Below are 72,089 nucleotides of genomic sequence, written 5' to 3' on the forward strand. Positions count from 1 at the left end.
AGCAACTACAACTTCCAGACATTTTTTTCCCCAGACCTTTTTATCTGACTACAATAACCCCAGTTCTTTTCCGCCATGGTTCAGTGACATTTAGCATAACTCGTAGCCAAGAACATTTCCAAAAAAAAAAAAAAAAAAGATACTTTCAATATTATTAAAGTGAATTATCTGCATCTATTCTGACAATTGCCTTTTTTCTTTTCTCTTCTGTAATCTGTTAGTATAGTGAAGGACCTTAATTTTCTAAATAAAAATAACCTTGTGTGTCTGTGATAAACCCAATATTTCTATGTATACATAGATAGATAGATGATAGATGATAGATAGATAGATACCCTTTATTCATATATGGTTTTTTTTACTTCTAAAACTATATGTGTGTTGAATAGTCTCAATTCATCTCCTTATCTTTCATAATTTCTACTTTTTTCATTCTATGTTTTAAATTCTGTATGCTATTTTTAATTTTTTTTTTTTATTCATTTGAGACACAGTGAGAGAGAGAGAGAGGATGAGTGGAGGAGAAAGGCAGAGGAAGAGGAAAAAGCAGACTCTCTGCTGAGCCTGGAGCCCAACACAGAGTCAATCCCAGAACCTGATCATGACCTGAGCCAAAGGCAGATGCTTAACCACATAGAGCCACCCAGGCACCGCTCTGTATAATATTTTTATGTCTGCCAGCTTACTAATTCTTTTTACTAGCCATTTTTTTTTTGTTTTTTTGTTTTTTTGTTTTTTTGTTTTTTTTAAGTAGAATCCATGCCCAACGTGGAGCCCAAAGCGGGGCTTGAACTCATGATACAAATGTCTTCTGCCCACTTCTTCACTGGGTTTTTTGTTTTTTGGGGTGTTGAGTTTGATAAGTTCTTTATGGATTTTTGGATATTAACCCTTTATTTTATATGTCATTTGCAAATATCTTCTCCTATTCTGTAGGTTGCATTTTAGTCTTCTTCATTATTTTCTTTGCTGTGCAAAAGCTGTTTATCCTGAGGAAGTCCTAATTGTTTATTTTTGCTTTTGTTTCCCTTGCCTCTGGAGACATGTCAAGCAAGAAATTGCTGTGCCTGAGGTCAAAGAGGTTACTACCTGTGTTTTCCCCTAGGATTTTGATGGATTCCTGTCTCACATTTATGTATTTCATCCATCCATTTTTAATTTAATTTTGTGTATGCTGCAGGAACGTTGTCCAGTTTCATTCTTCTGCATTGACTGTCCAATTTTCCTCAACATTATTTGTTGAAGAAACTGTCTTTTTTCCATTGGGTATTCTTTCCTGCTTTGCTGAAATTAATTGACCATAGAGTTGAGGGTCCATTTCTGGGTTCTCTTTTCTGTTCCATTGATCTTTGCATCTGTTTTGGGGCAATACCATACTGTCTTGATGATTATAGCTTTGTAATACAGCATGAAATCCAGAATTGTGATGCCTCCAGCTATAGTTTTCTTTTTCAACTTTACTTTTGTTATTCAGGGTCTTCTCTGGTTTCTTACAAATTTTAGAATTGTTTGCTCCAGCTCTGTGAAAAATGCTGATGGTATTTTGATAGGGATTGCGCTGAAAGTGTAGATTGCTCTGGGTAGCACAGACATTTTAATACTTGTTCTTCCAATCCATGAGCATAGAATGTTCTTCCATCTATTTCTGTCTTCCTCAATTTCTTTCATAAGCATTCAATAGTTTTCAGAGTACAGATCTTTTACCTCTTTGGTTAGGTTTATCTTACGGCTTTTGGTGCAAATGTAAATGGGATAGATTCCATAATTTCTCTTTCTCCTGTTTATTGTTGGTATATAGAAATGCAATAGACTTTTGTGCAGTGATTTTATATCCTGCAACTTTGCTGAATTCCTGTATCACCTCTAGCAAATTTTTGTGGAGTCTTTCAGGTTTTCTACATTGATTTTCATGTCATCTGCAAAGAGTGAAAAGTTTGACTTGTTGCTGATTTGCAGGCCTTTTATTTCTTTTTGTTGCCTGATTGCTGAAGCTAGGAATTCCCGTATTATGTTGCACAACAGTGGTGAGAATGGACATCTCTGTCACATTCTTGACTTTAGGAGAAAAGCTCTCAGATTTTCCCCTTTGCGGAGGAATATTAGCTACAAGTCTTTCATATATGGCCTTTATGATGTTGAAGTATATTCCCTCTATCTCTGCTTCTTGGAGGGTTTTTAACAAGAAAGGATGTTGTATTTTGCCAAATGCTTTTTCTGCATCTATTGAGAGAACCATTTGGTTCTTATCCTTTCTTTTATTAATGTGGTATATTATTTTGATTAATTTGCAGATGTTGAACCACATTTGCAGCCCAGGAATAAATCCCCCTTTGTCATGGTGAATAATCCTTTTAGCATTTTGTTGGATCTGATGAGTTAGTATCTTGTTGAGAAGTTTTGCATTCATGTTCATTAGAGATATTGGTCTGTAATTCTCCTTTTTAGTGAGGTCTTGTCTGGTTTAGGATCAAGGTCATGCTGGCCTCATAAAATGAGTTTGGAAGTTTTCCTTCCATTTCTATTTTTTCAAATGGCTTCAGAAGAAGGGGTATTAATTCTTCTTTAACTGGTAAAATTCTCCTGCAAAGCCATCTGGGCCTACACTTTTGTTTACTGACTTTGATTACTGATTCAATTTCTTTGCTGGTTATGAGTCTGTTCAGATTTTCTATTTCTTCCTGTTTTAGTTTTTATAGCTTATATGTTTCTAGGAATTTACCCATTTCTTCCAGATTGCCTACTTTGCTAGCATATAATTGCTCATAATATTCTGATTGTTCTTACTTCTGTGGTATTAGTTGTAATCTCTCCTCTTTCATTCATTTTATTTATTTGGATCCTTTCTTTTTCCTTTTTGATAAGTTTGGCTAGGGCTTTATCAATCTTGTTAATTCTTTCAAAGAATCAGCTCCTAGTTTCATTGATCTGTTCTAATGTGGTTTTGTTTGTTTTTTATTTCTATATCATTGATTTCTGCTCTAATTTTTACTGTTTCTCTTTTCCTGCTGGATTTAGGCTTTATTTGCTATTCTTTTTCCAACTCTTGTAGGTATAAGGTTAGGTTGTGTATTTGGAACTTTTCTTGCTTCTTGAGGTAGGCCTGTATTGCAATATACTTCCTTCTTAGGACTTCCTTTGCTGCATCCCAAGGGTTTTGAACTGTCCTGTTTTCATTTTCATTTCCTTCCATGTATTTTTTTAAAGTTTATCTTTAATTTCCTTCTTGGCCATTCATTCTTTAGTAAAATGTTCTTTAACACTCCTGTATTTGTGGTCCTTCCAAATTTATTCTTGTGATCGACCTCAAGTTTCAGAGCATTGTGATGGGACTATGCAAAGTAAGATCTCAATCTTTTTGTACCAGTTGAGGTCTGATTTGTGACCCAGTATGCGATCTATCCTGGAGAATGTTCCATGTGCCCTCGAAAAGAATGTGTATTCTGCTGCTTTAGGATAAAATGCTCTGAATATACCTGTTAACTCCATCTAGTCCAGTGTGTCATTCAAAGCCATTGCTTCCTTATTGACTTTCTGCTTAGATGAACTGTCCATTGATGTAAGTGGGGTGTTAAAGCTCCCTAATATCTTTGTATTATTAGCAATAAATTTATTTATGTTTGTTATTAGTTGATTATATATTGGGTTGCTCCCAACTTACTGGCATAAATACTTACAATTACTAAATCTTCTTGTTGGATACACCCTTGTATTATGATATAGTGTCATTCTTCATCTCTTATTACAGTCTTTGGTTTAAAATCTAGTTTTTCTGATATAAGGATGGCTACTCCAGATTTCTTTTGATGTCCATTAGCATGATAAATTGTTCTCTACCCCCTCACTTTCAATCTGGAGGTGTCTTTGGTTAAAATGAGTCTCTTGTAGGCAACATTCCGATGGGTCTTTTTTTTTTTTTAATCTATTTTAATACCCTGTATATTTGGTTGGAGCATTGAGTCCATTTACATTCAGAGTAATTATTGAAAGATATGAACTTAGTGCCATTGTATTACCTTTAAAGTCACTGTTCCTGTAGACTGTCTCTGTTTCTTTTTAATCTTTGTTATTTTTGGTCTCTCTTTCCTGCTCAAAGTGTCCCCTTTAATATTTCTTGCAGAGATGATTTAGTGTTCATGAACTCCTATAGTTTCTGTTAATCTTGGAAATTCTTTATCTCTCCTTCTATTCTGAATGACGGCCTTGCTGGATAGAGTATTCTTGGCTGCATATTTTTCCAATTTAGCATGTCGAATACATCATGCCACTCCTTTCTTGCCTGCCAAGTCTCTGTGGACAGGTCTGCTGCCAACCTTTTGTGTCTACCCTTGTAGGTTAAGGACTTTTTCTCCCTAGCTGCTTTCAGGATTCTCTTTTTATCGTTGTATTTTGCCAAATTTCACTATAATATGTTTATGGTGTTTACCTGTTTTTGTTGATTTTGGAAGTGAGTTCTCTGTGTCTCTTGGACTTGAATGCCTGTTTCCTTCCCCAGCTTTCCTTCCTCAGCTATAATTTGTTCAAATATACCTCTGCTTCTCTTTCCTTTTCTTCCTCTTTTGGGACTCCTACGATATGGATATTATTTCACTTTATGGAATTGCTAAGTTCTCAAAGTCTACCTTCATGATCTAATAGTGTTCTTTCCCCCTTTTTTCAGCTTCATTATTTTTCATAATTTATCTTCATAAAGTTATTTTCATAATTTTATCTTCTGTATGCTCTCCTATACTTCTTCAATCCTCACAGTGATTATATCCAGTTTGTTTTTGCATCTTAGTCATAGCATTTTTAAATTTCAGTCTGAATAGTTTTTAGGCCTTTTATTTCTGCAGCAAAGGTTTCTTTGCTATCTTATATGCTTTTTTTTTTTTAAATCCAGCTTATAACTGTTGATCTAAATGCTCGTTCAGATATATTGTTTATATCTGCTTTGAGCAAGTCCTTAGCTGTGATATCTTCCTGACCTTTCTTTTGGGGAGAATTCCTCAGCCTTGTCATTTTGGCTAAGTTTTTATCTTTCATGTGTTATGAAAGCTTGCTATGTTTCCTGAAATTCAGAGTGATCCTCTATTAAAAAAAGGTCATAAACTGTCCAGCGCCTGTCACTTCAGGAAGGGTTTCTGGTGTATGTTGTGTGCACTCTGTTGTGTTTTGGCTGCTTTTCCCCATTGGTCCATTCTTGCTTGTAGTGGAGAGTGCTTGTACCTTTATCTGGGTGTGCTTTGATTTGTTTGTGGAGATAAGCCTGGAAAGGGGCGGGGTGGGGGGTGGGTGGAAGCCTGATCCAAAACAAAAGAAAAGGAGAAGGAACTAAAAAGCAAACAAGCAGACAAACAGAAAACTGTAAGTCTGATTCCATAGAATAAGAAATAAAGGAAAAAAAGAAAAAAAGAAAAAAAAAGCCTGATCTTAAAATAAGAGAAGGAAACATACAAACCAACAAATGAACCAAAAATCATAAGCCTGAAACCAGAAAAAAAAGATAAAGGTTGCAAAGAATATATAGGAGATAAAATATTTAAAAAAATTAAAATTAGAAAATTTAAAATTCTAAGCAGTAAGCCTATTTCTACTTGAACTGAAGCTGATGCTTTGGCGTAATCTAATCAGCAGATCTGGCAAGTGCAGGGGTTCCTATGTTGGTCTTCGAGAGAGCAGTCTGCTGGTCTGGCTCATAAGCTGACTTTCCCTTGTTAAGATGTCCCTGCAAGGCACAGGGGCAGGGATTTTGTGTAAGGGGCTCCAGCCTCCACTGGAAGCTCTTGCTGTATTTCCGTCTCAAGTCTGACTATGCTGGTGTGCAGAGGAAGGGAGGGGTGGTGGATAAGGAAGATGGCATCACCCTGTCCTCTCATCCCTAGATAGGGGAACTCCTAGCCACCACTGTTTAGGAGGCCCTCCCAGAAAAAAACAAAAGATCTCCTGTTGTGCCAGGAATTCATCAGATCCAGCCCTTAAACTGTCTGTTCCTGGCCATTGGAACACCTGGCACCCATATCTGGTATTCACAACTCCGAGTTTTGAAGGGCCTGCCAAGGTAGGACCCAGACTAGCAGGAAGCCCAGTACTGTCCCTTTCCAGAAAAGCAGTTGAACAGGGAACACACAGTAGCTAGAATCTTTTGTGAGGCACAGAAAAAGCTGCAACCAGGTACCTGCAGTGGTACATTTCCCTGTATAGTAAATTTACTCCACCCCCATGGCCTCCAGACAGTTTTCTTTGCTTGTTCTCTGTTAAAGCTGTTTGAAAGATAAACCAGAAAGAGATGATGTTTGAAGACTGTTGGCTACATATATATGGTGTTGACTAAGGCATTAGCTTATACTTCAACATTTAGGTTTATTTTCCAAGACTGGCCTTTGAAAATCATAACTTTTTCAGAGCTGGGGAGATGAATGTCCATTTGGACACTTGTCTGTACTAGGCTCTATGCTGAAGATTTCAAAATATTACCTCTTAAAATCTCCAAAATATCTCTCTGATGTGGATCTTATTACCCACGTTCACGAGGTGTGGATAATGATGCATAGAGGGTTTATGATATTGCTAAGGGTCACACAACCAGTAGGAGTTGAGCTCCAGTCGCCTGACTTCATAGCTATACATTATTAGCCAGAGTGAACTTGTTCTTGAAATGTATTAGGGGTCACAAATGCTACCTAAACCACAGATACTTCTTTCATATATTGCCATCTCTGACAACTAAACCCCAAGATTTGCTTTCTCTATTGGATTTCTAAATTGTTTCTTTGAATCTTATTTTCAATGTATTTCAACTTATGTAAGGTCCACAAAGTAAATTATTGTTGCTGTTGTTGTTATTATTATTCTTATTTTATAAATTCTGTTGGGAGATTTAAATGAAAAAACAAGTTTTACACTTGATTCATGGACCAGTACAAAACCTCTCAATTATAGCTATGTGGTAATTGAAAAAATATGATACAAATTATGATAGAAATAGTGCTTTTTAAATTGTTTCCATCTCTGGCTATTCTTTTTTTATCAATATTACCCATTACTGTCATCACTCTGAGCATTTGATTTTTAATTAGGGTTTTACACAACATAATATATTGATTATTCAGTTCCTTTTTTGACACTTATAAACATAGCTTAGTTCTTCCATGTTTGAGTTTCACAGAAAATGAGAGTTTCACAGAAATGAGAGAGATGTAGGAAATTAAGACAAACATTTTGTAAGATGTCAATAAAACAGGAAATTCTGAAAATTATAGAGCTGTTAGATATAACTACCGTCAATCCCAACACATGAATGTTATTAGAAAGCACATCAATTATCTTCTGTACAGCTTGAAATGTAGAATCAGGTGATTAAATGTCCTTCTTTTATAATCAAAAATATTTCCTGCTACTTTGGGATTTTGGACCTTTGATCTGTCATGATTAACCAAGTAAGAAATGAGGATGCAAAAAAAGTAGTAATAATGATACAAAATTTTTTTACTTAAAATGGTGCATAGTAGGGGGACCCTGAGCTTGCCTTGTCCCTGAAACACAGCTAAATCAACTTCAAACTATTTTAAACAACTAGGAAAATGATCTGAGGATTAAGAAAACAATCTGCACAGTTCAAAAGAGAGAACAGGGCAGATGCAAGGTTTAGAGCCATGAATTGGGGGAGAGGAAAAGCTATGGGGCTGCAAAAGGGAGGGAACCCTTTTCATTGAGCAAAGTTAGGGAGAGGGAGAGAGCAGGGGAGAATGCAGTGGGTAGGGTTCACACAATAAGCCACCATAAGAGGATCCCCTGGGTCACACTGGGAGAGATTGCTCCCCTTCCTAGAGTACATTTGGAAGAGTATATTTTGCCTCTCCAAGGACAAAAAGCCAGCTGAGAGCCATTGAGCAATGTTCAACATCAGGAACAGAGGTAGACATGGAGGTCAGATAACCTGGAAGCAGCTTTTTGCTGTGAACCGCAATAGATTTGAGCCACTGTGCACACTCAGAGGAGCTGCTTTTCTGGAACAGAACCCAGCCCAATCATTTGCTCTGCCATTTTCTTCTTGCACAATATTTTGAGCCTTTGAGGGTGACTAATGATTGAAGACATAGATCTGGGTTCTCAGAGACCATATTTGATCACTTAGTATTTGCTGACCTAAGCCAAGAATAACTTGATAGCACATGGCCGAGAGCAAAGTAAAAACTCAGCAAACACTACTTATTATTTATTATTATTATGAATAATTTAATAGTTGATGCAATTTTTCCTTAATGCATGTGAGAAATTTTATGTGGAAAATAACTTAATCCAGTTGCAAATTTGTTTAAATCATCTAGAATAACCCAGCAATGTTTGTCTAGTCCTCTTCACATTAGAAATGCTTAAATAATCAGCTTATTGCATTTGCTAGGGTGGATAGAATCTTAATTAAGGGTTTTCACTTGATATTTCATTTTATTCTTATAATTTCTGTATGTGGTAGGACAAAAATTATTACTATCACTCACAAATGAGAACACCAATACACCAGGTGGCTAAGCAGATTTGACTAAAATCACAAAACCTCATAGTGGCAGAAGTGTAAGGGTGTGGAAAGAACCAGAAGACCTAAGTTCTGGTCCTGCTTCACCTCTAATGAGCTTGTCTTTGTATGTACAACAGGAACAAAGCACCCTGCTCTACCCAAAAGTCTCACAGTATCATTCTTAGAAGTAAAGACAATATTAATATGTAAAATGTGAAAGTACCTTCAAACTCACACATTGCTAGACAAATATAAGATGATATTATGTAACAAAAACTACATTATACGGTTCAGGCTAAATCGAGCTCTAGCTTCTATGTAAAAAAAAGAAAGGTGACTTTTCTATACCACTCTTGGAGAGAAAAGTGACAGAAAAATCTTTTATGATGGGAAAAAAAATTGTTGTATTTCTTAAGGAAAGGAAAGTTTTATTATTTCCTACTGGCAGAGAAAAGAACTCTTAGAGGACAATGTTGCAAGAGTCATGAACTCTAAATCAGGATATTTGGGTTTAAATCCTGCCTTTGGCACCAAATTACTTATAACTTTTTCCTAAGTCCTTAAAAAACGTGGACCTCAATTTACTCTGTGTAAAGTGAACTTACACTAGAAAATACTGAAGGTCTTTTTCAGCTCAGACACTCTTCATTGCTATAATTCTGCTTTCCAAGCATAGGGCCTTTGTGAAATTGCTAAATTACAGTAACACCTCAGTTGAATTGTGGGACCTATAAATGCAATGTTCTTAATAATGGAATTTTCCAGTTGACTGGAAGGCAAGTTTATCTCAGGAACTTCCTTTTCCTATTCCTCCTCTCACTACTTTTTTGGTTTTGCTAACTCCTTCTCACAGATTTTCCTCATATAATTACCTGTGATATTCCCCTTCCTTAGACCTCATTCAACTTTTTAAAGTCCACACTGCCCTCTTGCATCTGTGGCCAGAGAGTTTTAAAACCAACCTTATTTTACAATTCAAACTATCACAACACCTTCGGTGCTCTGTATTTTCACAATAACAAGATAGCTAACAACAGAACTTTATTGGACAATCTATGATAAGCAGAATAATGCCCCCTCCAAAGGTCCACATCCTAATACCCAGAACTTGTGCATATATTACTGTCCATGGTAAAAGGGACTTTACAGATGTATTTGATTAAGGATCTTGAGGTAGGGAGAGATTCCTAGATTACCTAGGTGTACCCAATGTAATCACAAGGGTCCAAAAGGAAAAAAAAAATTGAGGCAGGAGAATCAGAGTTAGAACAGGAGATGTGACTATAGAAGCAGAAGTCAGGAAAGGGAATTTGAAGATGCCCCACAATTGGCTTTTTAGGCTGGCATTCATGGACACAAGCCAAGAAATGTAAGTAGCTTCTAGAAACTAGAAAAGTCAGTTTATTTCCGAAATAGATTCACTGGTCTGCAGACCAGTCACTGGTCTCCAGAAAGAACTCACTTCTGCTGAGCACAGAAATACTTATTTTGAACTTCTAACATGCATAACTATGAGATAATAAATTTGTAGGTTTTTTTTTTAAGCCACCAATTCTGTGGTAATTTATTACAGTGGAAAAAAGAAACTCATATAGATTCCTCCACAATTCTCAGTAGTCTGTCTCACTGCTAAATTAGGTTTTGTCTTAACTGCTAGTTCCTGGAAGATCTTAAGAAACTGTGTATATTTTGAAATTTTCCAGTGATGGCGCTCAAGGCAGGCCACCCCAAAATATGCTAAAGTGTCATACTGATTATTTTGAATTAGTTACTTGAGAAACAGCTGGTGCAAGGACATTCTAACCCTTCTTTCTGTTTCCCTAAAAGCAAAAAATAAATCTGCCATGTGAAAAGTACACTGCCTGATCCAGGAGGCAGAGAGACATCCATATTGCCAGATACTAGGAATTCAGGGCTGAGAAGGCTGTGCAAAGAAACTCTGCTTAATTTACTCACTAATTAGTATCCAAGCCTAAGTTTCGTTGTCTTGTCAGTTCTTCATAAATTTATTGTGTCTTTTTCTAAAGGTATAAAAGCTGCTTGTTTTGATCTCTTCTCAGAGACTCATATCTCTTCTCAGAGACTCAAATTCCCATATACAGGAATTAAATTTGTTTTGTTTCTCCTATTAATCTGTCTCACATCAATTATTAGATCAGTCAAAAGAACTAAGAAAGGTAGGGAGAAATTTTCCCCTCCCTGATAACCAGAATGCTCAAAAATAGCCAAGTTAGTTACCGAGGTTTAAAAAAAAAAAAAAAAAAGTACTTTATATCACAATGCAATTTGCATTGTATTTACATCCCCCTTAATCTACTGCTAGCATAATTGATATCCTCAGATAATCACAATGAGCTAGCTTATATTTCTACATAATGTTTGAGGTTGTTTGTAACCCTGAGCTTATATGATTATAGTGTAAAAACAAATTAGAAGTTACACAAACATATCAACTCATATCTCCTTATTGAAGTATGCTCTGAGTGATTCTAATTAACAGAATATATCAACTTAAATCTCATTATCTGATATACTTCTAAGTTTCCTGGAATTACTAATTACTGATACTTGGATATTTTTATGTATGGGGCTATCTACTTTTTTTTTTTTAAATTTACTTATTTGACAGAGAGAGATCACAAGTAGACAGAGAGGCAGGCAGAGAGAGAGAGAGAGAGAGGGAAGCAGGCTCCCTGCTGAGCAGAGAGCCCGACACGGGCCTCGATCCCAGGACCCTGAGATCATGACCTGAGCCGAAGGCAGGGGCTTAACCCACTGAGCCACCCAGGCACCCAGGGGCTATCTACTTTTAAAATCCTTTCTTCTTGGGGTACTTGGGTGGCACAATTGGTTAAGAGACTGCCTTTATCTCAGGTTGTGATCCTAGAGTCCCAGGATGGAGTCCCGCATTGGGCTCCCTGCTGAGCAGGGAGTCTGCTTCTCCCTCTGATCCTCCCCCTTCTCATGCTCAATTTCTCATGCACTCTCTTTTCTTCTCTCTCTCATTATCTATCAAATAAATTAAAAAATAAATAAAATCTTGAAAAAAAATAAAAAATGAAATCCCTTCTTCTTTATCTATTCATGAAAAACTTGAGGAGCAGCTCTCTTAACACCCAAACATACTCTATAGGACGATACTTTTTTTTCCCACTGTGGAACCACACTATTTCTGGATTTCTTAATAGTAACAGTAAGAATGGGAAATTTGAAAATGTGAAATTAGTAGTTACTCACTGATGATCATGGAGGAATACATAGAAGAAAACTTAATTCAGTAGTTTTTCTTGAAGATATAATAAGTCACCGAGGAAACAGGGTTAGCCAGTCTGGGAAATAAGGAAAGAGAACAAGGATAAACTCAAAAATAGGAAGTATACATAAAGTAAGAATGCAAAGTGTCCTTACAGTGTCATGGGACATGGAAGTTATTACACAAGCCAAGTTTTTCAGAAACATGTGATTTAGGTAACATGGATTTAAGAGATTAGGCTCAAGAAGTAAAGAGGACAAAATTGAAAAGGCCGCGATAAATCAGTGCTAAGGCATTTGGACTTTATTGTACAGAAAGCATGAAGCAAACAGTGCTTTAAATGGAGAAATAACATAGCTAGTGTTGTGTTTTAAACACCTGGGACTGCATACAGATGACAGATTTGAGTAAGATGGTTATTTAGGCAGGAATCCAAATTTAGAGACTGTTGTAGTACTTTGAAAGTGAGAATCAACAGTGACAGGTATAGGGGAGTGGATATTTATTAATTGGATGTAAAGTTTCAGTTAAGTTTGAATGTCCCTCCCCACCACCACAATCACCAACACCAAGTTTTAATATTTTCTGTCATGAGAACTGTCAAATAAGAGGAATAAAGATAATCAATTTCATTTTAAATACACAACTCCCTAGGAAACTAAGAATAAAAGGAGGTATCAAATAAGCAGTTGACAGAACTTGGTGGAATACATAATTGGGACATTATTGGTATGACATGGATAAGAACATTTGGCTCTGGAGACTTGATTCCTCAGTCTCAGTAAAGACGTGTAGTAACTGGAAACATCACTTGGTTTCCCTGAGCCCCAGTTTCTCATGTAATATAAGGATTATTATACCTTAACTTATAAAGTTTTATATAGTTTTATACATATAAAATATTTAGCACAATATCTATCCACAGAAAAAACTTAAGAATTAGCCAATTTCAAGATGCCTGGGTGGCTCAGTCAGTTAAGTTCTGCCCTTGGCTCAGGTTATGAGCCCAGGGTCCTGGGATCCAACCCCACATCAGGCTCCTTGCTCAGCAGGGAGTCTGCTTCTCCCTTAGCCTGTAGTTCCCCCTGCTTGTGCGCTTGCGCGCTCTCTCTCTCTCTCTCTGACAAATAAAATCTTAAAAAAAAAAAAATAGCCAATGTAGATGAAGCCATGACAACAATCCCCCACAGGATGACATCAGAGGATGATAAAAACAAAGCCTGGGGATTACACATACTTATTTAAATTGTGTACAAACAAGAAAGCAATAAGAATTATTAAAATGAAAGAGAGAAGTGAGGAGAGAGAAGCAGGAGAATGTCACATTGTGGAAGTTGTAGGAAATATTTTTTTGTTTCCTGGCTGTCCATCACTGACCAGTAAAGGATAACATCAGGGAAACTGGATAGATCTATTGGATTTCCTCTTCCAAGTCCTTGACTCTTAGCACTGTGACTCATAAACAGGAAAAAAACTGCAGCAACCCTTATTCATTCTGTAAAGTAATGACCTGACCAAACTAGTGGGTAGCCCTAATCTTTGTCTACTTCTGACTTTGCTCCTAAGTCTTCTCATTCATTTTATATCATCTTTCCCTTAAGACTTGGTATGTGCTGCTTGTAAGCAAAAAACCTCTAATTGGTAAGGAAGGAATACAACAAAATAGGGATTTTAGGATAAAATAAGAACTAATAAATCTCCATTGGCTTTGACAGTTAGAAACCTAACTGCAATGGATTATGAAAAATGTGAGATATAAAGTTGTGGAGGTAGTGAATTTGGGGTTTTCTCTGGGGAGGTAGTGAATTTGGAGTTTTCTCATTTTGTTTGGACTGTTTGGATTATTTCTTTCCTTAGATTGTTTATAGTCCAGGGGAAGCCAATAGGGAGGGAGATTTTTAGGAAGTAGAAGGAAGAGGGCTGATGAAGGAAATAAGACAGGAAAGAGATGAAAAGGAAATAAGACGTATGTGTGGAGGGGTTAGCATTCAACAGGTTGAAGTGTACTGTTTGTCAGGTACTGATTATACTTGAAGATAGCATGAATAGAGAAGCAAAGAAAAAATCATCTGTTGACCTCAGTTTTCTCCTTAAAATAGGCAACAAGATCACCAACTGAGAATGAATATGCATGGATAAAAATGTGGTTTAAAAACTATACCAGAGAAGCTTCAGAATATCTTTTAAGGAGGATAAGAGATTAACATGGATAAGGACAAGGGAAATAATTAACAGAATGTGCTGAGGTTGGCAGTGAAATTGAGACCATGAATATATGTAAGTTTTCAGAAGCCCACATAAAGGAGCAGAAAATGCAGATTTTTGAAGTTGGGCTCTGTGATTATATTGGTATGGTCAAAAGCAGGTATAAAATAGAATCTATGAACTGAGCCAGTGGAAAGAGAAAGTGAAAGAGAAGGAGAGAAGGAAAAGAATGTCATAGGGAAGGACTGGGGAGGGTGCCTGCTGTTGGTTGAGAGAAAACTGAGGGAGTCTGAAATTAGTTAACGTGAGAATCATCTTTGAGGTTGAATAGCACGTATACTGGAATGAGAACCTGAGAAATCTAGAAACATAAATGGTTACTGAAGAGTGGACTATCATTCGAAGTTAACATTGCAAAGTTCCCCGATGTGGATAGATCCACAAGAAGATATTGAAAATAGCTGGGCAAAAGCTCAATGGATTTAAGTAGAGCCAAGAATGTTAAGGTTAATCTGTTGATGGATTGAAGACTCTTAAGATTATGGCAGAATGGTGAGAGAAGAGGAAGAGGCAATATCTTCCATAAATGAGAGAGTGTGAATAAGTAACTGAGAGGTTGGCTGATAAAAGGAGAGACATTAGCACAGCTAGATGAGAGGAACCAGAGGAGAAAAAGTATTCTGCATAAGAGTGGATAATAAAGAGGTAGAAAGCAGCAGAAGGGAGTTAAGAGAATATAAACTCTCCCCTCTCAATTTATTGAGAAAGGGGGATAACATTTTTAAAAAGTGAATAAAAAATAGACATATTTCTACATATGATTAGATGAAAATTTGATGCAAATTAAGTAGATTACATCATCATACAACCCAATATAGCTCTTGGTCATCTGGGATATTTTGGCTTTGGTTTTTGTTTGTTTGTTTCTGGTGTGTGTGATTATTCAAGATATAAAAATGATCATTCTTAACAAAGATCTTCATTCTCCCTACGACTTCTTTCATGGGTAAGAGTTTGACAAGAATCTTATCACAATATTGATGCTGCTGGCTTCCTAGAAGTCAATTTTCTTATACATTGTCTATCTTTATTAGATAAGAATGATCCAGGGTGTTTTGACCCTTAGCATTCTCTTTTGGAAATTACACTTTGGTTGGTGTATTGCTATACACCAATATTTGTCTATGCTAAATCTTTTACTCTCAAAATACAACTGTATAACATAGAGTTATATACATATACATGTAAATATAGTTAAGGGGTCATGTATGTATGTGGCATATATATATATATACGTATATATACATATATATACGTATATATACATATATATACGTATATATATATACACATACATATACATAACATAACAACTGTATAAAACGTACCAAAAAATACATCCAATATATAAATATTTGGAGCTATAGCTTAAAACAAATAATTGCTTAATAACTATGATACACATGTGATGACTTAAAATATGTAATCTAATAAAAAAAATAACACTTGAAAACTCATGTATAAAAATGTGGCAAATAAGTACACAATTTTTGGCAAACTATGAGATATTATTTTCAAATTTTTTAAATTCTTATGTAAAGGGTTGGTTCCAAATTAAGACAGAATTAGCTAAAATGAAGCAATTGTATACAATAAGTCTGCCCAATTGTTCTAAGAAGGGGTATACTTATTTTAAAAAAAAAAAAGGAAACTGTGTTGTTTAAAATTCAAGAAAATTTTACGTATTGCCAAAAGATATTTAGCTTCCTCACAGTACCAATATAAGACACTCCAGATTAAAATGTTGTTAAAAAAATTCTGAATAAACAACTCTTTCAAAAAAAGTACACAGATCATATTTTAATCTTTGAAAAGAATTTATAGAATAGTATATTCAACCAGAATCAAAGGATTCAGTTTATTCAGTGAGGTACACCATTTTATTAAAACTCCCTCTGGCAAAATTTCAGAACCATTATTACCCAGGAAATACAATACTACTTCACATCAAACAAAATTGAGCAAAGCTAATCATTTGGTTTTCAGAGACATCTTCAAAAACCTCGACTCTCTGCTTTGAGCCATATTTTTATGTTTGCATATAGCCCTAACATTAGTCCTACTAATGTTTTTCACAATTTCACAATGGCCTCTTAACTGGCCTCTTAGTATCAATCCTGGTTGCTCCTTCAGTCTATCCCCATAAAACAGCCAGGATGATCTTCTCAGAAAGCAATTCTAACTATGTTATTCCCATGCTTAAATCACTTCTATGGAAATAATCATAGCTCTGCAGGTTTAATCCTTGCATTTTCCTCTGATTTCACCTCCAGGCACCTTGTTTCTCTATTATGACCATATTCCCTTCATCCACAGGGACTTTGCATAAGATATCTTTTCTTTATGACCTGCCCACTCACCTCTCCCTCAATCACTAGCCTCCTTACCTATTTAACTGTTTCTATTTGACCTTTAGGACTCAGCTCACAGTTTATTGCCTCAGGGAAGTTTCCCTGATATCATCCTATGGTCCCTCAAACTTACCTTGTTGAATTCTGTGCTTTGTTAGCACTTATGACACTTTCATTAATGACTGTCTCCCCCTGCAAGACTGTGAGCTCCATGAGAAAAACCAGGGATCATGTACATATTGTCCATCACTGTATTGTCTATATCTAGCTCAGCAGCTGGCATACAATGGTCCTTTAATATGTCTGGAAGAATGAAGAAAACAATAAATGAAATAAAATGGCATTATATAAAAGCTTTCAATTATCAATCGCTACTCTAAATTTATACAATTTCAATACAGGAACTTAGAACATTTCCGTTTTTGTTTTTTTTTTTTTAATCTGAAATTAACTGCAAATAAAGGTGTTATTTTAGGGAAAATTGCAAAATAATTTGTAATGGCCAAATGATTATTGAGTAACCTTTCAATGGAATGCCTTTTTTTTCCTAGTAACCCCCTCAAAGTTAATCTGATTTTAAAGAATTCTATACACTTTTCATTGATTTGACCAAATTGTATTACAGTTCTGTAAATTGTAGAAAAGGATTCAAAATGCAAATGACTCTTGTCTATAGGAATGCAAATGAATTTTGCACCAGAGATATAATCAATTACTGCCCTATAAAAAAGATGATTCTATAGATTATGTTTAATGCCCTATAGGGTATCAGCCCATTTGTCAAATTCCTTTCAGCATTCCTGACTACTCATATATACCTATTCTTCAAATTCCTCATAAAACTACAAGTGACTTGTTGAGTTAATAAGTTAATTAATGAGTTAAATAATATCTTTGACATATATATATGTATTTATAGCCATTATCTTAGTATTTTGAAAATTATCTTTTAATAGCTGTTTATGCTATTTAAAATACAAGTACTGAAAACAATCACATTTCATGGTCATACATTCATTGAAATATGTTAATAATGCGGGTGCCTGAGTGGTTTAGTCAGTTAAGCATCTGAGTCTTTGTTTTGGCTCAAGTCATATTCTCAGGGACCTAGGATCGAGCCCCACATCAAACTCCAGGTCTAGCAGGGAGTCTGAGATTTTCTCTCTCCCTTTTCCCTTTGCCTCTCCTCCTGCTCTCTCCTCTAAAATAAATAAATTTTTGAAGTATGTTAATAATAGCATACTGACTGTTTTGTGGAAAGGTTTAATATACAAATTAGTAGGTTGTATCAAGTGACTCTTCACAGTATATACATATACCCCATGCATACCACATTTTTGCATTCATACCACAAAATGCATACTTGTACAAAACACTATACATGTGTATGTATGTATGTATGTTTACACATATATATGCATGTATGGTTGCATGCATACCATTATATATGTATATGGATACTTACCACATACATACATGGCCCCTTAACTATATTTACATATATAAATATTATTTCAATGACATTTTATATATATATGTGTATATATATATATATATCTACATACATATGAAATAGAGAGTATGTATATGTAGAGAGAGCAACAGAGAATTGCTTATATTCTAACAAGGGTTGAAAAGCAATAATATTTCTTTATTTTGTTCTTTACAAGAGCAGGTACTGATTAAACTGCTGGTATTTTTTGTGATGTACTTGTATCAAGTACTGAAACAGAAGAAGATCACAAGTGTTATTAGGCTCTTTTTCTCAACTGGCTTGCAAGTTGCAAAACTGGTTGCAAGATGTTATTTTAACCAAAGGACTACCTCCTATCATAGACAATAAAAGAGAAAAAAAAGTCATTTAAATAATCACTTTAAATAATCATTTTAAACTAAACTAGTTATGGCCAGAATAAAAATTAAATGCCTTTTGAAGTACATTATAAAAAATGAACTTCACATACAGCGATCTAATAACTATAAATTGTTCATTTTACCTTTACTTTAAATTAAACCAGACTACTACAAATGACCAACACAATATATGGTAAATTTTTATGTTTTACATGTGTAGTAGTTTTCAAATCTCGGTGGCTCTTACATTCATTATTTTATTTAATCTACATTCAAAGGTAAGTTTCTTTTTTTAAAAGTAGTCATAAAAACTCAGTGAAATTTGCTTTTCACCAAAAAACATATTGAGGATAAAAATTTCCAGAGACATGACAAATGTGGTAAGTTTATATGTGTTGACATGTAAACATTTTCAGGACATTTGTTAAGTGAAAAATATAAAATACAGATATATTTGTAGACTGCAGTTCACTACTTATGAAAAAACAAAACAAAACAAACCACTAACTACAAAAAAGCAAACAAACCAACCCAAAACACATGCTTAGCAAATTTCTACACAAACAATTAATATAATGTTTAACTCAGGAGTTTGGGGTGAGGTATATTGTTAATGCCTTTACTTTTCTCCTGTTTGAACTTTTTTACTATATATATATATATATATATATATATATGTTATTTCCAACAAAGAAAAGCTATTTTTTCTCATTTTGATTTAAAGTATTTTTTTTTTAGTATTGCTCATGCATTCTCAGAGATTGCTCTCACAATCAGTAAGAGAAGATAGAAAGAATTAGATGATATGAAATAGATCATGTATAAGTCATTGAAAGGATCATGCCAAGCATTCTGGTACTATAAATGGGCTATGACCTCAAAGCTATTCCTCAAAAGAAAGTAAGAGCCTTGAAGAAATTCTCATGAAAGTGGAAGACTTTTCAGAAGAGAAGTCATTTTGAACTAGAAGCATCAATAAGCAAAGCATAAACCAGTTGGGGTAACTAAAACAATGGTGCCCAACATAGTGGTCACTGTGTCTCTAGAGCAGGCAAAATAATAGCCCCTCAAAAATGCCCATGCCCTGATCCCCCAGAACCTGTGAATATTTTATGTTATATGGAAAATAGAACTTTGCAGATGTGATTAAGTTTATGAATCTTAAAACAAGGAGAGTATCCCGGATTATTCAGATAAGGCTAACATAATCACAGGAGCCCTTAAAAGCAGAGAATTTCTCTAACTGGATCCAGAAGAAACATAGGAGAAGGGGAAATGAGAAGATTCAAGGCATGAGAAACACTTGAAGTATTCTTGCTGGGTTGAAGATGGAAGAGGAAACATAACCAATAACCCCAGCAGCCCTACAAAGCTGGGAAAGATTCATGGCTGACAATCAGCAAAGAGATAGGTGAGCCCCACAACCTCAAGGAACTGAACTCTCTCAACAAGCTGAATGAATTTAGAAGCAAGTTCATCTCTAGTGCCTCCAGGAAAGAACACAGCTTGTGGACCCCTTGACTTCAATCTGTGGAAACCAAGTGCAGGACCCAACTGAGCGATGCTATACCAAGACTTTTGGCGTGCAGATGTGTGAAATAATACCTTTTTATTGTTTTAAGCTGCTAAATTTGCTGGGATTTTAGTCCAGAATAATAAAGACAAACCCACTTGCTTCTGATGAGGCAAAAAATTAATTACTGCATGATTAATGAGCTAATTGTAAAAAACAACCAATAAAAGTATCACAGAATGATAATTCAATAAAAAGAAATGTTTTATATACATAAGCCAGAAGAGGTGTCTTTAAACAGTAGATAAAATGTAAAAGCCATAACTGAAACATTGAAAAAATTGATTACAGTAAGATAGAAAGGATTTTGCTTGTCAGAATTGACATAGACTGGGTTTGTTTCTTACATGTAGAACATGTGAAAAAGAACCCTTCGAATTACAAAGAAAAATACAAACCTACTAATAGGTATAAAAAAATAGAACAAAGGCAATAAAGAAGAAAAGAAACACTACTTAACTATGTCTACTCAAACAATGAGATACCATTTTTATCCCTATGAGACGGGCAACTGTTGTTGGAATTTAAGGAAACACATATTCTTATCCATTGCTGAGAGGAACTGGAAATTGATTCAAACTTTTAAAGCTCAATATGGTAATGTGTCATAATTTTATATATGCCACTACTTTGATCAAGAAATTCTACCCTAGAGATACAAAAAGATGTTAGTTCCCTAATGATTATAACAGATTAATATTGATAACCATATGTTGATCTTATAGAGAAATGATTATATAAGTAATAGTACATTTATACAAAGGAATGCTATGCATCAATACAAAAATGCAAAAAATCAACATATGAGAATGCTGAAAGACCTCAAGATATTTGATTAGGTGCAAAAAGTTTTAGGATGATATATACAGTATATGAGTTCACTAATTTAAAGTCCACAAAACAGAAGTATATATTTCTGCATGTCCATGTATAGGTACATGTACACAAATACTGAGAAAATAGTCTGGAACTGGGGTGCCTGGAAGGCGCACTTGGTTAAGTGTCTGACTCTTGGTTTTAACTCGGATCATGATCTCAGGGTCATGAGATTGAGCCTGGTAGCTCACTGGGGATTCTGCTTGAGATTCTTTTTCTCTCTGTCCTTCCTGCTGATGTTCTCTCTTTCTTTCAAATAAATAGGTAAATCTTTAAAAAAGGAAGGAAGGAAGGGAGGAAGATAGGTAGATAGATATATAGGTAGATAGATAGTCTGGTATTTGCCAATTAATGGTACTTGTATTTGAGAAAGAAACTCAGACTAGAGCACCAGGCAGTGGGTACTCAAGGATAATCAAATCACTGGTACTGTTTGAGTAAAACAACAACAACAAAAATGAAATTGAATTTAGATATAACTTATAATTTTTTTTAATGTAGAAAAAACTAACGTGAATAAGTTACACTGAAGGGGTAAGCTTATAATCACTAGTTACAGCACCAGTAAGTGAGTACAGCCCTAGTAATAAAGATGATTTTATCTCTGGCATTTGAACTAACAAAAGGATCCCTGTGCCAGAATAGAAAATGTTCTCCATTTAGGAAAAACTAAGAGATTGTTGCACAAACTCTTTTATCCACCTCTTCCAAATGTGAGAGTATTACAGATAGACTGAAAATGCAGTGGTTCTCTCCCAGATCTGTCTTGAGCAAGAGTCTGAGCTCTCAGAGGTACTTATAGGATCACTTCTGAGCAGTGGCATCTCAAAACCCCCTAGCATTTAACTTGGGTAATCAAGAAATATAGATCAGGGTCCATAACCGAATTCTTTATAGATTACTTATATTTTAAAACTGTCCTGTGCTTGTCATTTTCTCTTACTTATTTCACATGTGCTTATTCTTAGGAAGAAAATAAAACTGGGAAAATAAGAAAATCAGTTACTCTTAAGGGAGCAATATCGGACCTTGTAAATAGTAGCTTCATTAAAAAAAAGAGAAAAAAAAAAGGCAAGCAAGATACCAGGAGTAGGCAGAATACTGATTTCCCAAATATATCTGCATCCTAATCCCTGGAAACTGTGAATATATTACTTTATGGCAAAGGAGACTTTGCAGGTATGATGTGGGATCTTAAAATAGGAAAAGTATCCTGATTATCCAGGTAGACCCAGTCTAATCACAAGAGTTTTTATTAGAGTTAGGCAGGTATTTCAGAGACGGATATGAAGATGTTATGGTGCTGGCCTTGAAGAAATGAGCTGTGAGTCAAAGAGTCACATCACCCTTATTCATACCTTGATCTTTGCTATAAGACCCACTTTAGCTTTCTGACATGCAGAATTGTAAGATTAGTGTGTGTTGCTTGAAGCAACTAAACTTGTGGTAATTTTTTACAATATCAACAGGAAATTAACATGACTGGGAAATGATTCTGAGAACTGAACCATTGGAAAGGTCATTTCCAAACATATACACAGAAGATATATACACTCCTTCCCAAGGAAGAAAGAGCTGTTAGAAAACACTTCCCCAAATGCTCTGAATAAAAGACCTTTAGGTAGTAAGGGCTTTGGAAAATTTCTAGTCAACCCCTTTCATATTACAGATAAGAAAATTTAAGCCTAAAGAAGTGAGGTGATTTGACACTTAGCTATTAGTGAAAGAGTTAGAACTAAGAGGTCCTGATATCTCCTGACTATATTAAAGAAGGAGAAAGAAGAGAAAGTATAACTCCTCCCTTTTTATTCCAACTCTAGGTAGCTAGAAAACTTTTAAATTAAGTAATATTGGGTACATGCTAAAGTTAGCCCACTTGAATGCATGGCAAAAGGAATATATTAGTAAAAGCTTGAGACTGCTAATTGCAGAGTCAAATTCACAAGAAATGTATGTAGATTTAGATTTTAAAGGAAATAAGAGACACTGATTTTCTTCTTTCCTCTAAATTTCTCTGGAGTAACTTTAAAAGGTACATTAATGAAAGATAAGAGCACAAAGATGGCATCCTTTGCATGCTAATAGATAACTAACCAAAGACTAATAAGGATTCAGTGATCATGCTGATGAGACTATTCTGGATTGTTTTTCACACTGCAGGCAGTGCCCATACCAAGCTTCTATTACAAATTATGCAATTAATGTAGCTTTGGAAATTGTATTTGCATCTATCACAGAATGTCTATTTGTTGTAATGGTGTAGAAGGATAATGTCTTGAAAGTTCTGAGGATCAAGATAATCATCTGAGACCTTTTCCATAAGCCAACTTTTTTTGTATTGACAATTAACACACACAAAGGACAAGAGAAAAAAATCTGTGTATGAATTAATGAATAAAATTCAAGATACTCTGAATTACAAAGCTTTTAAAATGACCAGTTCTTAACATGAACTTTTTTGGGAATACCCAAAATCAATATACTGATACTTTTATTTCCACCATTAAATCCTGACAATTAGACCACTTGTATATGTATTGTGCCAAATAGGGCTATAAAAATAAAAACATCAGAAGTCTGTGATCATTTGGATCCTTGTTAAAGTGTACTGGAAAAAAAAATAAAGTGCACTGGAATACCTTGAAATTAATATTTCTTAATCTATAAGTGGATAGTTCCCAGCTGGTACATTTCTCATCTAATTGAAATGCATAAGAATGAGTCAACACAATCACCGTATTTGTAATTAAATTTTGGATTTAAGTTAAATCCACTTGAATCACAAAAGCTTGTGGACAAATCTCTTCTCGGCAATAATGCAAATAGAAATATTCGCATAATATGAAATGCTAATTTTCGGAAACTAGCAACAAATAATACACACAGAAAAATACTTGGACTGTTATAATGAAAAACATTCATCCTAACTGACATTACTTTGAGATGAGTTAGTTCCGTAATTTCTCATCCTAAAACATCATTTGTATCGTCTAATATAATTCAAAATTCTTCGCCAGCCTGCAAGACTGGGAATAGATTCACATCCTCATTACTTCTTAAGGATCTTTTGATTAATTATATCTTTTCTAATTTAGCTCTACAGACTACCTTAAACATAATGTGGATATTTACAATAAGCAGAGAATAAAAAAAGAAAGAATAGTATCATTCAGTGAGAACCAATACTATGGGAGCATTCTTAAGAGCTGAAATTAAAGTTCAGAGTTTTTCACAGTTGTACATAGGCCTTGATCCCCAAGTCCTGTACTTGGGAGGGTTATTGTGAAGTAAGTTTAGCCTTGGGTTTTAATATCTGTTGTAAAGGGATCATCTGGGGAAAACAAACTATCTGGAGAGGACTTGGAGTAAGATTATTCAGCCATAACATTTTTTAAGGGCTCCCAGCATCTTTTAGACAAACTCTCTGAGGGGAAAAAAATAATGCTTATCACACACGTTTTAAATAGAAAAAGCCCGAAATGCACAATTTTCTGCTTGCCTTTTTTTTTAAACCCTTAAACTAATATAAATAGTTGAGAAGAAATTCAATTTCTTCCCCCTTCTTTTTTTCTTAATATCTTAACTAGTACATTATGATCAATTTAAGTAGAATACTGCAAGCTTAAACTATATGTAGGTTTGCCTTTTCCTGATCAATGTCCTTCCTCCACATTTTAAAATATATCTTAACCAGTAAATTATGATCAATTATAGTAGAGTATTGTGATCTTAAACTACATGCAGGTTTGTTTCTTACAGACCAGGTAATAATCCAAGTGCTGTCAGCTAGTCTCGCTTTGATGGCATTACAGGTCACCCAGGATCTTTCTATTTTACAGCTCATTCCCAGATCTAAATTTGGGATTATCACACTGCATCCTATCACACTGCATCGTATCACACTGCATCCTCAGTATAACCTTGAATTGCTCTCCACCATATCTGCATTCCTAATTATTAAGAAATTATCCCAGAAGTCACAAGCATCTATTCTCTTAAATATTCTAATTGTCAGAGCTTAATCATAAAGACAACAAATAAATTCATTGTAAGCTGGAAAATGTAGTCTTTATTCTGGATAGGTATCAGAGTGGTTACTTTAAAAGAAGAGAGAAAACAGATAGTGGGGAAAACATAGCAAGTCTTGGTCATATAATCCTTGTCAAATTTTGAGTAAATAAAAATAATTCAAAATTGTTTTTAATGGTTTCTCTTTATCACTTAATCCTTCGGCCCTGTTCTGCTTCCAGAAGTTGTTTCTCTAAGCATTGACTCAGGCTCTAGTCCTTGTTCTTCATATCATCTTAGATCTGTCCTTTGCTCTGCCATCTACTAGCCAATCAGTGTTTTCCCAAATCAGGATAAATTCACTTTAGATTTTTTAAAAATGGACCCAATGTATAAAATAAACCTATAGAATTCCATAATTATATAAATAAATGATTGAAAAAAAATGAATGGGGGAGAACAGACAAATCTTCCATGCAGAAGGATTCCAAATAACTTAGGCAGATGCTTTGCTCTCAGTGAAGTAGAGCATAACTCCATACTCTTTAAGAATATGCATCATGACTTCCTTCCGAAGAGCAGAGCATAGAAGGGAGAGGAAAAAGAATGACTTTACAGTGGAGAAAGCTGACAAACACTACTGTAGCCAGATGATCAACAGTGATAAGTCATGTTGTTAGTGTGTACCCTTGATAGGATGTAATAAGAAATGGCACTTTACCACTGTAGTCTTCTTCCCGAAGACCCATAACCCCAGACTAATCATGAGAAAAACATCAAACAAATCCCAGTTGATAGAAAGTCTACAAAATAGCTGACCAGGTATTTCATCACTTTCAATATCATCAAAATAAGGAAAGTCTGAGAAACTTACAGCTCAGAAGAACCTGAGGAGACATTACAACTATCTTAGTCTGTTCAGGCAGTATAATTAAATACCGCAGTCTGGGTGGCCTATGAAGAACAGAAATTTATTTCTCAAAGTTCTGGAAGCTGGAAGTCCAAGATCAGGGTGCCAGCATGGTTGGGTGAGGGCTTTCTCCTGGGTCTCAGACTTCTTGTATCCTCACAAGTGGAAGTGATCCCCCTCTGGATCTCTCTGAGATCTCATTTTATCAGAGCACTAATCCCATTCCTAGGGGCTCCATCCTCAGGACCTAAGCACCATAGGCTCCCATCCTGACAGCATAACACTTGGACACTTGGACTTCATTTTTAAAGTGCAGGATATACACATTCAGACCACAGCAACAAGAAAATGTGTAACATGGTGTTCTAGATGGGATCCCGAAACAGAAGCAAGAACTCTGTTTCTCTAGTTTTTCCTTAGTAAAAACTGAGGGACTCTGAATAAACTGTGGACTTCACTGAATAATAATTATCCATATTTTTTCATTATTTGTGACAAATATACACCATTAATGTCAATGTATATTACATGTAATGTAAAATATTAATAACTAGGATAACCAGGTTGGCAGATATGGGGACTCTATATAGCTTTTTTCCTGCAAATCTAAAACTATTCCAAAATTTTAAAAAAACCTTTATTTTACAAATGCAAGGATCCAAAAAAAGGTACTTATTGCCTATAATTTGCAAAACACAGCTAACCTAGGAAAAATGAGAGGATAATTTTCTAAGAAATTTCAGTTAAGTATTCTAAAAAATCTTGCAAATTTTCATAAAAAAGTCTTATCCAGGTGTATTATTATAGGATTATTTACTATTACAAGACTATTAGTTCAAAATCCCTGCTAGGGATTTTCTAAGGACAATAACAGAAAAGGCAGTATTTAAAGAAAACAAATTAAGCAAAGTTTTGTTTATTTACAATTACTGTTCTGCATGAAATTCTCATATTATGGAAACAAAAATGAGAGTCTAGAAAACTGGTAACTCAAACATTTATACAGGGACAATTAACTATTAATTCTAGGAAAGAAAAGAGTTATATCCCAATTTTATTTATTATACCAAAATAAATTTCAGGCAGGTCAAAAATTTAAGTAACAATAAATATATCTGAGATTTAAATAGCAACAATAATAACACCACTATGTAAATATGTGGAAGAAAATTTTATGAATTTTCTTGGGCCGGGAAAACCTTCTAATCATAAAGCAAAAGTATGTAAGCTTGAATACCCAAATTTTAGTATTTCTACTTGACTAAAGAAATAGCATAAATAAAAGCAAATTAAAAACTGCAAAAATACATTTTCAGCATTTATGACACATTTGGGGTTAATTTCCTTAGTAGATACAGCTATCACAAGTGATGTCAAACAAAACAAAACAGTGAAATAGAAAACATTAAAGGAAGAGTTTACATTAAAACCCTAAGGAAGAGTTAAGAAAAGAAAAATCCAGTAATTATGGTGGAAAAGTTACTTTATGATGACTATCTCTAGTAATGGCTACTAAAACATGGTTTCCGTGGTTTTGTTTTGTTTTTTTTTTAATTAATCTTGAATTTGTCTTCAAATGTCATGGTTTTATCCTTTTTCCCCAAATTGATATACAGATTTATGTAGAGATACAAAGTTTGGTTATTAAGGCATCTATTAATATATTTGGTGATCACATATAAGCACTTTCTGCCCCATTCAAATATCTTAAATAATTTATTTTAACTTTCAAAATATAAAAAGATTCTTTGGTTTCAGAAAAACAAAGTTTATTCATCCAAGGACCAATTATTTCAGGAAGTTTTAAGTGTATGAAAGCAAGGGTACTCAAAATACATTATCAAGTATAAAAAGGATTATTATCACCTCCTACAATGCCTTAATATTACTTGTTTCAACAACAAGATTTGCCATTAGTATAATTGCTGTGAAGTAGTCTTTAGTGAAATATTTTAAGTAGGCAGTAAGGTGTGATTACATACATTATTACATACCACAAAGTATAGGGGGAAAAACTTTTAACAGAGGTTCTTCAGTGCCTATAATTTATTTTCGTCTCAAAATTCCCTTTACCTTTTCAAGTATTATAAATTTTCCAACCCACAGTAAAAGCTTCAAATAGGGAATCTTCTGAAAGATAAAAGAATGAGCCATCATCTAAATATTTCCTGAAATAGAAGTAATCTTGGTTATGTCATGTAGAAGAAACACTTTGTGTAGTAATTAATTTAATTCTAGAACAAAATATTATGTCGTAGGAAGTCTACTGGACAGAAGCAGAACATTTATGGATCCTCTGACATATTGCATGACTCAGAAAGCGGCAGCCTTAATATCCTACCTGCAAAGTGAAAGGCCTAAGTGGAAACCTAATGGAAAACTTTTCTGACTTTTAAGTCAGGAATATGAATCTGAGCCACTTTTAAGTCAGGAATATGAATCTGAGCCAAATTGTTCCTCAATTTGGGGTAGTAACTAGTTACCACCAATCCACAGATTAATGAGAGAGCTAACAACTTCCCTCAATCCTGACTATTCTATATCTGAACACACTATACTTAACTATACTCTCTCTTTCAGGAAGATATTAATTCTGCTCATTAGAATGTGAACCACCACAATCCTGTAGGCTTGTGAAAGGATCCTTCTCCCTACATTTCCTCTATGCTTTGAAACTGGAGCCATGTCATCCCTTCCTGTGTTTAGGCCCCTCTGAGATCCAGATACATGATATTTTTAAATATATCATAGTAGCAAAATGTTCCTCAAATGCTCTGGCCCTAGTCAGTTGCTGAAACAAATGTTTAAGCCTTGATCCACGCTAACCCAGCCTAGCACATTTGGGGTTCCAAACCATCAGCAGCCAGACTCTGGAATTTTGTTGCTTCTCCCAGCCTTGAGTGGGTCTAGGAAAGTCCTGGACACCTGTCCAGTGAGTACTATCTCTCACCTACTCCCCTCATCTACCTGTACTATTTTGTTATAATTGCATGCTTGCTTCATTTCCCTTACCCCAGTCTAATGTAATTGGGACCATGAAAACATGCCTAAACATCTCTAGTCGCATCACCTAAGAAATTAAACCTTATGGTTGTACCTCCAACCACTGTTTCGGCTTCCACTTCAACACAGATATCAACATCCTTGCATAAACCAAACTCTGCATAAGAGTATAACAACTGGGGGCGCCTGAGTGGCTCATTGGGTTAAAGCCTCTGCCTTTGGTTCAGGCCATGATCTCAGGGTCCTGGGATTGAGCCCTGCCTGCATCAGGCTCTCTGCTCAGCAGGAAGGCTGCTTCCTCCTCTCTCTCTCTCTCTTCCTGCCTCTCTGCCCACTTGTGATCTCTGTCAAATAAATAAAAATCTTAAAAAAAAAAAAAAAAAGGAGTACAACAACTGTCCAGGCTATTCTGTTGCCCGCATGGGATCCCTTTTGCTTATGTCAACAGCCTGAAATGGGTCTAGGTATACAAGGCTTCCTTGGACACTGTGATTCAGCCATGTTATTTGGGGACCCCCAAAAGCTACGTGGTCCAAATTGAGCCCCAAACCTTCCCAGTGTTACCAACAGTCTATTGGTAAAGATCTATTGGTAAAGACCTAATTTCACATAAGTTATGACACTTAGATCTGACAGATATCCTCTTCCCTATTTAACTGGGCTCCTGTCATACTCTAGAACTAGATATTCGACTTATACATGAAAAAGTTTTTTCTTTGCATATAAATTGCAATGTCTTTTTATTTTAAAAAGATTTTATTTATTTATTTGACACAGAGAGAGAGCACAAGTAGGGGGAGTGGTAGACAGAGGGAGAGGGAGAAGCAGAGTCCCTGCAGAGCAGAGGAAGCCCCATATGGGACTCTATCCCAGGACTCCAGGATCATGGATCATGACCTGAGCCAAAGGCAGAGGCTTAACCAACTGAGCCACCCAGGCGCCCCACAAAATGCAATGTCTTTATGACATGGCTAGATCAAATAGCAAACAAAAACTAATTTATTCCAAAGCCATATGATGTCCTAAACCATTTCACTTTAGTCTCCCTCTTACCTAAACACTCCTATAGTTTATATGATTTGACTACTATTCATATGTTCCAGATAATGTGGCTTGTGTATACTTGTGAAAAATATATTTAGAGCTATAAAAACTATTGGAGTTTTCACATTTTCTCAGTAATTCAACACCTCTAAAGAACAATGAAAAGTGAACTCTTTTTGAGTGATTAATACATATTCCACAATATTGACACAAAATAACATATTTTGTAGAATTTCATTATCTATGCATTAATTATTACTTTTTTTAAAGAACAAATTTTCCACATAGGGCAATTCATTTATGTTTAAACAGCTATACTGTAATACTCTTCACTATCAATTTTGTTTACAGTATATTTTCCATTATTATGCTCATTAATAGTTGAATAATCAGACTTAAATCATTGGAAATGCAGTACTAAAATCTTTGCCTCACTTATCTAGTTTTGTTACTTCAAAAATTAATCTCCTCAATTCTATTCAGCATCTTCTGTACCTATAGTATAGGAAATGTTAATCAAAATAAAGCTAAAATATAATTAAGCATATACAAATGAAAATCTAGGGAATGATGGCAGCATGAGTCCTTCCTTCTTTCTCTCCTCTTTAATTTACAACTAATCGGACATCCACAATGAAAAAAAGGCACTGCTGTATAGTGTTCTGGGACACCCAAGAGATCCATCCATCTGTGCACACGGAAGTGGGTGGATAAGACTTGGGAGGAACCTGGGGGAATGAAGGAAATGGCAGTGGAGCAGGTGGCAACTGAGGTGCAGATACAGAGGAGGTGGTCGCCAGCCTGGCAATGAACCTACACAACCTTTTTGGCAGAGTGTATGGAGTAAGTGGGGGTCAGCTAGCCATACACTGCAGCTGGAGAGACCTGATGCTTTCTCTCAAGAGAATACAGTGAGTGAGGGGAGAAAAAGGACAGGGAAGTAGGCAGACAAAAATTAAAGGAAAGCATCTACTGCAATCAGCCCTGGGATACAAGATGACTACCCATGAATCCCACCACCCTTTGCCTTTTTTTGGTGTTGTTGTATTTTGTACTTAATCTTTTAAAAAAGATTTATTTATTTGACACGGAGAGAGCCAGCGATAGAGGGAACACAAGCTGGGGGAGTGGGAGAGGCAGAAGCAGGCTCCCTGCCAAGCAGAAAGCCCAATGGGGGCTCAATCCTAGGACCCTGGGATCATGACCTGAGCAGAAGGCAGAAGCCCAATGACTGAGCCACCCAGAAGCCCCTCCTCCCCCTTTTTAATGCAGAGTACACCCAAATTTAGCAGGGAGTCAACTAGGGGTAAGAGAAACCAAAAACTGTGCTATAGCTCCACCTTCTGGAACAAAAAAGGAAGGTTCCTAACTACCAAACTTGTTAGAATCAAAGTAAACAAAACCTTGCCTGAAAAGAAAGTGTTGGCTACTTCAAACCCAGCAGCAGAGGTACTTCTCATCAAACACTATGAAAAATTATGGTAATGCTGTATCACAGAAAGAAAAATAATTTTCCAGCAAGATAACCCAAATACATGTAGTATTATAAACTAACTGCTAAAAAATTTAAAATAGCTATTATGAAAAAATTCAGTGAGCTACAAGAAACCTCAGAAAGGCAATACAATCACTTCAGGAATGAAATTAACAAACAAAATGAGTATTTTACCAAAGAGACTGACATTCTTAAAAGGAACCAAACAGAAATTCTATAGCTGCAGAATTCAATAATAAGATGAAGAACGCATTTGAATACATTCATATGAACAGATTATATGAAAGAGAGAATTAGTGAGTTTAAAGATAGAAATACAGAAATAATTCAGGTGAAAGAGGGGAAAGAATGAATATTTTTAAAAAATGAAGAAATCCTATAAGAATTTCCTATTTGGCTTCATTAAAAAAAAATAAAATAAAATAAGAATACAGGTATCCCAGAGGAAGAGAGGGACAATGGGATAGAGACTGCATTCAAATAACTAAGAACTAAGAACTTCCCAATCCTGGGAAAAGAACTGTATATACAAGTCCATGACACTAGTGGAACACCTTATTATCTCAGCACACACACACATAAAAAAAACCCAAAAACAAAAAACACCCTTCTCCAAGATATATTATATTACAACTGTCAAGAGTTAATGATAAAGAACCTTAAAGGCTGCCGGGGTGGGGGGCGGGGGAGACAACAACCTACAAAAATACTCTCAATAGGCTATCAGCAGATTTCCCAGCAGAAACTCTACAAGCCAAAAAAAGAGAGGAATGAGACATTCAAAATACTGAACAATTAAAAGTGCCCACCAAGAATACTCTATCTGGCAAAGTAATCCTTCAGATATGGGGGAGATTTAAAGGCTTTCCCACAAACAAAAAGCTGAGGAAGTTCACCACCACTAGAGCTGACTTGCAAAAAAATGTTAAAAGAAATTCTTCAGACTGAAAAGATATAAATACATAAAACTCTGATGAAGGTGAGCAATGGTCAAAATTATAATACTACAGCTTTTAAAAAATAGTATACTTAACTCAACAATAGCATAAAGATTAAAGGAAAAGAATTTTGAAAATAAGAATAGCTACTACTACTTGGTAACAAAATCACAGCATAAAAAGAGATCACTTGTGCTAATAAAAATATAAAAGGGATGAGTAAAATGATGGAATCCTACAGGCAAATGAAGATAAATTACTATCAGCAGGAAAAAAAAAACCCACCACTATTTTAATATATATGATGTTTTGTATAAACCTTAGGATAACTGCAAAAGAAAACTCTAGAGCAGAGACACAAAACATTAAAAAAAAGGGGCGGGGGGGGGGGGGTAGACAGAGAAACTTACCCTGGAGAAATGCCAACTTCAGGGCCAGACAGAAACAGAAAGAAAAAGAATGGAGAGAATAACCAGAAGGTAAAAGAAAAAATGGCAGTAATAAATCCTTACATATTATTCATCGCCCTAAATATAAATAGATTGAACTGCCCAATCAAAAGACATAAAGTGGATAGTTTAAAAAAATAAGCAAGACCCAACTTTATGCTTCCTACAGGATAAAAGATGTTATTCCAACCAAATGGAAACAAAATGAAGGTGGGTGTAGCCATACTTAGACAAAGACTTCAAGCCAAAAAGGGTAACAAGAGAAAAAGAATGTCTTTATATAAAGATAAAAGAGTCAATATATCAAGAGTCAAGAAGGTATAACAATTGTAAATATAGACACTCCCAGCACCAAGCACCAAAATGTATTAAGTAATTAATAACAGATCTTAAGAGAAATAAACAATACCAATGCAATAACTGTAGGGAACTTCAATACTCCACTATCAGCAATGGATAGATCATCCAGACAGAAAATCAACAAGGAAACATTGGAACTGAAACAATGAAACTAAATTGAAACTTTAAAATAAATGGGCTTAGAAGAAATACACTGAACATTCCATCCAACAGCAGAATATACATTCTTAGTAAGTACACATGAAACATTCCCCAGGATAGATCATAAGATAGTCCAGAAAACAAATCTCGGGAAATTTAAGAAGACTGAAATCTTACCAACAATCTTCTTTGATAATGGCATGAAACTAGAAATCGACAAGAAGAAAGTAATATGGTCTACAGATTAGTGGAAACTAAACAACACACTTCTAAACAAACACTGGGTAAAAGAAATAAAAAGGGAAATAGAAATCATCACAAAACAAATGAAAATGAAAACAAACATCAAATATTGTGGGATGCAGCAAAAACAGTTCTGAGAAGCTAAAAGCAATAAACACATATATTAAGAAGGTAGCAATATCTTGAATAAACAATCTAACTTAACACCTCAGGAACTAGAAGAGCAAATTGGGCCCGAAGAGGCTATAATAGGAAACAGGAAATAATAAAGGCCAAAGCAAAAATCAATGAAATAGAGACCAGAAGAACAATAGAAAAGATTAACACAACTGAGAGCTGTTTTTTTTCAAAAGGATGAAAAAAACAGACAAACTTTTAACTAGACTAACTAGAAAAAGAGAGTGAAGACTCATAAAATTAGAAATGAAAAAGAAGAAATTATAACTGATGCTACAGAAATACACAGAATAATAGACTGCTATGAACAATTATGTGCCAATAAATTACATAACCAAGAAGAAATTGATACATCTCTAGAAACACATAACCTATTAAAGCTGAATCAGGAATAAATAGAAAATCTGAACAGATCAGTAATGAATAGATATTGAATCAGTAATTTAAAAACAAAAAACAAAAAACTCCCAACAAGGAAAACTTTTTCAGGAACAGATGGTATCACTAGAGAATTCTACTGAATATTTAAAGAGGAATTAACATTAATTCTCCTCAAACTCTTCAAAACTCTCGACGAAAAGGGAATATTTCCAAACTCATTCCATGAGGCATTGCTTTGATACCAAAACCAGATATAAGAATACTACAAGAAAATAAAACTATAGACCAATATCCCTGATGAATACAGATGCAAAATTCTCAACAAAATATTAGCAAGCCTAATTCAAGAACACATTAAAAGGACACACCATGACCAGGTGAGATTTATCCCTGGGATGCAAGAGTGGTTCAGCATACACAAATCTATAAATGTAATACACCACAACAATAAAAATGAAAGATAAAAAGTCATATGATCATCTCAATAAATGCAAAAAAAAAGCATTGATAAAATACAATTCTTTCATGATAAAAACCTTTAAGACACTGGATATAGAAGGAAGAGATTTCAACATAATAAAGGCCATATGTGACAAACCCACACCTAACATTATACTCAATGGAGAGAAATTAAAAGTGCTTCCCCTTCAGAAACAAAGTAAAGACTTCCACTCTACCATTTCTATTCAAATTAGTGCTAGAAGTCTTCACCAGAGCCAATAAGCAAGACCAAATAAATAAATAAATAAATAAATAAATAAATAAATAAAAGACATCCAAGTAGGAAAGGAAGGTATAAAATTGTCATTATTTGCTAATAATATGAACCCATCTTTAGACCATTATGGAGAATCAGCCAAAAAAACTGTTAGAATTAATCAACAATTTCAGTAAAGTGGCAGGATACAAAATCAACATACAGAAATCATTTGCATTTCTTTACACTAATCATGAAACATCCAAATAAATAAATAAATAAAATGATGTCATTTGCAACAACATTAAAAATAATAAAATACTTAGGAATAACTTTAAGAAAATAAAAGATCTATATAATGAAAAACAAAATTTTGCTAGAAGAAATTGAAGATGACAAATGGAAAGATATCCCATGTTCATGGATCAGAAAAATTAATATTGTTAAAATGACCATACTACCTAAAACAATTACAGATTCAATGCAATCCCCATCAAAATACCAAAGCATTTTTCAAATAGAAAAAATAGTCCTAACAGTTTGTGTGGAACCACAAAAGACCCAAATAGCCAAAGTAATCTTGAAAAAAAAGAACAAAGCACTTCCAGATTTCAAACTATACTAAAAGCCATAGTAATGAAAACAGTAGAATTAAACCTAGAATTAAATCACAGCATATATAGCCAACTAACGTTCAACAAAGGAGCCAAGAATATCTTATGGGGAAAGGTTAGTATCTTCAATAAATGGTGCTGGGAAAACTGAAGAAACACATGCAGAACAATGAAATAAGATTCTATCTCACACCACTCACAAAAATTAACTAGAAGTGGACAAAAGACTTAGTCAAGACCTGATGCCATAAAACTAGAAAAAAAAAAAAAAAAACATAGAGAAAAAGTTCATTGATATTGGTTTTGGCAGTAATTGGAGGCAGTAAATTGTGCCAAAAAGGACTAATAAAATTAAAAATCAACAAATGAGACTATATGAAACACAGAAGCTTCTCACAGCAAAAGAAACAATTAACAAAATGAAAAGAAAACCTACAGAATGGGAGAAAATTTTTCAAATCAAATATCAGATAAGGGTTAATATCCAAAATACATAAAGAACTCAGTAAACTCACTAATTAAAAAAATCTGATCAAAAATGGGCAGAAGAACTATATAGACATTTCTCCAAAGAAGACATCAAAAAGGTCAGCAGACACATGAGAACATGAACAACATCCCTAATCATCAGGGAAATATCAAAACCATAATGAGATATTACCTCACACCGGTTGAAATGGTTATACTCAAGAAGAAGACAATGTATGCTAGTGAGGACATGGTGAAAAGGAAACCCTTATAAACATTGTTAGTGGGAATGTATATTAATCCAACCACTATGGAAAAACAATATAGAAGTTCCTCAAAAAATTAAAAATAGATCTACTATATGATCCAGCAATTTCACTTTTGGGTATAATGCCCAAAGAAAATGAAAAGATAATTTTGACAAGATATATATTCTCCCAGGTTTACTACAACATTATACACAATAGCCAAGATATGGAAATAACTCAAATGTTCATTAACAGATTAATGAATAAAAAAGATATGGTACATATACACAATGGGATATTTTTCAGCCATGAGAAAGGAAGATATCTTCTCATCTGGAACAACATAGATGGACCTCAAGCACATTATGCTAAGCAAGATAAGCCTGAGAAAGTCAAATTCTGTCTGTTATAATTTATATGTGGAATCTAAAAAAATTAAAGCTATAAAGAACAGAAAGTTAAATGGTCATTACCAAGGGACTGGTGGGGGGAAGGCTAAGAACGATGACAATGGGGCACCTGGGTGGCTCAGTGGGTTAAAGCCTCTGCCTTTGGCTCAGGTCATGATCCCAGGGTCCTGGGATTGAGCCCCACATCGGGCTCTCTGCTCAGCAGGGAGCCTGCTTCCCCCTCTCTCTGCCTGCCTCTCTGCCTACTTGTGATCTCTGTCTGTCAAATAAATAAAATCGTAAAAAAAAAAAAAAGAAGGATGACAATGTTTAAGGGTATAAACTTGTAAAGAGTAATAAACAAGCCACAGAGATCAAAGCACAATATAATGAATATAGACAATAATATGGCATTATAATTATGCACTGGATAAATATTGCTAAACTAGCAATCATTACAACATATAAATACAGCAAAGTAACATGCTGTATGATGTAACTTAATGTTACATATCAAATTTATTCAATAAAAATAAAAACAAAATTAAAATCTATAATTCTCAATCTACATGAAATAGATATCATTAGATATTAAATGTCTTTTTTTAAAAGATTTTATTTATCCATTTGACAGAGAGAGAAAGAGCACAAGCAGTGGGAGTGGCAGGCAGAGGGAAAGGGAGAAGTAGGCTTCCCACTGAGCAGAGAGCCTGATGACATAGGACTTGATGCCTGGACCCTGGGATCATGACGCAAGCCAAAGGCAGACACAACAAACTGAGCTATCCAGGGGCCCCTAAATGTATTTTTTAAATACAAATTAAGAATAAAATTGTTTATATCTGAGGAATAGTGTCCATATTTCTAAAGTCAGAATGAAGAAACATTGCCCTAAACCCAGAAAATTACAATAGGTAGAACTTACATTTTACTTAGGTCTAGCTTAATGGCTTATATTTTTAAATTCCTTTGTAACAACTTCTTTCTGTGATCTATCACAATTTTAGAACATTCTGAGCCTGATTTCTTAGCAAAGGTTTCAACTCTGTCAATCATTCAGCAGTCAGACTGGTCCTGCTTGAAAAAGCTTTAATAGAAAAGAAGTCATAAATCAAGAGAGATATTCAGGAAGATTCCCTTATGGAATTACCTTATAGAAAGATCAATTATTCTGGCCAAGAAAGGTGAGCTGGGGCTTTGTTTCAGTGCCTGTGCATGTGTGTATGTGTTTAAATAACTGAAGCTATATTTATCCTGTTTTTTTCCTTTTCCAACATAGTTGAAATACTTTAAAAGCTTACTAGACTATTCCAAAATGGAATATTTCTACAAATATATCTCACTGACAGAAATATCATAATTTTTGAAGTAATATTTCTAGAGGGTACATAAATACCTGCCTTGTACTTGCAGCTCTTCTGAAATTAGATAACACATAGGTCAGCCCTTAGCACTCATCCTACTGATTGGAGAACTGAATAGTTCCCATCTTATGCCTCAATATCACCTCTGCTTTTTTAATTTTTTTTAATATATATTGGCAAATAGCTTTCTGAATCATAGAATAAAAGGATTAGTTAGAACCTAATAAAAATGCAGCCATTAATTATAATGGATTATGTTGGACTGGTATTCATGCTGCAATTAAATTCTCCAACTCTATGTACTTTGTTATAGTAGTTTCAAATACAGAGTTTTAGAGGTTACCATGTAAATGCGTTTATATTTTAGTAGGGAAGATAGAATAAAAACTCCTAAAATAATAAACCTTGGTTCATCATGTTCATTCATGGAGTATATGATGGGATGTTTTGGTACATAAACAACATATATTTTCTGAATACCTCCTGAGTGCAGGGCTCTGTATTGGGCACAGGATATAACAGAGAATATGACATAGTCTGTTTTCCATATTATTCAACCCCCAGCAACATCTGACATAGTTGATCACTTCTCATAATCTTTTTCTCTTGGGTTTCCAATACTCTGCACTCCGTTTTTTCTCCTACTCCTTGGCCTATTTCTGTCATTGCTGCTAGTCCTTCTCTCTGTACCAGATTTCTGATTTTCTGAATGATAGAATTTGCTAGGACTAAGTTGAGGGTGTCTTTCCTCTCTCCTTCTCTCAAATAATCCCATTTCATTCTTTGGCCTTAAATACTATCAATATACTGATGATCCATTTACATGTCTTTTAGTTTTTTTCAAAGTCAGAGGATAAGACTCAAATTATTGATGGTCAAAATTACACTTGAGTATGCTTTGGGAAGTTACATTCTTCAAGGCCAAGCTATTTACCTTTTATTCCTCCAGAACAGATAGAGATTACCGTTTCTTTGATAACCAAATAAAATATCTAGCAGGTATTTCAGATCTACATTAAATCAAAGACAACTGAAATCTCAGTCTGGCTGCAAGATGCCTACACTGTGAGAGGTATGTAGGGACTAAGATTGCCCAAGAACCACTAGACTCACCCCTATAGGCCCACACTCATCCTGAGTTATATTCTCAGTGAGTTGAAAGGGGAATTATTCAAACTATTTAAATCGGAGTGCACATGTATGTGTTTAAATCTAACTGCACCTTAACCTAAAATTCCTTTGTAATTCCCAGAGTCTTCTACATCTCCACCTGAACATTTCACAACCCTTTGGAATATAACATATCCAAATCAGAATCCTGATTTTCCCACCAAAAAAAAAAAAAGAACAAAAACCAAAAAACAAAACAATTCATCCTGCAGCTTTCTCCAGTTCAGTAAGTGCAACCTCCTTTTATCTAGTCGCTTAGAACCGGAAACTTAATCATAATGCTTCATTCTTCTATCTAGTTCCATACTTATAAACCACTTACAAACACCTTGACTTCTACCTTTAAAATATACCAGGAACTGATTCACAGTTCCCCATCCACACTTCTATCACCTCAACCCAGCCCAGAGTCTCCCATCTGCCCAGGACATCTGGTCTTTCTGCTTCTACTTTAATTCCCACCAACATTCTCGTATCCTTACCCTCATGTGACACACATGGATTTATTGTCCACATATCTCAAAGAGAACAATCCGTTGGATTATGTCAATGCAAAGTCTTGCTCAATGGTCTTTAGTAAACCTTTAGTAACTTCTCTTTTTATTTGAAATAAAATCCAAACTCTCTATCTTGAGGAACCCCTACCCACCATTACAACCTAATTCCTTGATACTCTGCCACTCTTGATTTTCTCTGTTCACTTTATTTTCATTAATTCTCTAAGTTCTATATAATCTTGCAGCTGTTCCCTCTATCTGGATAAGTCTGCTTCCAGAATTCTATGAGTATAGCTCTTTCTCACTGAGTAGGATTAGACCTCATTGCTGTCTTCAAAAGAGTCTTCACTGATTTCCCTAATGTTCCTTCACAAAGCACTCTATTTTCTTTTTTGCACAAACATCAGCTTTGTAAACAGTTTTACTGAAGTAAAATTAACAATAAACAACACATATTTAAATGATAAGTTTTGACCTACATATACTCCCATGAAGCCCTCTACAAAGCTAGGATAGTGACTATATCCATCACTTCTAAAATTTTCCTATTGTCCCTTTGTAATCTCTCTATTGTACCCCTCTCTGACCACCTCCTCCCATTTCCCCACCAACTCCCATACCCACTGATTTATTATTGTCACTATATTTTGTATTTTTTATGTAAATAGAATCCAATTCAAACACTTTAAGCTGGAATTCCAAACATATACAAAACACTATGTTTTGTGGAGGTAGAAATATTAAGAAAATATTTTTTCCAAACTGTAAAAGTTAAAAAAAAAAAAGAAATACAAACACCGCAATTATAATTATAATTTAAAAAACCCACATACTTGCATAAGATAGACATTAACACTTGTATGTGGCTTTAGGGGAGGTAAATGCTACACCCTGATAGTGGAATCAAAGACCATGAAAAAACTAGCATTCTGAACTTTGCCTTGAAGAGAGGATTTAACAGGTGGAGTTAGAAAGAGCTAGATAAAGAGTTATTCCAAGCTGGTTAGGAACTATATCAGACAAAGGAATAATATAACTGAAGGGATGAAAGAGGGAAAATGTGAAGTTTATGTGGGGGGTGGGGCACTGAGTAATCTATTTTGAGTAGAAATTTCTGAGGGTATAAGGGAGACTATGGAGGTATATCACGGTTGGTATTTGGAGAGCCTTTTAAGTGAGACAAAGGAATTTGCCTTAATGTAATAGGCACAAATTGTTTGGGAACCCATTTCCAATAAGATTTCCAACTCAAGCAGTTGGTATATTGAAAAATATATTCCCTTTAACTCTTATTCTGGGAACTTCCCTTTAACTCTTATTTTGGGGAACATACTGAAATAATGAAAGACTACACTCAGTGCTTAGGTTTTTTTCAATCTCTTTCTTTCCATGGAGATGCAATCCAGCAGTCCAGGAGTCTTACTAGCTCCCTAGTCCTCAGATTTACATTGTGCTTCTTGGTGATACTAGTTCACTTTATAAACAAGGAAGACAATTTTCAGAAAACAAAAGGATTTTAGACATGGTATATTTAAATATTTAAAACCCTTCTAAAAAAAACATAAGCACTAATCTCTTGGACACTGCCTTTACCAATATTTTTATGGATGTTTAGACAAAAGTAACAAAAGCAAAATTAAACTGTTGAGACTATGCCAAAATTAAAAGGTGCATAGCAAAGGAAACCACCAACAAAATAAAAAGGCAGCCTACTTGAATGAGAAAAGATATTTGCAAATGACATATCTGATAAAATATTAATATTCAAAATACATAAAGAATTCATACAACTCAGTGCCAAAAAACCCTAAGGAATCCAATTATAAAGTGGCAGAGGACCCGAATAGATATTTTTCTAAAAAAGACATGCAGATGGCCAAAAGACACAAGAAAAGATACTCATCACTAATCATCAGGGAAATATAAATCAAAACTGCAATGAGATATCACCTCACAATAGCCAGAATGGCTAGTATCAGAAAGGCAAGAAATAACAAGTATTGTCAAGGATGTACAAAAAAAGGGAACCCTTGTTTACTGTTGGTGGAAATGTAAATTGGTGTAACCATTGTGGAAAACAGTATGGGATTTGCTCAAAAACTTAAAAATAGAAATACCGTACAATCCAGTAATTTCACAACTGGGATTTTACTCAAAGAATACAAAAACACTAATTAAAAAGGTAATATGAACCCCTATGTTTATTGCAGCATTACTTATAATAGTCAAGATATGGAACAACCCAAGTATCCATCAATAGATAAAGAAGACGTGGTATATATACACAATAGAATATTATTTTACTTTTTGTTTGCTTCAAGTTTTTATTTAAAGTCCAGTTAATATACAGTATAATATTAGTTTCAGGACTGGAATTTAGTGATTCATCACTTACATATGATACCCATTGCTCTTCACAACAAGTGTCCTCCTTAATAATACCCATCAAACATTTAACTCATCCCCTCTTCCATCTCCCCTCCAGCAACTCTCTGTGTTCTCTATAGTTAAGAGTCTGTTTTACAGTATGCCTCTTTCTTTTTACCCCCTTATGTTCAGCAGTTTTAGTTCTTAAATTCCACATATGAGTGAAATCATATGGTATTGGTCTTTCTCTGACTTATTTCACTTAGCATAATATATTTAGCTCCATCCATGTTATTGCAAATGACAAGATTTCATTCTTTATATGGCTAACTAATATTCCAATGTACATGTATACCACCTCTTCTCTATCCATCAGTTGATGGACATTTGGGCTTTCCCATAATTGGGCTTTTATTGATAATGATGCTATAAACATCGGGGTGCCTATGCCCCTTTGAATCAGTATTTTTGTATCCTTTGAGTAAACACTAAAGAGTACAAGTGCCCGGTTGTAGGACAGTTCTAGTTTTAACTTTTTGAGGAATCTTCATACTGTTCTCCAGAGTGGCTGCACCAGTTTGCATTCCCACCAACAGTGTAAGAGGGTTGTCCTTTGTGCATATCCTTGCCAACATGTGCTGTTTCTGTGTTGTTAATTTCAGCCATTCTGATAGATATAAGTTTCTATCTCATTGTAGTTTTGATTCATTGTAGTATTGATTCATATTTGGTTCATGATGATGAGTGATGTTCAGTATCTTTTCATGTGTTTGTTGGTCATCTGAATGTCTTCTTTGGAAGAATGTTCATGTCTTCTGCTTATTTTTTAACTGGGTTATTTGTTTCTTGGATGTTGAGTTTGATAAGTTCTTTATGTATTTTGGATACTAACCCTTTAATAGATATGTCATTTGCAAATATCTTCTCCCATTCCAAAGGCTGTCTTTTAGTTTTGTTGATTATTTCCTTTGCTGTGTAGAAACTTTTTATCTTGATGAAGTCCCAATAGTTCATTTTGCTTTTGTTTCCTTTGCTTCTGGAGATGTATCTAGTAAGAAGTTGTTATGGCCAATGTCAAAAAGGTTACTGCCTGTGTTGTCCTCTAGGGTTTTGATGATTTCCTGTCTCATATTCAGGTGTTTCATCCATTTTTAATTTATTTTATACAATGGACTATTACTCAGCCAAAAAAAAAAAAAAATAATAAGATCTTGCCATCTTGCCATCTGCAAGAACACAGATGGACCCTGAAGGTGTTATGCTAAATAAGTCAGACAGAGAAAGATAAATACCAAATAACTTCACTTATATGTGGAACCTAAAGAACAAACAAACAAACGAACAAAAAAAGAGACTCAAATACAGAGCACTGATAGTTACCAGAAGGGATGGAGTAGGAGACAGGTGAAACAGGTTAAAGGGAGTAAGAGGTACAAACTTCTAAGTTATAAAATAAATGTCACAAAGATTAAAAGTACAGTATTGGGAATATAGTCAATAATATTGTAATAATACTTTATGGTGACAGATGATGACTACACTTACCATGTTGAGCACTGAGTAAATACAGAATTGTGCAATCACCACACTGTATAACTTAAATTAAGGTAATGTATGTCAACTACACTTCAATAATAAATTTAAAAATAAATAAACAGGGTGAACGTCTGCTAAAATTGAAAATTTAAATAAGAGCCTGAATTTTATAACATAATAGCCCAAAACACCAGAATACAACTGAAAATCATTTGTTATACAACCAGGTACAACTTGACCTAAATAAGAGAAGATAATCAAAAGTTGCCAAAAATTAGATGACATCTTTTGGGATTATCTGGTCAGAGAAAATACTTAGTATAATTTCAATTTAAAAAAAAAAAAACACAAAAATGTTAAATACTGTTCATTTAAATAAGAACTTTCCTTTAAAAAAGAAAAAAATCAATGATTCAACCATAAAGTAATTTAAAATATTTTTATTTATATATATATATTTATAAAGTATTCTTGAAAAAACCAAAAAAAACAACAAAAAAAGATCTCTACAAAATACAAAAGACTGGCTTTTTATATACTTTTCTCCAGATAAACCATAAGTTCCTGCCAAAAAATTTTAAATGAAAAATAACAATTTAAATTGTTCAGTGAGAATCTGTCATCTTCCTCAAGGAGCAAAGAGCTGATGTCTCTAAGTTCTGGAAAATGTCTTGTATGACTTTTGAAAGAAAGTCAGAGTGACTTCAAAACTTGTGCTCATTCTACTACCTTAAACCGAAATATGGAAAACACACTAAAATCCCCAAATTCACAAAACAAGTAAGTGTATCTTCATACTTTATCATTTTAATAAAAATTGGGAAATGTATTTACTTTGATATTAAAACAAATATTTATTATGGCATATGATACAAAATTCTCATGAATTTGATAATATGAAAGTTATGACCTTAAAGTTGGCTGCTTGATTCCTATTATGGCCCTAGGACATTTGTATTATCCTTTGTTTTTGGAATATTTAGTTGTGAAATTTTAAGACCACTACACCAAAATATATTTTTTTAAGATTTTATTTTATTTATTTGACAGAGAGAGAGATATCACAAGTAAGCGGAGAGGCAGACAGAGAGAGAGGAGGAAGCAGGCTCTCCGCTGAGCAGAGAGCCCGATGTGGGGCTCGATCCCAGGACCCTGGGATCATGACCTGAGCCGAAGGCAGAGGCTTTAACCCACTGAGCCACCCAGGAGCCCCTACACCAAAATATTTTTATTTTTTGACATAGAGTTAGGGATTGCCTACTTTCATATAGTGCATTGGCTTCTCCCCTAAATAAGTGTGATACCTTGATATAGTTACACTGCTAAAAACATAAAAGTGAAATATTGCATATTACTTAACTACCATATTTATAAAAAGATCATAAGACAATCTTAACTGCCTAGATACTAAATGGGATGACAAATACACTTATTTCCACTTCAATTCCATTGCAAAATGGAAGAGATTTGAAAGACCTAAAAAAAAAAAAAAAATTCCAGGATCTTTGAAAACGATCTACAATTTCAAATTTTTCATAAAATCTAAATATCCTTGATTATACTCTACTAATTGCCTAGGGGATATTTTATCATGTTCCAAAAAAGCCAATGGATTTCTTGGCAAAATTGCTTAATTCTACCCTTCCTGGTCAAGTTTATCTTGGGGTAATTATATTTTGACTGTCCTAAATCTGAGCTACTATGCTTTCAGTCAGACCTGATGCTCCTCCTGGATGATGGAATTGATCTGGTGCTATGTTGTGTGCATTGCAGAGCAGATGCCACATTTCACCTTGGAGTACAATACAGTCAAAGGTGCAGTGATTCCTACATATCCACTTAACAAACTTTGTGCAATCATTGGAAATAAAAGACACCACTCAAAGAATGTTTACTCAAATGAAATAAATGGTATATTAGAAAAATGCATAGATAGCCATGGGAAATTTAATCAGGGTTATTTTTTTTTTGTGACCATCACTTTTAGTCATTGATTTATTTACTGATGAAATAATTATTGAATGCCTACTACATGCAGCATACAGACCTGAAATTAAAAATAAAAGTATGCATAATTGATTTCCAAAATTTATAGTCTAAGAAGGAAAACATATTCAACATAAGTACAAAGCAAAAGGTTATAAAGTAGGTAAATTTCTATTCTATCATGTAAGAACATAAATTTTGAGTGAAGAGAAAAAAAAAGGCAATTCACTTTTATACAGAGAACTATTTCCTAACATTATCTGACTCCATGTAAATTTCCTAATCTCTCCCTGGAGATTTTCATAGTCTCTAAATTCAATTTTTTTTTCATGTTATACAATAAAGTAGGAGTTAAATAAATACCTAAAATTTCTGTGTTAAGAATATTCACAATATAGAGGTAATGGCTTAATAAGATGAATCGGGTCCCCCAAAACCCATATGTTGAAGTCCTCACTCCAGTACCTAAGAATGTGACCTTTACTTGGAAATGGGGTCACTAAAGATGTGATTAGTTAAGATGAGGTCATACTGGAACAGGGTGGGCTCCTAATTGAATATGACTGTCTTTTGATATAAAGCAGAAATTTGGACATAGGCACACAGGAAGCATGCTGTGTGAACATGAAGGTAGAAATTAGGGTGATCCACCTATAAGCCAAAGAACACCAAAGACTATTGGCAAACCAACAGAAGCTAGGGGAGAGGTGTGGAACGATTCTCCTTTACAGCTCTCAAAAGGAACCAACTCTAAGGTTGGTCTTGATCTCAGACTTCCAGACTCTAGAACTGTGAGAACACGCATTTCTTTTAGGCCTCCTAGTTTATGTTACTTTGTTAGCGCAGCCCTAAGAAACTGTTATAATTCTTAAAATATTTATAACATAGGGGACGCCAGGGTGGCTCGGTTGGTTAAGCATCTGCTCAGGTCATGATCCCAGGGTCCTGGGATTAGAACACAAATTGGGCTCTCTACTCAGTGGGGAGTCTGCTTCTCTCTTTCCCTCTGCCCCTCCTCTCCACTACTGTGCATATGCACTCTCTCTCTCTCTCAAATAAATAAAACCTTAAAAAGAAATTTTAAAAAATAACATAAGACAAATTTTGACATGTTGCCTTTCACAATGCAATAGAACATTATTTTTTAATTATATAGCAAAAGAAAGGACTTACTGATTAATTTCAACATAGGATTTTTATGTATTTTACCAAGTTTTGTATTAGAAACTAAAATATATATGAAGTGTATTCTAAAATTGAGGTTGAAAGAAGTTACATTTTTGAGACTGACGTTTAAAATTCTTGAATTTACACTCAAGGAAGAAATGGACCACGAACATACTCGCTTTGTCCTAATTGTCATACTTACTCTACCGTTATGCTCAGAGCCCCTCAATCTATTTCAAAAAGTTTCCTTATATATTTATTTCTAAAACATAGAAATTAAAGCAAATGTGGTTCACTGAAAATTATAAAGCATTATTTGAAGGAATTAAAGGAATATACCATATTTGTGGTTTGGAAAGCTCAACATTATAACTGTGTATGGTCTGATTTTATGATATTGACAGAAGAATGAATTAACAGACTGATGGAACAGAGTAGAAGTTATTGTCCTAGACCAATTTTTGATTTTACCAAGTATTCCTATTTCGATATGTCAATATAGATCTTCTATTTTTCTGGAGAGTTTTCTTGGACTGGAGTCTTAAATATCTTATTGGGTTCCACTGCATTATCTTTTTCAGAAACTCAAGTTGTTAAGATATTCTTTGCCTGTCTTCTATTTCAATCACTTTCTTTCTGGCTTCTAAAATTTTCCTTAATCCCCATTTCTATTCTCTTAGTTATTTGTCCACTTTTCTTGACTGCCCCTTACTAAATTTTTATTTTAATCCATATTCCCTTTAATTTGGTCTAGTCTTAAAAATATTTTTATCTTCTCTATAAGTCTCTCTTGAATTCCATCAACTCTCATTTTTTGTACATTTCTGTTCTTAGATTTTATTTCTGGTTAAAGATTTTTCCATTTGTTTGTATGTATGTATATATTTTTCAGGTACCCTAATATTGGTTTGAAGATATGTGATTCAGTTTGGAATGTTAAGATAGAGGGGTTTTTTTAATATATATTTTTTGAGGAGATGTGGTTTTTATTTTCTGGTTTCCCCTGACAGTAGCTTTATATAGGTTCATGGTGCTATGTCTCTGTACCTAATGAACAGTGTTGAAGTCTGAGAGTGAAAGAAAAAGATTCCAATTTGGGAACTCGTTCTTCGTGAGTGTGATTAAATGTAGTTTCTTTAATGGACAGTGTCTTGGGGAACCTGGTTTCTTTTATTTTTTTAGAATCTTAAATTTTCTCCCCTTGCTTCCTTTTCAACATTCAGTCACCAAATGCCACTTCTTTCTTTTTACCACTCTTTCCCCATGAAATGTTACTTTACTTATACTGCTTCTTCAAGTCTCATATCTGAGGTCCCTTTGCAACAGTCACTATCTTAATGTACAAGATCTTTTTTAGCACTTTCACACTTCAAGTGGACTTTTTTTTGAAAGGGAGGATTTTAGCTTACTGTGCAAAGGCTTCAGCAAGAGCTTAAAAAAAATCTTGACTAGAAATTTTTTATTTTCATAGTTAAAGAAAATATTCTCTGACTTCTAATCATGATGAAGTCATGGAAAATTATGAATTTACTTTTTCTTATTTATCTGTAGGGTTTAGGGAAGATTAGTGAAAGAATAAGATTTAGGCAGCCACCATTCACCAATACCTTGACTACCAATGTTATTTTTTAAATTACATACTATTCCTTTTTTTTTTTTTTTTTTTTACTGTTTATTTATTTGACAGAGAGGGAGAGAGAGCACAAGCAGGGGGAGTGGCATGCAGAAGGAAAGGGGGAAGCAGGCTCCCCACTGAGCAGAGCCTGATGTGGGGCTTGATCCCAGGACTCTGGGATCATGACCTTAGCCCAAGGCAGCTGTTTAACAGACTGAGTCACCGTGGTGTCCCTAATTATGCAGTACTCCTAACTAGAGAATGTATCACTTACAAGGTATATTTCATTGCTGGCAACAGAAATCAGGAGCAATAACAGCTTTAAAAGATTTTGGTTTTCGCTCTTAGAGAGGCCTGAAGGCAGGTGTCCACTTTGAGGACTGTGTAATGTCAACATTATCTCAGGATCCTTCACTTTTTTTCTGCATATCCATCATTAGTCTGTGGCTTCCATTCCCAAGGCTGCCTCAATGTTGCAGGATGCTGAAGACTCAGTTACCACTTTCATGTTCCAAACGAAAGAAGGAAAATGAATGGAGGGTGAAATGGGGGCACTCCCCCAGAAGACTCAGCTCCCTTTAAATGAATGCTCTAAAAAGTCTGCCCAATAACTCCTTGTTTATGTCTTATTAGTTACCCCTACCTGCAGGAAAGATGAGAAAATGTAGTGCTTAGTTAGGCACCTTTCTGACCCCAATAAAGGCACTGTTCTCTTAAGGAGAAGGGTAAATAGGTACCTTATAGGTGCTAGAAGTTTCTGTCACAGGAAATAAAAGTCCTTGTTTATATAATATGGGTGGCTTGGCTTTTCTCCATGCCTAATATATTTCTATGTCTAGGCATCCATTACCTTAAATGATTATGCATTTGAAGTGAATAATAGTAAGAATATATCTAGTTCAGCTAACTCATTTTAAATCTGTACATGCATTAACCATATTTTATACTAATATGTGTTAGCTCAACTTTATAATCTAAAGGTATTAACTCAGCAAAATATGGCAAGTTAAAAAAATCTTATAAATTTGAACAACTCTTTTAGCTGGAGAAGTCAAATCATTGTAAATTTTTCTGTTATGCATACATTTGAATAGTCTTTGATATTAAATAACTATATTTTAAATCTAATAGCTCTAATAATAGTTTTGATATATGTCTTTCTACTTGAATCACTCAATATTTTACCACTGACTAAAAATTTCTGGTTAGCAGTATAACTGTCATTCAGCTTCTAGCTTCAGAGTTAGAAATTTATTTATTTGATTAATACTGAACTTTTACTACTCTGAAGAGCTTGAGGCAGTGAATGGCTAAGTCAAACCTTGAAATATTTAGCATTACAAAGGCAAAAAGAGGCGAGGCAATAAATAGAGTGTAGAAAATGGGAGAAGGCAGATGGTGACAACTTCAAGCCCAGGTAACACTCTAGGCAGTGTTCTCTAAGAGTGATGCATTAGGAAAAGAAAAAGGTTCCCACACTTCCCCCTTAATGGGTGCTTTAGTAATTTGTGAGGAGTAAAATTACCTCTTCTCCAATTTTATTTTTTAGATTCCCAAATTATTGCATATACTTTCCAAATTTTCTCTTATCCTATTTTACAAAAACACATATTCATACATTTATACAAAAGAAGCATATAATTTAAATGGTTTCTACATATCCTGAAGCTTATCCCAATGTCCCGAGTTGAGAATCAGTGAGTTAAAATTTGAGTTTTTCAATTAGATAGAAGGGAGAGGGAGGATATTGTTCCAGGCTGATTAGGTAGATGAGCAATGGTTTCAAGCTGCCATACCTTCAAGTTACAGTATTTAGGGACTACCAATAATTTTACATTTATTAAAAAATGTTACAATGTTTATAAGTCAGTATAAAATGACTGACTTAATAATTTGTTATTTAGAGTCACAGTGAACGCCATAATGAGTAAATAAAGCCTGTATTAGTCTCCTCTTTTGTTATAACAAAATATAAGAGATGAGGTGGCTTAAACAACAGAAATCCATTAGTTCTAGCTGAGATCTCTAGGGAGAGAGTATAGAAAAAAGAACAAAAGCTTAGGACAGAGACTTGGAAAAAAGCCAAGATTTAAAGTTCGGTAAGAGCTGCTAAGGACACTTAGAAGGAATTGTGAGACAGAGAGGAGGAAAAGCCCAGGGACTTGTGTGTTTCAAAGTAGGAAGAAACAATGGGGACAACTGCTAAGAATCAGGTAAGCTGAAGTTTAAAATTTGACAAATGAAGTTAGCCAAATAGAGTGAGTGAGAGCTGTTTCCGCTGAAGACTATTGATTGGAACCAAACTGGAGGGGGTAGAAGAATTATTGGGACACGATAGACATTGGAGAGAACAGTAGGTCCAGGGACCTGCTGCCACTAACTGGATGCTTAACTGGAAACTCTTAGAGCTATAAAAGGAAGGAAGGAGGGAAGGAAGGAAGGAAGGAATTTATTTTTTTTAAATGAATTTGAAACTCAGAACATCCAAATTTATGTAATTAGAAATCAAACAACAATGCTTATTTCTTTTTTTTTTCTGGTGCCATCAAGATTTATAATGATATTTCAGGGTTTATACACTGAGTAGCTTTTTACTATCTAAACAAAAGAACTGAAATTGAAATCCTATGTATTTTATCAGGGCATTAGAGCACAAATCTCAAACACTTTTATTCTAACAAGAGTGAAATTTCATTTGGCCAGGGAAAAAGTAAAACAGATATTGAAAATAGGTAGGCAAAAGTATAAGAAAATTTGAGAAAAAACCTATTGTATTGTGGAACTAAAAGGAGTAACTAGGAGATAAGTGTAAATTATATTGTGATAAATTGTTTATAGATCCACACAGGATTTTTTAATTTTTAATTTTCTTTAAAGTTTATTTAAATAATCTTTATACTCAATTTGGGGCTCAAACTCACAACCCCAAGATCAAGAGTCACATGCTGTTCTGTAAAAATAATGAAATGTTGGAAGACTAGTTTAGTAAACAGCCCACTATGATGTATGAGAGCAGTTTTGAACACCAAGTGCAATCTATAATACTTCATTACTCATTTTTCTCCAAACTCATATTAATATGTGAAAAGGTATTCTGGAGTTAGGCACCAGAAATGGTTCAATTTCCACTGAGACCAGGACAAAAGGAAATAAATAGATAGAAGAAAACATATAGTGAGAATCCTCTGTTAAATGAGTTGTTGCGTGTGTCCCACCAATGTCCATGAACAAATCCCGTACGAGTCATAAGAATGAGATAATAAAATCATTATAGGATCAATTTCCTTAAAGATTTTAAGGAAAAGGGAAAACATGCTCTACTGGAAGAGTGAAATACAGACCTACAAATAGGCAAGAAAGTATTTGCAAGTTTTCGACTCCCTCTGAGTTTCACTACATTCAGCCACGGGAGAAAATGAGAAGAAAAAAAAAATAGTTTTATTGAAGAAAACTCAGAGAAATAGTTATGTTCTAATGAAAAACTTTCTGAATGGTGCCTCATATAATCAGACTCTGCACAATTCTAAAAGTTTACATGCTCAGTGCCGACGGACAACTTTCACAATGTCTGTAAAACAACTCTTATTCCAGACCAACATCTATCTCCCTGCTGTGGAGTGGCTAGTGAGCAAATACAAGCTGTCAAATCACACCTTGGAGGCACATCGCACATACAGAGCAGCATGGGTCTGCATGCTGGCTGATTCACGTGCACAGTACACCATTTTCCAATAGTCGAACTTCAATTTAAAAAGCAGGATTTGGGAAACCAAATCTACTTGGTAAATAAAATACAACTTTTCTCAAACTACCTTTCTCATTCTATTCTCTTTTAAGTGTCATAAAGAAAACTCAAATACCAAGTGATTATTTACGAAAGAGAAAACCTGAAGTAGAGAAACAGTGTGTGTTAAGCATTTGTACCTTAGGTGGTCAGGGGAAGGAGGAGTACAGGTCTCGTCGGGAAGACAATGACAAAGATTGTGCTCTCTATTTCAGGGATATTTGTTTGAAGACGTAATCTTTGGAAAAGTAGGTATAAAACAACAAAAAACAAGGTATAAGTGAAATACAGAATCCTGTCACCCATGATGTTTACATAGAATAGCAGCCTGGAGGAAAAAAAAATAGTTGATATATTATATTCAGAAAGGTTTTGAGGTTCATCATTATATATCATTTGACTATATTATCCCCTTAAAGGAAAAACAAATAAAAAACATTGGCATATTTCAAAAGTGGGACCTGGTATATCTCTTAACTCTAGATGAATTCTACATTTAACTACTAACAGGAAGGATGTCCCACCATATCTTAAAAATGTTTTAGAAACAGTCAACAAATGATATATTTCTAAGTTCATCACTGTCTTAACATCACTGAAAGGTATTGATACTTTGGTCATGACTGGTCTAAATTCTTTTATTTGTATGGAAGTGGAAACGTTAGGCTACTATTGCGAGAAACAGGTCAATAGCTTCACTATTCACTAGTCAGTGCCTTGTCCAAATAACATCCAGCTGCTTCAGTCCCTCCTTTAAGGTGGGGAATTGTTCTTCCTAAGAAATGTCCTGAGCCTCAGAGCTGGCTTTGCTTTCACACGTTGGGCAAATAACTTGGGGATTGCCCACAGCTCCCCAACAGGTTATTTGTGAGCTAGACCGGAAAACATGAAAAAGGCAAGACTGGGACCTGTGGTGCTCCACTCCTCCCAGGGCAGACCCATTCTACTCTCTGGCTTCAGTGATGACTGTTAGGCTGATGGCTTCAAGATCTGGATCATCAGCACAGTTTTCTCTCTTGAGCTTTACATACACATTTGAAGAACAAATTCTCTCTCTCTCTTTCTCTCTCTCTTTCTCTCTCTCTCTCTCTCTCTCTATATATATATATATATATACATGAATCCCCTGTTCTATATAAAAATATGTTCAAAACTGAAATTATTTTATCATTACCCTTTCCTACTCCATACCCTATCAAGAAACCCCATTCACTTCCTTTCCTCTTCTCTCCAGCATATTAGTATTATTCTAGGTTATTAATTTGATGTACCTAGACTGCATAGATTATTGCAATGGTCTCCTTATTTGTATTTTCTAGTCCATTCTTACTCTGTCCAATTAATTTCTCACATAATGGATATGACAATCTTTAAAAAATTAAAAATAAATAAATCTGATTATGTTTACTCTCTCTAAAACACTTCAAGTTTTCCTCATTACTTACAGAATAAAATATGATTTTCTTAATAGGGCTTATATGGTCCCTTGGGATATAACCCCTGATTAATTCTCATTTCTTGATACTCTTCTCTGCCATGCAACAGTCCAGCCGTCCCAGGTACCTTCAATCTTCCAAAGGCCCTGGGCTTTAGCACAGACTGTTCCCCTTGCTTAGTAGACTCTTTTCCATCCACACCCGTCATCAATCACATCCTGTTTCTCTGCACACCTCCCTTCACCTTTGAAGTCTTTCTTTGAATCCACACCACCTCGTACTACTCCCATTACAGCACCTTCCATGCTCTATCAGATGTCTGATTATCTTTACTTTGGCCTTCATTAGCTATACCTCTTATTAAAGTCAGTGGGAACAATGAGTATGTCTACCTTAAATCCCTTAGTCCCCCCATATTTAATCACAATGTCTCAGATGCAATATGTGCTCAATAAATATGATCAGAAAAGGATATTTAAACAAAATCTCTTGACTAGAATTATAGAGTGGGTAGGCATTTCAGGAAATAATGTATATGAAAAGAGCTCTCTCTATAACCCTTTAAAGACTGGCCAAATTAAGCAATCCACTTATATTCATTATGACAGGAAAAAAAAAAAAGGAAAAAAAATGAGACCTTACTCATTTAGGCTTAGCACGAAAAAATCAGGACTAAATGGGGAAAAATTATGGTGTGATGCTAAAATGAACACAGCTGTATTGGTTTTAACTACGATATTCCCAACTACACTAACAAGCTCCTGTACAGCTGCTAAGGAACGTGGTCTAAAACAAATACATGCTTTCAAGATGGCATGTAAATTGTAAATATGTGGGTGTTTCTAAAAGTGTTTCAAAATCAACCATTGACCTAAGTATTTTAAACATTCCTCTTGCAATTTAGCTCAAGATGCAATTTAGAACAATTTTGAGAAAGATTTGTTAAGTAAAAATAATTTTCAACAGCCCCCTTTTCCAAATTATAAGCTTTCAATTTGTAATATTAGCTGTCCTAATAAATGAGATTTAAATACCTTTAAAATTAGAAAGTCAGTCCTTGGTCCTGGGTGATGTAAGGTGCTAAAAAGTAAACATATGATTTTTAAAAAGTATTATCCCACGGATAAGGGGGAAAAGAAAATGCCCTCCTCAAAAGAAAATGATAGCTTTTGGAACGCTGCCCGAAGACACTAACTTGTGAGTCATCACCTTAATCCAGCAGGGTGAGTCTGGAGACAGCTCTAGTCATGGACCACACCTGGACTGGCTCTGAGAATATTCATGCACCTTTTGCTAAGAATGTCACAGAGCAGTGATTCCCAAAGCAGAGCATGTGTGCAGAAATTGGAGAGGGAGCTGGCAGGCCCCCTGTGAAGAACATTTCAGAATAGCATAAATCAATGTTTACTTTGACAATGAAGTACCTTCATTATATTTGAGGTGTGGGTTCTTATGTTTGCAAGGTCAAATTTTATCACACAATGTGTCCTATGGTTTTCCTAAAGCACCTTTTATTTATACAATATAAATTTATAAATTTAATCATTTTAAATATCACATGTATATATCTAACATGTAAGTTTCTGTATATACAGATTTGACATAAATATTCTGCATCAAAGATGAAGCTTTAAAAATATGATATGTTTTAATAAATTTATTCTCCTCTTTATCACAATCATTTCACAGGGAAAAAAATGATCCAGAATCCAATTTTAGGTTTTAAGAATTCGAGAAATGTGATCATTTTCATCCCTACATATTTTATAGAATTAGATCTTTAAAAAACCCTCCAAACTAATGAGGAAACATTTTGTGTGTAAAGACCTTCAGAAAAAGAGATCCACAAACCTCTTTCAATAATGCATTCCTGAAAAAAAATACCTAAAAACTTTTGCCTGAGGAAATTATTTTCTATAATAACATGAATTCCTCAGATAGCAGCTAAAGCCCATTTCCTGCTGTTAGCTCTCAATAGGAAGGAGATGAATAATTTTTCTTCATATCTTTGAACAATGTTTAAATTATTCTCCAATCTTCTCTGTTTCACACTAAATAATTCCTCACTCCCTGAGCACTTCTTCATGGGTGTTACTTGAAATTATCATTGTTGATCTCTATTGCACTCACTTCAGAGTCTATGAGTTATAGAAACCTAGACTCAAAAATTTAATAAGAGTAAAACTCAGATTTCACATTTTTCATAGTCTTATTTGTAGATTCCAATCTCCTAGTTAAAAAAAAAATAGAAGAAAGAAAGTGGGAAAATAGCAACACAACATCCTGGAACTTATTTTCTAAGGTTGCACATGTTTTCTGTCATCTTCATCTGACCTATAAACCTCCCCTTAGTCCCATGTTCATTCCCTCCTTTTCCAGAAAAGTGCAATATTTTATACATTGGAACCTCTGAACTCTATTAATATCATTGTGAAACAGGGCCCTGTGAGACTGTTTAAATAAAATTAGAGCATAAAAGCCTTTTGCTAAGTTAGGACAGGATCTGTTGTAGAGAACAATAGTGATTTCTCCAGTGGACAGAGGAGAACAGTTTTAATTGGATTAGTGATGTGACCTTTGTGTCCCATAAAGATTTATAATACTTAGTTAGATAAAATTTACCTAACTCAAAGGATTTGCTTAGGAGATGTGAATTCCCCCCTAGTTTTATTGAGAAATAATTGACGTGCATCACTGTATAAGTCTAAGACATACAGCACCATGATTTGATTTACATGTATTGTGAAATGATTGCCAAAATAGATTCAGCTAATATCCATCTTCTCATATAGATAGAATAAAAAGAAAAAAAAAAGAAAGTTCTCCTTATGAGAATTCAGGATTTACTCTCTTAATTTTCCTCTATATCATACAACAGTGTTAGATACACTGAACATACTGTACTTTATATCCACAGTACTTATTTATCTCGTAACTGGAAGTTTGTATCTTCTGACTACCTGCTTCCAACTTTCCCTCTGCATACTCCTTGCCTCGGATAACCAACTCTTTTTCTATGAGTTTTGTGGGCTTTTTTGTGGTTGTTATTGTTTCAGATTCCATGTGTGAGAACATGCAGTACTTATCTTTCTCTCTCTGACTTATTTTACTTAGCATTATGTCCTTGAGGTTCATCCATGTTACAGTAAATGGTAGAATTTCCTTGCTTTTTAAAATAGTTGAATAATATGTCTGTGTGTGTGTGTGTGTGTGTGTGTGTGTGTGTGTACACACACACATACCACAACTCCTTTATCCATTCACCCAGCAATTAACAGGTTATTCCCATGTCTTGGCTATTACAAATAATGCTGGTATGAAAATGGGGGTGCATGAATGTTTCCAAGTTAATGTTTTTGTTACCTTTGGATACAGTCCCATAAATGGACTTGCTGGCCCATATGGTTTCTTTTGCCATGAAGAAGTTTTTTAGTTTGATGTAGTCCCACTTGTTTATTTTTTATTTTGTTGGCTTGTGTTTTAGGTGTTATACCCAAAAAATCATTACTAAGGTCCATGTCAGGGAGCTTGTTTGTATGTTTCATCTAGAAGTTTCGTGGTTTGTAGACTTTGCTATTTTATTTTATTTTTTAATTTTATTTATTTTATTTTATTTTTATTTATTTTATTTTCAGTGTTCCAAAATTCATTCTTAATGCACCACACCAGTGCTCCATGCAATACATGCCCTCCATAATACCCACTACCAGGCTCACCCAACCCCCCACCTCTCCCCTCCAAAACCATCAGTTTGTTTCTCAGAGTCCACAGTCTCTCATGGTTTGTCTCCCCCTCCGGTTTCCCCCAACTCACTTCTCTTCTCCATCTCCCAATGTCTTCTGTGTTATTCCTTATGTTCCACAAGTAAGTGAAAGCATATGATAATGGACTCTCTCTGCTTGACTTATTTCACTCAGCATAATCTCTTCCACTCCTGTCCATGCTGATATAAAAGTTGGGTATTCATCCTTTCTGATTGAGGCATAATACTCCATTGTATACGTTGTATGCCTCCATGGTTTATAGACTTATATTTAAGTCTTTCTTAAATTTTGTAAGTGGTTTAAGCTATGGGTCCAGTTTCATTCTTTCACATGTAAATATCCACTTATCTCTGCACCATTTATTGAAGAGATTATCTTTTCTGCATTAAGTATTCTTGGCTCTCTTGTCAGATATTAGTTGATCATATATGCTTGCTTTATTTCTGAGCTCTCAATTCTATTCCACTGGCCAATTTTTGGTCTGTTTCTATACCAATACCATACTGTTTTGATGACTATAGCTTTATACTATAGGTTGCAATCAGGAAGCACAATACCCCTTGCTTTGCTCTTCTTTCTTAGGATTTCTGTGGCTATTTGAGGTCTTTCATGATTCCATATATAAATTTTAGGAGTGTTTTTTCTAAACATAAAAAATGCCACTGGAATCTAATGTAGTCTTTCTTGGTATTTGAGGTACAGGGCAGGGGGTGCTTCAGCTTTACCCCCATGTTCTAAGATTCTCTCAGTGGTGTCTTGTTCTTGAATAAATGTTAGTTGTTCTTCTTGTGAGGGGGAAAAGTCAGGAATGACCTATGTTGCCCTCTTGGTGACATCACTCTAACTGATTTTTTTAAGTTCCTTTTTTTAAGTTCCTTAGAATGAACCAGGTTGTTAGAACAGCATATCTTAGTTACATTGTTGACTATGGGACTTACATTTTATTGTTTGATCAGGAGCTCCTTCAGACCTGTGAAGAATGAACTAGGCATTCTCAGTATGAACTTATTCATAGTTATACTGACTCACCCAAGAGCCTCATTATTTGATGGATTTAATTATAACACTGCATAAGTTGATATAATGTATTTCTTCCAATACTGAAAATGGTTTATCTTCCTTAGTGAAAGAGTACATTGCATGGGTAAGCATATTGCATGGAGACCTCTGAAGTTAGATTTCCTGAGCTGGAATTTTGCATCCTCCACTTATCATCTCTGTATACTTGGACAAGTTAAATTCATATGTCTCACTTCTCTCATATGTAAAATGGAGACACAGTGCTTTTTGAGTGTTTGCTACAAAGACTGGATAAGTTAATACTTAATCATCTAGCTAGTTTCTAGAACATAGTAAGTGTTCACTAAATTATAAATATAATAATCATTATCATTTAAATTTGTGATTTTTTTTTACATATTCAAGAGTTTCATGTCAATCCTGGTCTTTTCTCATACTTTAATAGTGATAATCACTTAAAGTCAGGTTAAAAGCTAAGATACATGCAAAAAAGTACTGAAAGTACTGAGTAATTTGAAGCCATGTAGCTAGAGAGAATAAGACTAGACTAATACCCAAAATTTGACAACATAATTTTCTCTTTCAAATGTTTAAACAAAGAGACAAAAGCTTTAATGGAAAAGTAACTTTATGAAATCTTTAGTCCCAAATTTGAGAATAGGCACTAAAATCTCTTATAAGGAGAGGGATGAATAGAGAAGTAAGAATAAAAAAGGACAATACTCTGGTGCCATTTTTCCTTCTCAACTCCTAGAGAAAATGCCAAGTAGTTTTTTTCCTCAGTAGTTTGAAATCTAGGAAGTTCATATAGGAACATGTAGTCTCCAGATGAACTCTGGAAGCACTGGACAGATAACATAGACCCAGATTACTCCATTATTTACCAGTAGACAGGCTTTGGAGTTAAAAAAAAAAAATGTTCTTTCTTGGGCAAATACTCCTGAGGATAAATCTTCTCACTCTTCCCTGACTTTACTCATACAGTTACTCTAGTTGGCACTTAACTGCACCAGTATGGATGCTAATTTTTTGAAAGATTTTATTTATTTATTTGACAGAGATTGACAGTGAGAGAGGGAACACAAGCAAGTGGGAGAGGGAGAAGCAGGCTTCCTGTGGAGCAGGGTGTCCAATGTGGCGCTCTATCCCAGGACCTTGAGATCATGACCTGAGCCAAAGGCAGACGCTTAATGACTGAGCCACCCAGGTAATTTTAATATAAGTGAGGAATGGGGTTAATTCTATGTATTTCTATGGAGCTAATTCTGTGAGGGAAACATTAGCGAGACAACACAAGAGATAATAGGATGAGTATATTTTTGCCATCAAGGAATAAATATTTTAATGAAGATGAAAGAGATGGCATATAAGGTAGATTCAATAAATTCTTTACCTCCTGGTAAGACATGAGACATAAAAAGTCAAAAGATTCATGGTCCATTCTGGCTTTGCAACAGGATTGCGAATGACCACTTGCAGATATACTTATCTGGCAAGCACAATGTTTTAAATTTTTTAAAATATGTTGTAATATTTTTAAACCATGAATTTTCACATAAAAATTCATGTTTCTAGATTCTCTTTAAAGTTTGGAAGTTCTGGGGTACCTGGGTGGCTCAGGCATTGAGGGTCTGCCTTCGGCTCGGGTCATGACCCCAAGCTCCTGGGGCATTGGGCTCCCTGCTCAGCAGGAAGCCTGCTTCTCCTCTCCCACTCCCCCTGCTTGTGTTCTCTCTCTCGCTGTGTCTCTCTCTGCCAAATAAATAAAAATCTTAAAAAAAAAAAAAGTTTGGAAGTTGTGGAAGACTGGCATTCATAATTTAGAGCAGCTGCTGATGGGAGGCTACTGAGAGCCAAGGCATGTGCTCTGTAGGTCACCGAAGGCCAGATCCTCCTACTCCAAATGCATTAAGGAGACCTGAGTCCTGTAAGCATTTAAAATTAAGGGTTTTGTTGTACATGGTATTACTTCAAAACATTTAATACCTCTCTTTGCCCTATACGTAATTTTATAAACTGGGGGCAACTGGTATTTAATATGCTTTAAGAGAAAGCAACGCTATTGCACATGAAACTATTCTAGAATATGGAAATATATAACGGAGAAGCCAAAAAAAGTTGAGATGCTTCAAGGAGGAAGCATTTAAGGTATATTTAGAAAAACAGGTAATATTTACTGACTGGGAAAATGATGGGAAGGAAGCATTCCAGGTGTAAGCAAAGGAATGAAGGAAGAATATTTGGGTCTATTTTAAGGAACACAAGTTTTCCTTTTTAAACATACATGGGATTTATTTGAGGAATAGCAAGAATATGGAATTCCATGTGGCTCTCTACTCCCAGCTCCAGTACGATGGATCACCAACCATCCTTCCTTGCCAGAGCTGTTGCCAGAAAATGGGACCCATATGATAAATCAAGGAAATGAAGTCTATTGGAATCTGGATAAAGAGTAAAATCAAGCTTAACCAAGGTCCTCCTCTGGTCCTGAGGAGAACCTAGAAATTGGAGTCAAGAGTCCATGGATAAAAATTCAGAAAAATGATGAAATCGGAGAAAATAAGTCCGTAGAGCCCCTAAAGAAGAAAAACCAAATAGGCTTTGCAGGTAGCTAGGAGCGCCTAAGTATCTTTGTTCCCACAGAGAACTAGGGCCTCTTAGAGAGCAACTGTGGGCTAAGTATTCTCTATGCCTTAAATTGGGAACCTGTTGATCACTGTAGCTAAGCAGCCCAGGGTACAGCGCACCTTCCTATGGGGCTTATAGAGAGCCAGCCCTCGGAAGAGGAGACTGCTGTCTACTCTCAAGGTAGTCCCTGCCTACATGAGCCTGAATGATCTTAAGCCAAGTAAGTTATGAATGTGTAGAGCAAAATAACATGTCAGGAATCCTACCAAGTTAGAGAAGAAAAAGAAGCAGAACACCAGATCAAGCTGCAACTACTGAAAAAGAATTGTTAAGGAAGCAGCTGATGATTTGGATAAAACAGTAATGAACACTAACAAAATTACAAATGTGGCACAAACAACAGCAGTCAAAAGAAAAAAAATGGATAAATTAAAAATGATTATTAAATTTGAAAATCTACCAGTTGATTACCCTTGAGAATCCAACCAGTAGCCTGTAAGACCATGGAATGAAAATCTCACAACACAGATATAATACAATACAGAAGATGGAAAACAGGAGAAGAGAGTTGGAGAGCTAAACTGGGAGATACAATATGTAGATAATAGGAATTCTTTCTGCAACATGCAGATAATAAGAATTCTAGAAGGGGAAAAAGAACAAGGAGAGACAGGAATTGAAAAACAAATCATAACAAATCCCATGCAATGACAAAATAGTGAGTCTATAGTTTAAAACAAAATACTCAGAATAAAGGGCATAGCATAAGGAATATAGTTAATGATACTGTAACAGCGATGTACAGTGACAGACAGAAGCTATACTTGTGAGCATAACCTAATGTATAAACTTATATCACTATGTTGTACACCTGAAACTAATATAACATTATGTGTCAGCTGTATTCAACAACAACAAAAAATACCCAGAGAAATCATGTTAAAATTTCTAAACAAACTCTTTATATATTTATTTAATTTAAATAATGCAGGAATTGCTATATGTATGACTTTATTAATTATATTATTTAATTTTTTGCACTTATTTTCTTTACTATTATATAACTATCTATTTCTAAAAGTTAAATCTCTTACTATAATTTTATTTTTAGATCATTTTGTGTTTCTGATCATATGCTTATTTGCTATATTGTTGGTGCACAGAGGTTTAATTTTTATTAGTTTTTAAAGATTTTATTTACTTGATATTATAGAGAGAGAGAGAGAGTGAGAGCAAGCAGGGAGGAGGGGCAGAGGGAGAGGGAGAAGCAGGCTCCCTGCTGAACAGGGAGACTAATGTGGGACTCGATCCCAGAACTCTGGGATCATGACCTGAGCTGGGATGATGACCTGAGCAAAAGGCAGACACTTAACTGAGTGAGCCACCCAGGCATCCTGGGTGTTAACATTTTAAATGGCATCTTAATTGGCAGCATGAGAATGGATTTAGGAGTTCATGAGCTGGGACCACAAGTCAAATAAGCTCCCTGCTATCAGAGACCTCAGAGGCACATTTTCATGATGGTCACAAATATCTAAATTATTTTTTTTAGCATGCAAACAATAATGGATCAACATGTACTGATGGTGTCATTGTTTACATTTGTCCTGGAAAGGGGTTGGGGAAAAGAAAAAAGAAGAGAGGAATAAAGCAAAATAAAAATTACCTACAAAACTATGATTTTATAACAGTATATAAGATGAAAAATTATGTTTTCATGTAAAATATTCTTTTTTAATTTATTTATTTTTAAGAAAGAGAGAGAGTATGAGCATGAGCAGGGGGCAGGGCAGACAGAGAAGCAGACTTCCCACTGATCCTCCACAGCAGGGAGCCTAATACTCAGACCTTGGAATTGTGACCTTAACCAACTGAGCCATCCAGACATCCAAACATTCTATTTATCTTAAGTATATGTATTTAAATAAGTGTGAATATTTTAGAACATGCATGAATATTATTTTATATGTTAAGATTGTTAATACTCCTTAATTGGTCATTTAATGCAAAGTAACCCATATCAAAACTGTAGCATCCCTTTTTTATGGAAATTTATACACTTATTGTACAATTCAGACAAAAATGCAAAAGGATCTAGAATATCTAACACAACTTTGAAAAAAAAGAGAGTTGGAGACCTAGCTGACTTCAAAATTATAAAACTATAATAAAACAGTATGGTTTTGGCAACAGGATAGACAAACAATACAACAGAATGGAGATTCCAGTAATAATCCAACAAGACCAATATGTATATGGTCAATTGACTTTTAACAAAGATGCAAAGGTAATTCAGTGGGGGAAAAAAAAAAGATGTATACATGTTGTCATTTCAATAAGTGATATTGGAACAACTGGATGTCCATATACCAAAAAAATGCACTTTGATTCATAGTTTTCACCATACTAAAAACCATATCTCAAATGGATAACAGAGTTAAATATAAAACATAAAACTATAAAACTTCTGGAAGAAAACAGGAAAATCTGTGGCCTTCAGTACAACAAATGTTTTATATATAAGTACTAAAAGAATGATCCCTAGAATAAAAACCTGATAAATCATACCTTATCAAAATTAAGAACTCTTGTTCTTTGAGAAAACAACAACTTTTTTTTAAGTAATCTCTATGCCCAACTTGGAACTCAAACTCACAACCTTGAGTTTAAGTCATATGGTCTATCTGCTGAGCCAGCCAAGTGCCCCACAGAACTCCTCAAACAAATGAAACTGTAGTCCAGAAAGTGTGAGACAATTTTTGTAATCCGCATATCTGGTAAAGGACTTGTATCCAGAATATATAAAGACTTTTCAGAATAATAAGAAAACAACCCAATAACAAAAACTAGGCCTCTTTCCTAATATAACGAATTTAGTACATTTTGGACCTAGGATTTAAACATACATCTGATTGATTCTGACAAATTATTTGAATAGACATCACAGAAGATTTACGGATAGCAAATAAGCACTTGAAAAGATGTTCAACATCATTAGTCAGTAGGGAAATACAAACTGAAAGCATGATGAGACAGCACGTATCCACTAGAACATCTTGAAAACAAAACCTGATCGTAAGAAGCATTTGTGAGGCTGTGGAAAACCTGGACCACAAGTCTCATTCACTGCTCTTGGTAATGTAAAATACTCTGACTGCTTTGGAAAAACGTTTAGAAATTTTAAAAAATTAAGTACATACCCACCATCAGACCCAGCCATTCTACTCTAAGGTATTTGAGTGCGAAGAATGAAAGCATATGTTTACACAAAGACTTGTATTCAAATGTTCATAGCAACTTATTTGTAATAGTCAAAAACTGAGTGTAACCCAAATGTCCATCACAGATTACTGGATAAACAGATTGCATTACTGTATACTATTCAGCAATAAGTGACATGAACTAATGATATGTGAAATAATATAAATAAATCTAAAACAGTTAATGCTAAGTGAAGAAGTCAGAAAAAAAAGAGTATGTGTTATGTGATTCCATTCATATAACATCCTAAAAGATGCAAATTAATCCAGAGGGACAGAAAGCAGGGTAGGGAGGAAAGAGGGATCATAAAAACGGTATAAAGAAACTTTTAGGTTATGGGATATAGCAATTATCTTGATTGTGGTGATGGTTTCATGGTGTATACACATGCAAAATTTTTCAAATTATATACTTTAAATATATGCAGTTTGCTGTATGTCAAGTATACTGCAATAAAAATATTAAAAAGTAAATATAAGAGGTGTGATATGGACCCAATATGAAATATTATGTAAGTATGACTATATGGTTTAACATGCATAAAAAACCATGAATGGAAGGTCTATGAAGAGTGGATAGTGACTGTCTTAGACAGATAAAATTTCAGATAATCTTTACTATTTTCCTCAAATTTTTAATACATACTTCATTATTTTCAAAATATATACATTTGTATAATCTCAAAAATAAAGCTAAATTAATTGTGAAGAATTTCGAGTGATGAAATTAAGTTGATTTTTTTTTTAAAGATTTTATTTATTCATTTGAGAGAGAGAGAGAGAGAGAGAGAGAGAATGAGCGTGGGAGGGGCAGAGGGACAAGCAGACTCCCCAGTGAGCAGGGAGCCCAACACAGGGTTCTAATCCCAGGACCTGAGATCATGACCTAAGCCAAAGTCAGATGCTTAACTGACTGAGGTACTCAGGTGCCCCTTAAGTTGATTTTTAAGAACTACACTTATTGGGGCACCTGGGTGGCTCACTGGGTTAAGCCTCTGCCTTTGGGTTGGGTCATGATCTCAAGGTCCTGGGATCGAGCCCCACATTGGGCTCTCTGCTCTGTGGGGAGCCTGCTTCCTCCTCTCTCTCTCTCTGCCTGCCTCTCTGCCTACTTGTGATCTATGTCTGTCAAATAAATAAATAAAATCTTTATTTAAAAAAAAAGAACTACACTTATTACATATCTGTTTGGGGCAGGAACTGATCACATATTATTTAATGTAATTGACTCTAATCATTACAATCATTAGACAAAGAATTACCCACTTTTCTGGTGAAAAGTGAGACATTTTGCCTAATATAAAAAAACTGGTATATTTTGGACTTAGATTTTAAATATATATCTGATTGATTTTGAAAACGTGCTCTTCTCATTATTCATTATTTCATTCCTTTAGGAAAGGTACTACCATATAACAACAATTAACAATAACTTATTGTTATCATCAATAATAAACATTATATGCCAAAGTTTTTCTAAATGCTTGAATGAGCTAATGCATCTAATCGTCCCAACAAGACTATATTAAGTGCTAAAATTATCCACATTCTAGATGAGGAAACCAAGGCAGAGGAGTTAAATGTCTTGAACCACAAATCTTCAACTAATAAATGGTGCAGCAAACTGTGGATGGCAAGATCATCTATTTTGTTAGATATTAGAGAGGTTGTAAAGATCTTAGAGCAGAGACAATCATGATCCAAACTATACCCTAGGAGTGTTAATCTGATTTTGATACCAGATGGTACAAAGGGAAGAAAGACAGAAAGTGAGGCTCTGTCTCACTTTCTGGAGATATGAGGTCCTTCCCTCATGCTCACACTTATGAGGAATTCTATTTTCCTTCCTACTGCTTGAGGCAAATTCTTTGAGGCACTGTTGACATATCTCTAATAGGAGAAGCCATTTATTGGGTGGTACTCTCCAGAAGCATACAGATTTGGGGATTCCCTTAGAGAAAATAGGAATGCAAGGACCATAGTTTTCTCAGAGGAAGTCTTAAAGCTCAGATATCAAGGTTGCAGGTCTCAGGGAAGAGCCTCGTAGAGGCTCGGTTAGCCTGTGAGGTGAGCAGAAAAGACCAAGTGCTCCACCTGTCTGGCACCTCCCCCAGTGCTCCACGTAGTGATCTATCAATGGGAAAGAAGGAGTGGGTAAGCATCTTGCCTGAGTCAACCACAGCGGAGCAGGCATGTGGCATTTGCAGAGCCATATAACTCATTTCCTTTCTAAAATTTTGTAAGGTGCATGTTACTGTTCCACTTTGACAATGAACAAACTCAAAAATGATATTTCTGTGGTCACATTCACTATGTCCCACATCGGGATCTGAAGCCAGTTGTCCTGACTTATGGTCCCAAAATCATTTCATCACAAAAGATATGCAAGAAAAAAGTCTAACAAACTCATGGTATGAAGTAAAAGATCTAACTACAACTTTTGGTCCCATTTCTTTAGAAGTATTCCTTCAGTTAGGAAAAAAAAAAAAAAGTCCCTACCTACTCCCTATCTACTTCAATTGGGCCTAAAATCAAATTTAGTCCAGGAATAATTTTCATCTGTCTGAATGCAAGGAAATGGATTAAAAAGTAAAGCATTAAGGGCATATAAGGGAGCAGCAGGCAACCATGTGGGCTCCCTCTCTTTGTGAGGGTACAGGGGCTCCTTCAGATCACACTGTGATTTATACAGAAGATACTAAGTACATATCATAAATACGTGCATATCATAAATATAGTTCTTATGTGTTGGGCATTCTTCTGGGCACAGAGGTTATAGCAGCAAGCGAGACAGATGTAATCACCATCAAAGAATTTATGTTCTAATGAGGATTTCAGAAAATAACTAAATAAATAAACAAGATAATTTCAGAGCATGATAAATTCAGTGAAACAAAGGGCATAACAGGATACAGAAAAACTGAATTGGCTCCTTTAAAGTGTGTGGTCATTTGGTACTGCTAAGAAGCAATGCGGTGGGGCGGGTAGATAGTGACGGAGCCAAGATCTTCCTACAGGCCAGGCATCGACCTGGCTCAGGGGAAAGTTGGCTAATCCTGTGTTTGTACCAAAGAATTTTGCTGTGATTCATTTGCAGATTCTATAGTCTATGAATACAAGCCCAGAGTGTGATGTTCCAAACCTTATCAACACCAGGACCCAGTGGGCTGGGACGCTGATCTTGTATCTTCCTGCACCTCACAGCTGTCCAAATCTTGATGTCTTTTAACAGTAACCTATTACACATTCTCATGCAGTCTTCCGGCCTTAAATCCCATCTATATGGTGATGATTATACATTCTATCTCTAACTTAGGACCCCTCCAATCAGATTACTAATTACTATCTCAAATTTATTAATCCAAAATTGAGGTACTGATATTCATCTGTCCCCTTATACCTGTTCTTATAGTTCTTCCCACTCAGAAAGTGGAATCACCATTATTTTTTTGTTATTCAAGCAAGAAACAAACACATACCAGGTCTTATCTTGATTCCTTTCTTCTCCTTACATCCTATATCTAATCATTCATCCAATATCTTTCACTCAACTCACAAAAAACAAATCGGGATCTGACAGCTTCGCCTTCTCAACCAGTTCCATGGCTATCCACTGTCCATGTCTTTCACAGACACTGCCATAGCCTTAGCTGGTCTTCAAACATGACTTCGTGCCCCCACTACAGTCCTTCCTAGAAACTAGAAAGTCACCACTGACACTTGGGCCAGAGATTACTGCTCCCCCAACTTTCAGAACCCTCTCTGGTAAGCTCACCTTGAGTAAAATTACAATGCTCTCACCTACAAAAGCCTGAGAAGCCCTCCCTCTTCTTTTGCCCCATTCCTTCTGAGCACCATCTCCTACTATTCTATCCTATTCAACTGGGCATTTCCAGAATGTTCCTTCAATTCACCAGGTATCTTCTGCCAGAGGCCCATCGCTTGGGATTTCCTGGGCTGTGCATGTATGCAGCTTATTCCGTTATTCCCTTTGGGTCTTCACTGAGTGATGAGTTTCCCAGGAGGGCCTTCCTTGTACAATGATCTAAAATTCCAGTCTTCCCTAATGTTTCACATCTCACTTGCCTGTCTCATTTCTTCTCATACCACTTGAAACAATGGTTTGTATTTTTTTTATTTTGCTTTTAATCCATCCCTTTCAACAGAATGAAAGCTCCATGAAAAGACAAATTGTGTCTTTTGTTCACTGTTGTTTGCAAAGTTCTTAAAAGGATGTCTGATGGAGCATCTGGGTGGCTCAGTGGGTTGAGCCTCTGCCTTCAGCTCAGGTCATGATCTCAGGGTCCTGGGATCGAGTCCCACGTCGGGCTCTCTGCTCCACAGGGAGCCTGCTTCCTCCTCTCTCTCTCTCTGCTTGCCTCTCTGCCCACTTGTGATCTCTCTGTCAAATAAATAAAATCTTAAAAAAAAATAAAAAGGATGTCTGATACATAGTTGTGTAATAAATACTTGTTAAGTGAATAAATACTTGTTAAGTGTTAATGATTAAATGAACATATGGTTATAACAAAGGAAAATTTAATTGAAAGAAAAACATAGCCCAATAAGTCCAATAATTTGCTATTTCTATTTGTTGTTAGCCCCAGAGATGTAATCTTTAATGAAAAAACTGCTTCACCCTGCATTCCTAGAATTTCATCCACTTGGACTCAAGGGCCAGTCTCTACACAGGTCTCATACCTACCAAGCACCTTATCATGTGTTTCCATTAATGGAAAGAATATAGCTAGGATTTTATTTTACACAAAGGTGAGAAAATTCAAAGTGATAGTTGCCATACCAACTACATCCTGGCCCCTGAGCTCATATGAATTTTTGCTATTACTTATATCTGCTCTTAACTTTTATGCCTTAAAATATATAAAGGCAATTTGTCTGCCTTACTACTGCTGTGGGATTTGTCTACAATTTATGCTTCAGGGCTCACCACAGGACTGTGACATACAGAACACACAAAATTCTTCTCTCTCTTTGGCACTGAGCAATAGGATGCATTTGCTTTACTACTGAAGTCCACCCATAAAAGACACCATTCACTTTTTAAACTTGTTGTTCCACATTCAAGGGGGGAAAAAACTACAATAATTTTACATCCCACATTGCCTCACTTCTCTCCAAAGCCTAGGCCTTATTAAGGTGCCTTCTTCTGACATATGTGATGCTCATTTTTATCCATCTCATAGGCTCCAGGCACAAAGCCTCCTCCTTAATCTTGCAATTCGTATGAAAATTAGGGCCATATAGATTCATCTGTCTCAATGAGATTACTTCTTGTCTAGAGTTGTCTTTGAGAAGAAATAATGGAATTAAAGTAGCTAGGGGGTCACTATTTAGGACCTCTGAAGAATGAATATTTGATGCCAACAATATTTCATGTTAATTTGTTTCTGACATCACTGTAAGAAATTAATAAATTCCTCAATAAAGCTTCTGAGCTTTTTGTGCATTTCTATTGCATCAAATTTGTGTACATTGTGTCTGTAAGATTATATCCTAATTAGACAATTTTAAAAGACAGGCTAGATCAAATTCACCAAAGTCTATGGCAACCAGACAAGTAAGAGGACACTGAGAAAGACACTTTGCCTTTTAGCACACTACAAACATTGGCCTCAGCAAATGGGGTGATCAGATCCACTCAGTTGAGAAATAACCTAGAAGGTATCCTTTTCTTTCTTTCTAAATTAATTTTAAATTTGTTTGAAAATATATGCATTTACATGGTTCCCAAACAAGAAAATTGGTCATGCATACATGTATACACATTCCCATACATTTTCTTCCCATACTGATGACTTCATCTGGCCGGTTCTGCCTCTAGGCCCCAACCAAAAGTTACAATATAGACCCACCCTTCTTACTCTGTCATACACCCTTCCGGAGTTACTTTATGCATGGAGAAGTAAATATCGAAAGGACGTCTTATTTTTCCCTTATAAAATCAGAAGTAAGCAAGTAAAGCTGTGCACAGATTTTAAGCACAGCTAAAACTGACTTATATTTTCCTCAGGATAATTGATCATTCTCTCCAACCCCTCCCTCCTTGCTTATTCTCCTTCCAAATGGATTAGGATATATTGACTTTTTCTTAAATTGTGTCACTTAGGTATTATTGTTAAGTACATCCTTATTCTGAAATGTAAAAGATCTTTAAGACAATTTTAAAGTAACGGAAAATACATTTACTAATATCTTTTTTATAACCACAGAAAAACCAAGAATTGCAAACTCTTTAGATGCTGTGGTACAGAGTAATTAAGATATTAAATATATAAATAGCTTTCTTAATTTTAATGGCTTATTACATTGTGGTTTAGCTGGTTAGTAAGAACTTAACAAAATCATCTTCAATTTATAATTTGTAAATTGATATTTTATGTAAAATTTTATTTTAATAAAAATATAAAAATTTTCATTTTAAAAATAAAATAAATTGTATAGGAATTGGACTCATCTTACATATATTATATATTTAATGACATATATAGCAAAATCATAGCTAATTCTAAGTTGTTTTTTATATTAATTATTAGAATTATATAATTCTGAGTTATATTTTTTTAATGCAGAATTCAAATTCAAGGACAATATAATATGCTCTCTTTAGCCTGCCCATTTTAAGGGGCATGTCCACTTTGTATTCCTTTCTAAGTGATAATTTTAAAAATACATATAAATTTTGTAAAGTAGATTGTTTTAGTGGAAGAATGAATTTGAAGGGAGGAAAATTTTATATCTAGTTCTCCCACTTCCTAATAGAGTGTGACTTTGAGCAACTTACTTGATCATCTATTTTTTTTTAAAGAGCTTGACTTACTCCAAAACTATTTAATTCCTCAATGGGCAATTAGATATGAAAGAAAAGTGAGAGAGGAAAAAAAGGAAATTATAGTAAAGTCACTAAAACTAAAAAGAAAAATAATGAAATGAGACAAGTAAGTAAAAGTAGAGAAAATGTAACTTATAAGAATAAATATTGGGGCACCTGGGTGGTTCAATCAGTTAAGAGGCCACCTTCAGCTCGGGTAGTGATCCTGGGTTCCTGAGATCGAGCCCCACGTCGGGCTCCCTGCTCAGCAGAAAGCCTGTTTCTCCCTCTCCCCCTGCCTGCTGCTCTGCCTACTTGTACTCTCTATGTCTGTGTCAAATAAATAATAAAAACCTTAAAAAAAAAGAATAAATATTTATGGTGAATATTTCAGACTTCCTGTTTACCTGTTCCCTTAATCCCTCCTACAAAATGCAAGAAAAATCTCTTTCCAAAGGACTGATGTTAACAGTTGGATGTGCTAGAGGAATAAGGTAAAAGGAAGAATATTAATATTTACTGTGTATCTATTACCTGCTGAACACTGTGCTGAGTCTTTTACACATGTTATCTCATTCCTGCAGGAAGATCTAGAGCCAACTATGAAATTACTATACTCAGGAATTCCCTAGTTCTCTGGTGCCTGTTCATTTATTACCATGGCAGTTATTTTATGAGTCCACTTGTTTAGGAGACAAATATTTGGCCCAGATATTTGATCAAGCGTTATTATAGGTGTTTCTTCTGTTCAGGTGTTTTTCAATTTAACATTTAAATGGGTAGAGTCAATAAAGCAGATTGCTCTCCCTAGTGAGGGTGGGCCTCATCTAAACAGTTCAAGATCTGACTAGAAAAAACAAAGCTGAACCTCCTCCAAGTAAGAAGGAGTTCTTCCTGCCTAACTGCCTTCAAATTGGAACACTGGCTTTTTTTCTTTTCAGGCTCTAACTGAAACATTGGCTGCTCCTGGGTCTCAAGCCTGTTGTTCTCTAGACTGGAATCACACCATCAGCTCTCCTAACTCTCCAGCCTGCCGATTCACCCTGAAGATCTTGGAACTTGCTAACCTCCATAATCACATAAGCTTATTTCTTATAGTCTTTCTCTCTTTCTGTCTCTATTTTTCATAATCTCTCTCTCTCTCCCTATCTCTACACACACACACACACACGTATACATAGTTAACTCTTGAACAATGGGGGACTAGGGGTGCTGATCCTTGTGCAGTTGAAAATCAGTGTATAACTTTACTCCCCCAAAACTTAACTACTAATCGAAGAACAGGAAGGGATCACTTTTTACTGTGATATGAAATTTACTGGAGATAACAAGCTGTTCATAGGAAGATGATTATTGTCATACTGTGTTTTAATAGAATACTCATAAGATTTGAGCTCACTCAAATAGCAACAGGAAGTGTCTACAAAATTGTTAT

This window comes from Lutra lutra, chromosome 6, assembly GCF_902655055.1.
Source record: "Lutra lutra chromosome 6, mLutLut1.2, whole genome shotgun sequence".
Lineage (NCBI taxonomy): Eukaryota > Metazoa > Chordata > Mammalia > Carnivora > Mustelidae > Lutra > Lutra lutra.